The sequence below is a fragment of the Diadema antillarum genome, unplaced genomic scaffold (assembly GCF_040938485.1).
Source record: "Diadema antillarum isolate AM-2024a unplaced genomic scaffold, OU_Dant_1.0 scf00000044, whole genome shotgun sequence".
In the NCBI taxonomy this organism is placed as follows: domain Eukaryota; kingdom Metazoa; phylum Echinodermata; class Echinoidea; order Diadematoida; family Diadematidae; genus Diadema; species Diadema antillarum.
In genome coordinates, this window is record NW_027270933.1 from 810,989 (window position 1) to 878,969 (window position 67,981).

At 38.4% G+C, this 67,981-nt stretch overlaps 1 protein-coding gene across 1 annotated transcript; it reads left to right on the plus strand.

Annotated features, from left to right (window-relative positions):
• Positions 1-24,529: 24,529 nt before the first annotated feature.
• Positions 24,530-59,394, plus strand: LOC139713665 (uncharacterized). Its single transcript, XM_071625370.1, has 3 exons — positions 24,530-25,079; positions 56,489-56,649; positions 58,975-59,394. The coding sequence occupies exons 1-3, from the start codon at positions 24,530-24,532 to the stop codon at positions 59,392-59,394; spliced, it is 1,131 nt and encodes a 376-aa protein (XP_071481471.1).
• The last annotated feature ends 8,587 nt before the right edge of the window (positions 59,395-67,981 follow it).

The following is a 67,981-nucleotide window of genomic DNA, read 5'->3' on the forward strand; positions in this document are numbered from 1 at the left end:
TTCCTCCCCTAAGACGCTCGCATCAAGATCAAGATTTTCTTCTGGAAGCTCTTCAGGTTCTGCTGTGTTGCCTGTGAAATGCATCATTTGCAACAGAGTCAACCTGCTCATAACTTGCCAAGGGAAATAGGTTAATATGATTGATATTGAAGCATGAAAACATTGTCATGTTACTATAAGTTGTCCTTGATAAAATGGAGCAATATATAGGCCTATACACCACTGAAACATTCACACACATACACAAAGAACTTCAGTGCAAAGTTCAGAAACAACAGAATGTACTGTATATGCACCAATGCTTTGGTCAATGTGATTGATATTCAAGAATTGACATCTTACCAAAGTTGTGCATGATAAAATGTCTTTGTAATACAGATTGCTTCCTGTATTTTGAATGCCAATGTTTATGCAACATGTTTTGACTCCTTGCCTCAGTATGTGATTGTTCGCCCTTTAGCAAACATTTCTGCCCACTATTATGATTTGATTAGGGTTGAATTATTCTAAGAACAAAGATGTTTTCCTAAGTGTGTTTTTTTTTCATAAAACTGAATGACTACGATTAAAATTTGTTTCTCCCACTGTGGGGAAAAAAATATGTAACTATTATTAATACTGAAACAGAATGTTCATGTAGAAAGGTCAGTACAATGTAGGTGTGAGTACAAAATCAGTTTGCTAAAATTAATACACACCAGCCAAATGAAAATTGTGCATAAATTGAGTCAGGTTTGCACAGATCCTCTGATATTGGATGTTAATTGCAATGTTATCATAATTTTTAATGCCAAACCTGTTTTATTCTCTCCAAGATTTTCAGGTACACATTGCCTCCAATGCAGAATCCAACAGTTTTCACTCATGAATGGGTAAACTATAATTTTGCCTTTATTTTATATATTGGCATTTTTCAAAACTTTTACACCCTTTCAAGGATATTTGGACCATGGAATGTTCCAGGAAATTTATTAAAACTAGAAAATTTGACTGATTATCATTTTGAGCTATCTTACATGAAAGGAGGTAGTGTCCCACCATGTTGTAACCTAATAATAGCAATGAAAACTTCAGGAAATTTTATGAAGATTAAATTTTCTAGTGCTAAAGTAATGTATAATATTTCATGAACAACGTGATTGCTATGTGATCTAAGTATATTAAAGCTTCTTAAGAAGAAGAAGAAGAAAAGAAAAACATGTTTACTGATAAACAATATGATCTGTTTAATAGTAATGTCTCATGTGTGTAAATGAGTTTGTATGTGTGCGTGTGAGTGTATATAATATGTCAGCGTTTTTATGCACCTGTGTATGTGTAATGCACTGATCAGTACATGTATTATATCATTGTGTGTGTTCATGTTTATGATAATCTTTTTTATGATGCTGATGTGATAAATGGCCAAGGCATGAAGAATAATATTTTAATACACTTGGGTATATTGAATCTTCATAACTATGTGTGTGCGTATGTGTGTGTGCATGTGAGGGTGTGTGTGTGTGTGTGTGTACAATAAGATTCTCCCACATGCACGCGGACACACACACAAACAAACACACTGATTTTTTTTTTCTTTTTTTTGCCTTGAATAATTAGTCATTTGATTAATAACATGTCTTTGAACAGAATATAAGGCATTTGCCTTGACCTCTGACGGTCAGTCAGTGCTCTCTCTCATATGGTCTTGAACCACTTTGCTCTTGTCCTCCTTTGCATAGCCAGCGTCAGGAAAAGCTGAAACATGAGATATAATGCAACTATTAAACCAAAACTTCACTTTTTTTTTTCTAGGTATATGGCTAAAAGCAGTGCTTTACAAATGTGTATATGCATTTCAGCTTAGAAACACTATGGGAACTATACTGCGGCTAGCAGCCCCATACGCATAACTGCGGCTAGCAGCCCCATACGCATAACTGCGGCCAGCAGCCCCATACGCATAGCGTCGTGGGGCTGTGAACTGTAGCATACAAGATCATGACGGATATTTTATCGCGGACAAATATCAACTTAAAATCGGGAAAAAATCTTCAATTTGAAGACTTATTAATAAATTTGAAGTATTGATAACAGAGTTCGTGCAAGGTTTGCTTCTGCAAATAGTTCCTTTCTGTTCAAATTGATGACTAAATGTGACTCGGTCGAGAGGAAACTGGGAGAGCTACACTGAATTGACGGCCAGCGCATGCACACACAGACATCTAATATCCAGTCAATGGATACGAAATTTGTGCGCAGTGATGTGTGCGCCTGCGCTGACCGTCAATTCAGCGTAGCTCTCCCAGATTCCTCTCGACCTAGTCATATTAAGTCATCAAATCGAACAGAAAATGACTATATGTAGAACCAAACCTTGCACGAACCCTGTTGTTAATACTTCAACCTTACTTGTAAGTCTTCAAATTGAAGAATTTTTGTTCGATTTAAGGTTGACATTTGTCCGCGATACTTCCCTGTCATGATCCTAAATGCTACAATCCGCAGCCCCATTACGATATGTGTATTGGGCTGCTGGTCGCAGTTTATAAAATATGGATTTTCGAAAAAACTGCAGGATATTTCGAGGAGAACTTTTTACAGTATATTTAGGATGTACAAAACATCACATTTCCGCATTCAGAAAGTAGTGCCAGTGTTGCTGGAACGAAACCCATTTTCTAAGCCTCTTTTTCAGCTTCACCCCATGGCCTATGTAGGAGTGTAAGCGTCTGCAAGCAAAGCAGGGTGCGGTAAAATTGAATATGAGTAGTATTAAACGCGTGTGTGGCCACGCGACGATGTAATGATAAGGTCTCGCGTCATGTATAAGCAACGTAAACATGAATGTATAGTAGTGTAACAACAATAACATGTACGCCTCGAGATACGAGGGATCTAAATCTAGAGAAGCCCCATAGCGATAAATACGTTTGTATGCAAACTTATAGATATTTGTCCCGAGTGCGGCAGACGACCTGCAGTGGCGTAGCATTGTACCATATACCTTGTTTGCAAACGATGCCGCATTGCTGTAATGATCTTTGTTTATTTCTATTAAATGGAAACTGGCCAGCATTTTGTTTGTTCTGAATATGCCTTCCGATTCAATCCTCCATCTTCGCAACATGGTCAAATAGATGCGATATTTTTGAAGGTATCAAAATTTTCGTCATCGTACTTGCTTGTATGAGACGTCATTGTAAGGGCAGTACATGTATTAGGAAGCAACGTTTGATCTATAATGGCACCTCTTATCTCATTTTGTAAGGGAAAACAATATGCAAATGCGCCCATCAGACCCTATACTGCTGTACTGCTGTAATGTATTATGTTGTACACGTCAAAGGTTGTACGCAAAGAAATCACTTTGATGAATGTTAGACTCATCTTTTATTTTGAAGAATCTTTAATTCTCTGCACTCAGCTAAACGTGGTTCCTTATACGAAGGAAACAATAACAGTTGATTCAATTCTTAACATCGTGATGGACAGAACCTCTCGAATTGATATTGTCCATGATCCATGATCTCAGATGTAGTGAAATGACCAGCGCCATCTGTAGTTGAATCGCTAATTCAATGCACTCCGTGTCCGGGCGGCGTTTTTTTTTTTTTTTTTTTTTTTTTTTAAGACGGCACAGATTGGGGCATGGCGCGTGTTAAACTTATGGGAAAAACGTTGGGTTAGGGTTAGGGTTAGGGTTGGGGTTAGGGTTAGGGTTAGGGTTAGGGTTAGGGTTTGATGGTTAGGGTTAGGATTAGGATTAGGGTTAGGTTTAGGGGTAGGGTCCACGATAGATTTTTGGTTTCCCCAATCTGTGCCGTCTAAAAAAAAACACGCGTCCGGGCGCCTGCGGGTGCAAATCATAGTATGCTTCAGCATGGGCCACATAAAATCAGATGCTGTAGTGTCTACGTTCATGATTACGTGTGATTATTACTACAAATTTTGTATATCTAAATGTTATGCAAATCATTGCTACCCCGTCAGGTCAAAGGTCACATTCCACACATGAATACATTGAAAGTGGGATTCAGGATGCTTATGGCAATGAGGGCAGTACGAAATGAACAATCATGAACCTGGTACATTAGGAGTCATTTTTATCATTACTATTGGACTTGATCATATGTCAGAGCCAATTTGTTTAATGCACTCCCTCTATTGTTCAAACATGTATATCCCTTCATGGCTTTGAAAAACGATGCCAAGCCAAAATTTTATGGTGATTCAGTTAATTTGTATCTGTGCTATATACATGTACATCCGTGTATTTACGTTTACTCATCTACCTATCTATCCACTCTCATTGTAGTTTACAAGATTACCTATAACAGTATTGTGTATTTTCATGTAGAATGATGCCCGCTATTACTGCGGGATGCCTTTTGAAAACAGCTTTACAAAACTGAACAGGCCAATTAACCCTGCAGTATAAAAATTAATAAAACAAAATGAATAATGAATAAACGGGACAGCTTACCATCGATGACAGTGGTCAACTATCCCATGCAAGAATATGGCACGCAATGGAGATGAAATCCTCTGCTTGGGTATGACTGTATTTTTTGAATCCTTTGATTTTGATTTTGACCAGGTGTGGTTTACAAGTGCCGGTGAGCTTCTGGCGTGTACAACATAATGTGGTAATCAGTCAATGCAGCAAATATAAAAAAGAAAGAAAAACAAGAGACATGAAGCTCCACATGTTAATTTAAAAAACAAAATGAATAATGAATAAACGGGACAGCTTACCATCGATGACAGTGGTCAACTATCCCATGCAAGAATATGGCACGCAATGGAGATGAAATCCTCTGCTTGGGTATGACTGTATTTTTTGAATCCTTTGATTTTGATTTTGACCAGGTGTGGTTTACAAGTGCCGGTGAGCTTCTGGCGTGTACAACATAATGTGGTAATCAGTCCATGCAGCAAATATAAAAAAGAAAGAAAAACAAGAGACATGAAGCTCCACATGTTAATTAAAAAAAAAAAATGTGATGTCATATTGCGCAGGCGCAGTTCATCAATGATGTCACAAGTACCTGAGACTCGTCATGGACAGCTCCGATGTCTATGAACTGAATCAAAGCCGGTAGCAAATCGAGGACAGCGACACCTGTCGGCCGGTGACGATCTGCCTCCCCGCATCCGCTCCTCTCCGCTCTGCTTGATTGGTGCAGCTGGTAGGACGACAGACGCAACCGCACGCAAAGGAATAGGGAGAGCAACGGAGATCGTGCAAAAGTAATACACGTCCCCGAGGACGTTTGCAGAAATTAAAATTTTAGATAAAAGATCCCAAAGTCGTTAAACAGTCACCTAGTTCCATTTTGTATTTTCTTTTTGTACGTAAAATGCTGCTGTATAACTTCCCTTTCGCAACTGGCTATTATCTGATTTAACTTCTTTTCATTTTCATTTCGTTAATCTTTTCTATTCCAACAAACTTACAAAGATTATGCAATCATCAACACAGCGTGATTACGATATGAAAACAAAATACTTTAAACATTTACACCTGTAAGTGAATTTGGTATATGATAAATAGAGTAAAATTCAAACTAAGTCATAATTATCAAATAATTTAACGTTGTATTAAACAATAGGCAATTTGGAAGGCTGTTGGAGATGAAGGGAACTACTAAAAAGCTTTGCTAGTACATTGTAACACCCTAAAACACACACACACACACACACATACACCCACATACATACAAATCCAAGCACCCCTTTCTGTTTATATGAAAAAAAGAGTGGGGAAAAATGGATGTGCCATGGGGACGCAGAAATTAAGGGGGGGGGGGGGGTTGGTGGGGACGATGGGGAAAAAACACAACTCAAAAGACAGGATGAACAAAGGAAATACAAAATATTACATAAGTTGACAAGACAATGAAAAGTGATACATGATCTTTGCTGATTCAGAAAATCCTTGGGGCCCGTCAGGAAGAGACAATTTGTGTGATATGAATTGGAAAAGTGTTTATATGAACGGGTATCAACAATGATGAGCTTCAGATGAGATTTGGTAAATGACTTGAAGACATTTTTTTTTTCAGTTTGAATTTGATAAAACTAGGTGCATCTTTAGTGTAAATATCCAGGAGATTCCAAAATATAGGGCCGCTAGGGTCAGACTGATCTTTAAGAATTGTGCATGTCAAAGTGAAATTAAATGATAATCAATCGTTCTATTGACGGATTGGATTTATACATAAATTGACCCGGTTGAAATAAGTATAAAACATTCATCTGCAGAATTTTGTTTTCAGAAAATAAGACATAAGCTTGTAATCTGGAAGAAACATTACAGATAATCCGAAGTATTTTCTTTTGAAAGAAATTTAAAATTCAATGTAAGTACGTGCAACATGACTGTGTTTCCATACTCACACATACTTCATAATAATTAAAGTAAAGTATAATGATATTAATATGTGTAAGGAAATAGCTTTTAATTCTAAAAATATTCAAGTTCGTCCGTTCCTTCGTTTGCATTTATTCTGCTTCTCAAAAAAAAAAAATGATGATCGAAAAAATTTCCATTCATGTCATTTCTGCTGTTTAGTAAAGCACCAGCACAATGCAAAGCTCAGGGCATTTGAAAAAAAGAATGTAACGAAAATCCTAATTTGAAAGTGCATGAATACAATGTTGGACCATTTGAAAAGGCAAGAAAATATTTCCCCTTGATGGCATTATTTATTATCGGCGTGGTCTGGACTCTATCCGGTTGAGAAACGGGGGGCCCCATTGCATAAAAGTTGAGTTCAAACATAAGTCAGAAAGTCAAACACAAGTCTCTGAATACTCAATTCTAATTAATTGATGTCTGACTTAAGTTTTCTGACTTCATACTTTCGAGTTTTTGATTACATCTTTTTATGCAACAGGGGTCAGTTTAAAAGACCGATAATACTCTAATGTCTACAACTATGTACATATGCAAACAAGATTGGTAAAGTAGAAAAAAAATATCCTGAGTCAGTGGGTTATAGGCTAAGAAAATAAAATAAAAATCAAAGAGAGATCTGTTGCGTATCGATGAATGATTTATACCTTTAATTTCATATAAGCAATGATTTGATCACACATTACCTATCGAACAATGATAGTTGTGACAGTTTATCCAATGTAGTATCCCGATATCATAGCCTTATATTTGTGGAAGCGAACTGAAAACGAAAGTCGTAATCATTAACATTGTTGGCGTACGTATACTCCCGTTCAAGTTAAGAATACTGTACCCCGTATTGAACATACTTTCCGCTGTGCGGCTCACTCACGAATGCTTAGTAATCTGCATGACCTGTCCTGTACCTGAATTTCCAGCTGCTATAAGCTCTCTCATGCTTGCTCATGAAAAATTCTTAATTATCATCTTAGGATTTATTTATATCCTGACCATAGAGTCTTTTGTTTCGTTTCGGTAGCACATGACACTCTCTTTTCTTTTCTATTGTGTAAATATAAACTTCTAACTACCTAAGAATGCATACCATTTTATTGCCATAATGCTCGTGAATTTCACTTTTTTTTTTTGGTCACAAAGGCACATTTAACAGAATAGATGTAGATTCTGAATCGTTTGCAATAATTTGTCTCCAAGCAAGTTTTCAGGCAAAGTTAAGTCAGGTACATACAAGCATACTGTGATCAGTCAGATTACTAATACAGTTTAGGAAATCTTAATGTTGGAATAAAATGTTTTCAAGGTTTGAATAAGGATTGTTTCCAATAGAGAAGATGGAGAGATAATGGTAAAAGATGCATTAATGTTTACTCTCTCTCTCTCTTTCTCTCTCTTGAACCTGATCCCCCTATTTCCAGACGGAAATGTGATGCAAAAGGGGCCTTTTTTGCCTCATATCAGTAATGTCTGAACAAATTATGTTAATCTTTCTATAGTCGAGAAATTCTTCATAAATTGTATCCCTTTTCATAACTTCTCACCATGCTTATTCCTGCATAAAAAGACAGTTCTCCTTTAATAATAAATATGTGATTTACATTTCCATACCTTTACTTTTCCTCGTATCTATAAGGTCTCGAAAGGTGTCGGTTTACACTAGTTTGTTCAGTTTTCTCCTCACCTCCCTGGTTTTATTGTAACTTGACAAATAAATAAACGTATCACACACGTTCGATGGAGTGAATATCATTCTCGCCACAGATAACAGATCACATGTATGCATATAATGTATATATATATATATATATATATATATATATATATATGTATATAATATATGTACATGTATATGTATGTATATCCGATATACATAGGTAACATACTTGTGTACATGTATGTAATTATATGTATATATATATATATATATATATATATATAAATATACAATGTAGATAACTCATGTGTGTGATGCATTCAAACTTAAAAAAGTAAACAAACACTGCACAGATACCAAGATCTTAAGCAATCTTCAAGCCTGCTGTCCCTATGTCACATTTTTAAACTAAAACACAAACGAACCGGGAAGAAAATCTAATTGAAATAATGACGATAATCGATTTTTTCCAACCACTTGTTTTTTCCTTTCAATAACAGTTATGTGGGCCGTCATAGTGTTTTTGAAATGTGTGCTGACGAAAAATGACTTTGAAAATTCAAAGTTTTGTCACGGATGTGATTCAATTGTCAAAAGATAAATCACTCAAATGGAATGTTTATGACAAAAATGTATATTTACTGCGAAGGGTACTTTCATATGAAATTTCATATGAAAAAAAGTCAAGGTCTATGAGGAGTCATTTATCATCTATTTATTTTAATTCATTCAATATTCTTTAAGCAGCCTAACACTTTCAGTTTTATACTAACTCGTCTACCACAGGAGCCCTCTTGTAGATTGTTAGTTACCATAAAGTGTTCAAAGTTGAGGACATTATTGTAAAGAAGCGATGATAGCTCGAACATTACAAGGAAATCCGGTATCAATCTCGTTTCTCCGTTTCTGAGTTTATGAAGTATGAAATTACTTCTGTATAATGGTGATAGAAGCACAGGATGTATCAAGAGCACATTTCAGAGGTAAGTCAAACTGTTAATGAAATATGACATTACTTACTGCTTAAGGAGAGTTCTGTGAAGATGGTAAAATGCCCACCTGTAGTCACAATGTCTTTGCGAGTAAGAAATTCGTTTTTAATTCAACTATATTTTTCTTTCTTGATATCTCAACCTAGTAGAAGTTGAGAGAGAAAAGCAAACGTTATCATGATTTTATGTTTAACAGAAGGCTGCCTTATTCTTATTACTTGTGTAATGCATCAACTGTCTCTTTTCTTTCGTGCCCATTCTCTTTCAAGAGACTTCGTTCACGAAATATAAATTTCAACTTTCAATTTTCAATTTATTTTCATATTTTTCAGTGAAGAAATACATCAAATATAACAAAATTAAATATTACATGATATTCAGCTAGGACGTATGATAGAATATTATCAATCTATGAAACTTGGAATCTGAAAATAAATGTATAAAGATATCAAATTATTTATACTACAATCAGTGAAAGATGAACAAGAACACGTGGTACGATTTAGATATCAGTAACATACCAAGAAAACCCTGTCTAAAGTGCTTGACGGATTCTAGTCTCGTATCATAACAGACATTTTCAAGATTAGTTTTGTCGAATATTTTTCTCACGTATGTTCCATTTCTGAGACAGTGTGTTATTTCTGTGTAAAAACCTTCTCAAGATCTGTTTTTCAAAGATTAGGGAAACTTTGCAATTTATTAACTTCTGACCAGGAATTCCAGTTTAACATATCCCAACACACAGTGACGCTGTTGTAAGATCATCACAAGTCCAAAAGCCCAATCGCTGTATTACTAGCGTCAGCAGAAAGCCTTAAATGATTCATTGGCAGAAAGTTCAATTTTAATTTGCACGATTCATGAATTACAAGAAATATTTTGCCAATTTCCATGTTGCTGTGTAAATATTGCAGGTCAAATGTTCCTTTCCCCTAGATTATACAAATCAGATCTGCTAGGTAGATACAAGTTTTACATTAATCCTTATTCGATCTCGATAGAATTTCTGATTTGGTCGTAATGTACCATTCGTATAAAACAAACCGAACAGAGTTTACCACAAAGGAACAATATCAAATTCTTGCATTTACTTTATGATAATCTGTAGTTATTCAATAACTCTCAATTTCTTTTACAGTTTTTGCTTCCCAGTTTTCTGTAGGCAGCTGTACACTCGTAAGTCCGTACCAAAATGGTAATATTTTGTTTTTAAACGATACTTCAAATAGAATCTGATTAGATTATATAGTTGTCTACGTCAAACTACATAACGCGCTGTCGCAATGACGGCTCAGTGTGAAATACCATAGATAGATATGATAAAACAGTTAGTCGTTAAAATGCGAGAGGTAAAAGTGTATTTTTTTTTCAGTGTCAGAACTATGCATATGAGATATAAAACATGCAAGTGTTAGAATACAATATCTTTCCCGACATTTATTGCCTTTGACTTTTTACCCCTAACATATCTACATCAGGCATTCGTGTACTTTTCGTTCATTCCAACCAGTGGCAGTTTCAACTCATTTGCCTCAGATTATTCCCTCTATATATACATATATATATATATATATATATATATATATATATATATATATATTCAATTCTACGTCTGATATTTTAACCAGCTGTGCCATTTATCCTCCGACGATTGTGCCTCTTGCATATCACCTACTGCAACATGGCTGGGGGTGGGGTGCAAAATTTAGGTATTGTACTTTCGTTGTCCCTCACACTGCATGGCAGATAGGAATCTCCTAGTTTTATTTCAACTCATGGTGTCTAGAGTAGTGAAAGAGCTTCGCATTTTCTCTTGATTTGGTTTGATTTATTTCTGCATTTTCACAAAGTATATACAAGGTAAGAAACAATTTTCCAAAAACTTATCACATTATATCGAACACAAAATTAATATAGATATAATCATACATAATGTACCAATAATAAAATATTGTATAGGTGAATTATAAGCACACAAAAAGAATAGGAAAATCATTGATTATTCAGTCGAATCAATACATACAAAATGCAGGAGACCGTCATCTTAAGCTGGACCTTGAGTTTGATGACAGCCTCTGGAAAAGCATATGGCTTAACCAAGTAGGGTAGGTACAAAATGCATCAGTGCAAAGGTAAGTGAGGGTGCAAGTGTACATGTCTGATATTTTTACCTCTGCGAATCTGCAAATCCGATTGTAAATTTTGTTTTGGACATGTTGGAGCATAGGAAATGCTCCTACAATTTCCATGTACACACACACACGTACAGACACACATACACACACACATATATATATATATATATATATATATATATATATCTCCTCTCTCTGCCTCTCTCTCCTCATATATATATATATACAGTATATGTAATATATACATACATACATACAAATACATGATCTGTATAATCTATGTTTACTTACATGTGTTTCGTGTGAAATATATTATTATTTTGATATTTTTGGTTTACAAAATCACTGCTGACAGATGACATCCGACACATTGCCAGAAGTCATGTCAGCAGGATTTATGTTTCCTTCATGAGGAGCGGACTCAAGAATCATTACCTGTCAAGCAAATTGATTAAGAGTTGATAAATGGCACACTTTGAATTTAATCAAAACCTCAAGTTTCTGTAATAATACATTTGTTGATGTAAAATTAAGCGAACGAGATTGATCTTGAGGGGGCTTGAAAAAAAGCCCCCTGAGATAGACGAGTATGTCATCATAAAAATTGTTGTGCCCATTGTCTGTCTCTCAAGTAATGCTTAGCTACGGCTGGGTGGATGGACCGGAGGAATCGTTTACTGAGAGAGAAGACAAGGAATTAGAGCTGGGCTACTTGATCAAGAACTGATGAGCCCCAAGTTGGTCTAATTAGAGGAAGTCCGCACGGTGGCAACGGAAGTATTTACATGGCAAAGCGGAGCTCGCCATTTGCCCTTCAGAAGCGGGCTGATTTCCAATACTATAAATCACTTGTTTCTCCAACATACATGGCTTTGATTTCGGTCAGAAAACCAAGTGATACTGTTAGAGAGGAAGCGAATAACTGGTTGCTATGTGACAAGCCAATGATCCAATGCGCTAGATAGCATTAGTCAAAACCAAAGTGAGAAGAATACGATTGAAACTTCATATTCTATCGTGTTTTATTCATGATAATATATCATACTCTTTTTTACGTGTTTCCTTTTTCTTCCCCTCGTAGACTTGCAGACAATTGTATTTTGAACTTTCTTGACCGTCCTTTTAGATGGAAATGAAAAAAAAAAATCGTAACATAACCAGAGGTCTTGGTTTTTGCTTTTTTTTTCTTTTTTTGGGGGGGGGGGGGCATTTTATACTTAAATGAGGGTTATGTAAACATTCATTCGATTTTACGTCGACCTTCTTTTCCTTCGGTCCTGTTCTGGAATGGTTCACATTACATAAAGTTACCATTTTCCTTTGCCACTTCGAGGATGCTGTTTGCAGAAAGTGTGTTTCTAGTGCCTTGTTGTATAAGAATTATAAGTATACAAGTGCGGCTAAAGGCCACCGCACACTACACGATCCGACTGGTCTTAAAGTCTTAAGCCAAACTGGGTCTCAAGACCAGTCGTACGACCGGACACCGCACACTATACGACCGAGTAGGCTTACGACTGTAAAGCGCGCGCAGTGCGCACTGCGTGCGCTTGCATTTTGCTGCATTGTAAATGGCTGAAAGCTCACGACTGGTCGTAGAAATTCAACATGTCAAATCTCTACGACTGGCGCTAAGACCCAGTCGTACGACTAGAAAATGGCAAGGCTGTGACGTCACACTTCTAGTCTTAAGGTCTTAAGACCGGTGAATCGGGGCAAAATCGTGTAGTGTGCGGCGGGCTTAAGTCTCATTTATACAGGCCCGTGATTCTATGTCCTAAAGATATAGGATAGGATATAGGCCTCCGTCAATCCTTGACGAACATGCATGTGACGACCACGAGTATTGTGCCCTAGTGTCAGATATGTCCTGGAGAACGATTGCCTTAACTACTGAGATCATGGAAATACTTAGTTTTGATTAATTTGTTGCTGGTGAATAACCTGCAAATTGTTTTTTGTTCTAGATTGTTCGACAATATATACTACTCAAAAAAAGTTAAGGACCACTTTTTAAAACGTACACATTTGTACACATTTGTACCACTTCACAATGGGCCCACTTTTCAGGATATGCAATAATGCGAGAGACATCATGCAACAACTGAAACCACCCATGTGTGAAATTGTTACAGGGTGTTTGAGGAGATTCAAGACAGCCATATTCGGGTATTTCTAGAAATACAACACCCGGTTTGAAAATTGTATACACACATTAAAAAGTGGTCCTTAACTTTTTTTGAGTAGTGTATAATATCGTGGAGAACCTCTTTGTAGTAATAACATTGCGTCATTTAAGATTCATTCTTGTGTGTTGTTTTGGGGGAGAGGAAAGAGAGAGGGATGAGTGAAAATAAAGATAGTACTTAAAAAAGAACTAAACTGAAATTTTATCATTTATAAATTCAGAAATCACTGTTCTAGAAGTGCATATAAAAATGTGTCAAATAAGGAAGTTACTTAAATCTAAAGTCTTGTTTCAGCAGAATGGGACTATCAGTAGCAACCACAAATTAAAGTTAGGCAAGATGATGCCACTGCACTACAGATCGTCACTAAATTTCTTCTTTGTTCATAGGCGATCAGAAGGAATACAGTTATCTCATCATTCAATAGAATATGTGTGCGGTTGCACGAACCTATTAATGAGAAAGTCATGCACCATTTTATGATTATCAAGAATTTGAACATAATGCCAGGCTCCACACTACCTTTTTTCTTATGGTTCGGGCCATAAAAATTACCAAATTTATTATTATCACTTTCTTTTTATAACCGCAGACAATGAAACGTGGCAGCACCCTCCCCCTACAAAAAAAAAAATCAAAGAAGAATATAAAAATATAACAATTTACTTTAACATCGAAATAACACAATAAACCATTATAATCATGTGAAGATTGGAAGGTATAATAACCACGTACTGTGATTAAGTTCACGAAACCTAACGTAATATTATTCAGTATTGCATACTACGACCTAAAGATTCTTTTTCCACGACACCATCACATTTTAATGAAATTATCATAGTTAACATATAAGGATATATATATATATATATATATATATATATATATATATATATATATATATATATATACATATACCTAATTCCGTTTGCACCTTCATGAAATCTGGCCATTAAGTTTTAGTTTAGCCGTAAAGTAGTCTAAGTTTGGTGGTAAGTTAAAGACTAGCGGTGATCTGGCAACCCTAATCGCGGTAGCTATAGCAGTGATCAACCACCGAACCGCGGGCTATTTTTCTATTTTCCAGTCGAGAAAAAGTGTACACACACACACACACACACACACACACACACATGAATTTTTGGTGGTTGTGCCAGAATTGTTTACCAAAATTTGATTTCCTAAAAAAAAAAAACAAGTGGTTATCCCACATCTATTTCTGGTGGCCCCACCTCTAATGTTGAGCCTTTTATAAAGTTCTTCTATCAGCAATAATGTCACACAGTGAAAATCAATAAATCTTAAGATTCATTGGAAGTGTCTCAATTGCATTCTACTGCAACAAAAAAGAAGAAAAATATAATAAATATAATTCATACAATTCAACAAATTGTATGAATCATATCTGGAAAATTGTATCAAGTAATGGTTAGGAGGACCGATCTTGATAATGGCTTATACGAGAGCAAAATACATGATCATTTATAAGCATGCGCTATATTTTTACAAAAATTCCTTGAGAATGAAAGGGAACGAAATAGAATTGAATTGAACAAGCTGTAAAATATTAAGACAGTGTCAACCCACTCAGTGCGAGCTGAGTATACAGTGTGTGTATTTATTTGTGGCACTCTGCGCGCGTTTTTTTTTTTGTTGTTGTTTGTCAATAAGATCGCCTACCGTCAATCAAATACATATATATATATATACATATATATATATAATAATATACTTCACAAAACAATTATAACGCAAAGACTATCACTTTCGTTATCGTCCAGTATCCATCACTTTCAAGTAAAAGTCAAAGATTATAAGACTTTTAAAAGGCGTGTATGTGATCCGTGATTATGACCCGCCACCTTCATCTTTTTTTTTTCAAATTATCATCATTATTTTCTAGAATATTCGACTGCTTCGACTTCGATATCTGCGTAAGTGGCGTTCAGTTTCTTTTCCTGATATCCATATGAGGGATGGCATTTTCAAAGAATACGAATGAAATGTGCTTGTATGTGAGCGTGAGTTTGTCAGGGGTGATAGAATATGTGCTCTCACGGGGTGCCGAGATACTCCTCGAGAAGGAGATGGAAATCAAAGCTTGGAGGCTAGCAACCGAGCGATGTTGCGAAATTAATTAAAAACCGGCTTTAGCCTTCCGTGTACTGAACATCAAGTGAGCATTAAAGAGATATTACAAAGACCGCGCCATGTGTCGCCGAATTAGGTGAATTATCGATATCGAGTGTTATAAGCAGGCACAATCTGACTTCCACGATCGGCGTTGTGATCGCTCAGAGCGGAGGCGGCGCGGGTTAAATTCATTGACGGGTTGACATAAGGAAAAACACACAATCCTAGCAACGAAATATTCCCGGGCAGTAGTAGTTACAGTTATAATGTATAATCGCACTCCTAAATTTATACATTCATTGATATTTTTATGGGCCAGGTAAAGTCACGCATTTACGACGTTTTGATCATCCACCTGTCTAACCCTTATAAGATCAGCTCTCTCTCTCTCTCTCTCTCTCTCTCTCTCTCAAAATTATTGCCTTGATGAATTACGAGGAGAAAAAAGAATCACTTGATTTGAATTGAACTGCTTGAATTTTTATATGGTTTTTCTCAAAGCCTTCTTAAAAATGTTACAAGAATTACGCAATGTGATATCTAAGGAAAGAAATAAAAGCAGAATGAAAAAGATATTTTCATTGATTCCAAACATAATTATGTAGGGATAAAGAAAAAGAAACTAAAAGGAAGTATTTTTTTGTTGAGATATTATGTACGTGAGTGCGTGTTTATGAAAAAAAGAAGAAAATGTTTATGTCGAGCAGGCATCAAAGAGAACACGTTTTACTTTTTTTTTTCTTTACAACAAACAGTGATCAAAGATCTGCTGTAATTTGATAATATCCTGAACGTGATAGTCACGTACCTTGGAAAGATAAAGATAGTGAAAAGGGGGAGGACGGAATTTATCCGCTTTTATTAGCACCGTTTTGTTAACAACGTTCGAATCTTGACTCTTACATAGTGTTGTCAGATATCAAGCCGCATCTGCACCCAATAAAATAAAAGGAGCAAATCAACTTTACTCGATGAAATTTGAGGTTTATGTGATTCAATTTGTAAAGACTCATGTAATCCCCATATTTCTATGTCGCATCTGACAGCCATGTTATGAGTAAGGAAAAAATGCACATATTCTAGGGTACTTCGTGATTGTCATACTTATATGCTCTGAAAATTTTCTTGTATACTATAATACTGTAATAATCTTATTATGTACGTACTATGGATAATTTCTCTGTGATTAGGCCTACTTGAACAAGTCAAACTTCTAAACTTAATAAGACTTCTTCTTCCCCTGACTCCGTCCGTACTTTTTTTTCTGTGTTTTTTTTTTCTTTAAACAGAGGGATGCCCCTGGTGGTAATGTCACCCTAGATCTGTTATTCGCGAAAACTCAGTGGACTTAGTGTACCGTTTACTACAATCACTGAAGGTTGCAGCGCTTGAAGTGTCTTGATGCTGTGCATAAGGCGGTAAAGTGGCTTTGTGCGTCACCGAGAGAACATTTTAACGCGACTTTAATGTCGATGTTATCCCGGTTGTATATCAATTACGCACCTATCTGCTGAATGCCAAAAGCTCGCTACATGTAGCTTGTCTGGCTTATCTTCCTTCATTTAAATAAAAGAAAAAGAAATAAAAAGGCATGTAGGGTTTGGCAGGGACCTGACGTATCTTAGTAGCTGTGTATTCACGAGGAACGAACCCACCCTCTGATGAAAGAAACCTACACCTCCTACTTCTGTAAGGATAATTCAAGGAGGTTTTTTTTTTTCTGACTTATATACAATTTTGCTGCACTTACACAACTGATAATTACACACGGTAAGTAAGTTGTAAGTTAAAAGAAGAACGATGCACTATATACTATAAACAAACAGCTAACAACAACGTTTTAAAGGGGTAGTGGCTGGTAACACATCTGATGCTTCCATTGATGATTATGATATATATATATATCTATATATATATATATATATATATATATATATATATATATATATATATATATATATACATGTGTGTATTTGTGTGTGATGTGCGTGTGCATGAAAGGGACATTTCTCAGACTGGAGAATAATAGAAATATTCAGTAGTAAAGCACAATTTGGCTTTGACGGAGAAGACCAAATTGACTAAAACAGATAGGAGATCTCTGTTTCACCTAGCAGCTGCCCAGGACAGAACAAAATCTAATGTAGGTCTTCCACAACATCAGTCTTGACCTTCCTTCTGGCAGTAATATGATTTTCATCTCCTACTTAAATTAAGAGCTAGATTCATGGTAGCAAAGTCCTCATTTACATTTAACGTGAATTAGAATTGGGTATCATGATGAGATGCATATAATTTTTCTGATTTAATCTGCACGTAGACCACGCACACAAGAAGGCAGGTATGTTTATGTTACTTCCATTTTGACTTCGATGATATCATAAAGATATTTATGGACACCTTCATCAAGAAGTAAATATTTTATCGTTTTATTATCACTCGCGCTGTAATCGTATAATAATGTTACCATAAATGTTAGATGTTTATGACCCCGTCCTCACGTGATAGTTGTGAAATTGGCAATATCTTTTCCCGACTGACTTTATGGCAATCGCGATAAATTTTACGGGAAACTTGGATATCATTAAAAAGCTATCCAAGACAACTTGCACGGTGGCAATAGTCACGCCAGAGAGGCGTGTTAAGAGTCAAACATAATGTTGGCTGATAAAAAACTTGGTCGAACTTAATGTGCCAAGCACGCCATAAAGCACTTAACTAATATCAATTCAACGATTGCTATACCGGTATACATGTGATTCGATCCTGAATTTTATAGACGCCTGTGTTATTGCATTACTTCAATCAACGAGTGTTTGTAAAAGCTATTCTTGGCATTACGTCAGGTTTTCGCTGACTACAAAATCATAAATCTTGACATGATCCATGATACCATGTTAAAAGAAATGACATGGCGTTATAATAGGATGTCCTTTTTGACAGTGACAATGTCATCTTCACATTTTCACGGCATCCCGCTTCCAGCCAGGCGTGATGCCGTTTTATATCATAATCAAGATTAGATATGGAGCAAGTACAAGATGTCAAGGAAACGCCTCTCTAGATAAGATATTATTGGTAATAGGTACGGCTATACTAAGAAGTCTGTTTGGATAACTCTATGCACGAGAAATCATCATTCCAGAGATTGTGTATGCTTGTTGTGACTGTATAAGCGAGATCAGAAATAGGGCATGTCATCAAAATGTATGTTGCTGCCAAATTGTAGCCAAAAATTGATCATCTGATATAAAAACAATATTTGGAACTTTTGGCAAAACTGGCAAAATTGGGTATTGTTGAACGGAATATGTATATTCAATTACCATATCATGATAATTCGTCAGCACCACCCCCTCAAAAAACGTGGGTTATATTTCCAGGCATTTGTTAAATTTTGACAAAATGTATTTCGTCTTTAGACAGTTCAGTATCAATTTTTTTTTTCTTCAGCCAAGTCACTTTATTTTCAAAGATTTAGTGTTTTGGTCAATGTCACATCAACGTGATGTCAGACCACAAAATATAAAGGATATCTATATGCTATACTTCCCCAGTCACATTTAAGAAGAGATCAGTAAAAAAAAATTGAAGTGAACAACATAACAATTATTCAGAAAGTGATTATCATTTTGAGTTTACATGCACCCAGCAATACCGGCATCTCAAAATAAGACAAAGAAATGTAAAATTTGTTTTCACTTTCTCCCTGGTTTTGCATTGTTTTTCATACAATGGTGAAAGAACGTGCGAATTTTCACTGCATGGAGATATGCTTTTTCCTCTTAAATCATGGCTTTTGAACATATCAAAACAAACAAAAACTCACATACATTTCATGCTGTTTCACACATATCTCTGTGACAAATAAAAACAAAACAAGAAAAAGAAATAATACATTTGGTACTTTGTGCGTTTGTCAATTCAAATATTCAAATACAACAATAACATTCACATGCGATGAACGTTCATATTAAGTCCACTTTAACACTTGTTGTGTGTTTTCTGTGTAAATTTGGCTCGCTGATATCCAAAGGGGCAGACCATTAGTCGCTTGTAAAGTTAAGAGGAAATTCAGTCCTATCAAAAATGTGGATTCTGCGAATAAAGAATGATTAGGATAAACACTCCCTCGATGTTTCATGAAGATCGGACAATCCATTGAAAAGTCATTAATTACTAAACTCTGGTTAATTCCACGTGTTGGTGCATATATACTTCATGGAAACCCTATTTAGCAATTCGTGATATCATAACAACAACAGCAACAACAAAAATCTATGTTTTATATCCTTGTACTGCCATGGCATCCTGAACTGTCTTGAAAATGATATCAAAAGAGGTCCTCACATGGCATCAACGAAATAAGAAAATTCCAAACGTTTGAACGGATTACATTTTTTTTTCTTGAAATTTTCGCAACATGTTTCACCCTTACCATCTCGTTGCTTGCATTAGCTGGATCCACATATGTGTTTGGGGAAACCGCTCCCTTTAAAGGCATGATTTACCATTTGCAGATTAAACAAAATTCCAGCTTTAGTGCTTCAAAATAGTTCTAAAATGTGAGATAGGAATAGAAACAACCAATGTAAAAATGTTAATCAGTATAATCAACGTTGAGTATTGTTAAATATACAAAATATGAGCAATAGTTATAACGAAATTGTTTCTACATTTATGGTTTATTGAGAAAAATAGTAATATCTCCTTATCTTTTAGGCTTTATTGCAAAATTTTTATATGGTAGGATGTTTTGTGATACAACTGACCTACACATATGCATCAAATATGATAACTCGAACATTTTTTCTTGAAAGTACTGTTCCCGATGGTAAACAATACCTTTGATTCTCAATCGTCTGCCCCTATAGAATTCTTGCTGCTTCTCTCTGAAGACGCTTGTCCTCTAAAACAATGTTTTGCTTTATGTGTTATTTTCCTTTTGATTATTCACCGTTATATATGTTTTCATCTAAACTGATTAAGATCCGTGCCTTTTAGAGGACCTTGATTAATTCGACGAGATATTACCATCAAGAGAGTAACGCGGGAATTGTGCAGATACAATCGCTCTAAATATGAAAAGGGAAAATTTAATCTCATTCATTTTGAAATCATCAAAAACGACCCAACATGAGTGAGATCACAATAATGAGAACGGTGGAAGCGGTTAGCGACATTCTCTTTCTTTGGGGTCAATCTTAGGGAGCAAGATCAAAGAAAAGACCGATAGCAGCAAGTCAAACACACTAATTGGGCTACCTATGGGTCAACTATAATGGCTGGGATGCGCAGCACTGGTGAAGCTCGCTCGACCAATGCGAAGCTGCCATGCTCATCCTCAAACTCCGGCGGTGAAGTCTGTCTGCGACAGCCTATGACTAGCTTGCTCATCACAAGTCATATTGCCGTTGTTTCGCCAGTGCAAACTGTTCGTTTGACCCTAATGTTTATTTGGAATATGCGTATGCATGATTGTGGGATTGGAAACATGTACAGAATTAAAGCGAGAAAAAGATCGAAATCGAGCAAATTGCAGGGCTGAAAGGATGTTTGATTTCATGGTCCAATTAGGTGAATAATGGCTTTGTCACAGGTGGGAAGAAGTGGTTATTATGTGTAATCGGTAGTAAAGCTTCAATGGCTAAATTGGAGGCGGTGGACCATCAATAAGTCGTTAAAACCTGCTTCCAAGCGATAAACGCATTTGAATTATATTTGCCAAGGTGCAGTGGGTTTATAAACCCAGAGTCGTATATTGGCAGACTCCGAGATAGCGCTCGTGATTGTGCTATTAAGACTTTTTCCTTGTATTCCACAGACATCAAAGAGTCACTTAGTTCCTAAGTTCATCATGCAGACGTTAAATCCATAACACTACTTTTTTGATTGAGACAAATACCCAAAAGTTTTTTATTAAGATCTGTGTACCTTTGTACAGTGGACTCAAACGTCTCCGATAACTGGGTTTACGTCGCAACTAAACTTGAATGTGCCTACTCGTGAAATTTTCCACTCCTCTCTGTGCTGGTATTACGTGATTTTTGTCACGCACAAACACTAAAAATATTGTGCAATTGAACATTTTATCATTTTTATAGATAAAACAAGATAAAAATGGTAAAAGTAGTATGTACAGCACTTCCTTAATTTCACAAGGAGAGAGGGGAGGGAGAGAGAGAGAAAAAAAAATCCCATATTTACAGACATTACCTAAAAGAGGAACAAACACATTCGTGCAAAAGAAAAGTTTAAGGTTTGAATATTCCTCTCGTCATACGAAGATTATTCATCACACAGAGCATAAAAGGCACAAAAATAAAAGCAGGCAAGATTAGCTTCTGCGGGATAAAGGGGGGAGTGAGGCGATATGGTTGTTAGATTAATTGTTAAGAAGGTCCTATATCATTATGCTGCCCATGGGAGGTGAGACTAATATTGTTCAATTTCATTACATCAATCTTGCTTAGAGAGGAGAGACGGAGAAACAGAGAGGGAATTGGAGAGAGTTTGAGAGAGACATGAAAACAGAGAGGGAGAGAGAGAGAGAGAGAGAGAGAGAGAGAAGGGGGGTGGGAAAGGAGTAACCCTGCTCCCCATCAGTAATGTTGGGGTCGGAGGAAACAAGCGAGATACTACGGCCGTCTTAGAGGGGAAACCTCTGCAGGGATTTCGGAGCACGTTTTATCCTGATTTCTCCCGGCTCTCATAATCCAAAGCTAGGGGTGATACCTATCGCTTCCTAATGTATCAATAACTTCATCTGGTCCATGCATGTTTAGGTTTTGTCATGCTCGATCTCTCCTGCTTTGTCCTTCTATTTCAGTTTCTCCGTTTTCGATCGTCCACCCTTTCTTTCCCTCTATCATGTCTTCCCCTCTCGCGTGTCTTCTTTCCAATCTTTTTTTCCTTCTTTGAACGATACAATGATAGATAAATAGTGTCGTCATGTACACAGCTAATGCGATACATATCAACTGTAATCCGGCAGATACACTAAACCTTTGTACCGGCTTTCTAGTCCAGTGCGTATCGCCTAAGCAAGTCCCACATGGGGAATTCGGAAATATCTTGTTTTTCCTTGCATACTGATATTTGGTATTTGTTGCATTTTCGTTGATCATGATGCTTTCACCATGTTTCCTCACTCTGTTATTGTTTTCTAGCACACATATCTGACAAGTTTTGTTGATTACTCAAGGGTCCACGTTGAAGGTTGAAACTTCCTTAAAAAAACAGAAACAAACGAGAGTTGATAAAGTAAAAAAGAGAAGGGAGAGAGAGAAAAGATTAAGAGAAACGAAGAAAAAAGACATCAAAGTGGAAGAAAGAGCAAATGAAAACTTTAAAATTTTTCCGCCCTTTTAAAGAGCAAACATTTCCATGATTTTTTTTCTTCTGCAGATGATTTTAGTTAATAAAGAATCAAGGCAATATCCAATTGTGAACAAACCTTGTACAGAAATGTAGAGGTCCGAATTACTGAAACACACATGATGGTGGATAACGGAACATAGATTGGCACACTGCAAGACTGGAACAGGGCTTAGAACAAGAGTATGTCATTTTTATACTCAATTATCTTATCGGAAAATACACAAAACAACAACGACAAGGGAACACAATATTGTCACACTGTCCATAGACATTTTGAAATTTGAATATCTTATCGGATGAGATACATTTCTCGCATTGAGAGTGGGGAGCAAAAACAAACAAACAAACAAACAAACAAACAACAAAAACCCAAAACAAGTGAGATAGAGAAACTTGCAAGAGCGCGCGCGGGTGGGGGAGTGGTGAAGATGTAAGCTCTTTATCTGGCAGTCCCTTCTCCTTCTGGCAGTCAAACTTATCGTGGAATCAGATAGAAAATTAGTTCCAAATGCCCGACTTTCCTTAAACTTGTTGTTGGACCGCCCCTTTAAGAACTATGTAAAAGGTGAAAGGTATATAATACATAAGAGAGGAAAGGGAGGAGAATTAGTTTCATGTAACACCACCAAACCTTAATGTTCAGTTTCCATGCACCCCGTGTGCACCGAAGCATCTTGTCTTTCACAGCAGAGCACAAATTTCATAGATAATAGGTTCATAATCATTCCAGCAATAAAAGGGTGCAAAACTGACAGCTTGCTCGATCAGGCTCACAGAAGCCTACAACATGTCTTTGTCGAACTAGTCGTCCACTGCCTTGTGGGTAAATCACAAAGGTAAACTTATCGGCGGCCAAACGGTTGCAGATTCCTTGTTTGCTCGACTGCTCGCCCTCCAATAAGATAAATACGATGATCAACTCCCGATCAATGGAACCTTGTGGTTTTATTAGTGCAGTGTCAACACGTAATTAAAACGCCTAATTACCTGCGACCTATCAAGCGTAGATTACGCGCTTGGCCAGGCTAACTCTTCTTCGCGGAGATGCTGCTCTTCATATTTGCGTGCGTTTGCGGGTGCTTGACGACCAATGGGAAAACTCGTTACTCAGTGTTACCGTCGGCGGTGGCGCACAATGCATCCTTGTGTCAAGAGCGTTGATTGGACAGCTGAGTGCGTATCGGTCGTATGTATTCATGGAGTACCTCGATGAGAGTGTTGTGTTTATGATAAGCATATCGTTCGCCGCCACCGCCTCTCTCCCTCCTCCTCTTTCTTCCCTCCATCTCGTCAGAGAGCCGGTATCACACGTGGTTCTTGCAAAGAGTGTGTTCCGATCTGAAGACGACGATTAGGACCACTCCAAGGTGGGTGGATGAGTTTAAGAGGACACGGCGTCACTGTCAATGAAGCATTCTTGGCGGTTTTACCCCGCTGGTCGTCCTATCACAATTCGACGCTCTCCACGACCCATTTCTTCTTCCGTCTTTCATTCATTACATCTTGGAAGCATCCCCCACCGTTTTGCGAAACGGATCCTCATTGTTACATCCTTACGACATCAATCGATACCGCCAGCTTCCCATACTTTGAGAATCTCACATCACAGAAAACTCCCTGAAAGGAAGAGCAATATTTCTTAAATGAAAGAGCGGGTTTCCACGATGGAGACGTCGAAGGCGTTTACAATCGACGCTCTGCTATCTAAGGACGCGTCACCTGGTAGACAGACTAAGTCTCCCTGCGGCTCACCATCTCCTCCCGATCGAAGCAGTCCTCTTAGTCCCATCCCAGTGCAGCCACACCCTACACGTGTACCTGTCATGGATCGGGGATTCGCTTCCGGACCCTCTAGTGTTGGTATACCAGCTCAGGCCGTACAGGGTAGGAGCATCACCACGGGAAGTCTAGTCCCCAAGCCAGGTCTCCTCGGATTTCATCCTCCAGTGTCCGGGCTGGCCCCGAACGCAGCCGTGGTACCAGCCATCTACACACATCCTCTCTACGCCGGGCTTCTGGGGGGACAGCACCACGCTCAGGCCGCTCATCACCTGAGTGCTTTCAGGGCAGCAGCAGCCGCAGCTGTGGGCGAGCATGGCGTGCGCACGGGTCACCCACTGTCGTCGTTCTCCGTAGACTGGTTTCGGAACGGTGTCATGCTCCCGCGATTCGGAGACTTTCCCGGAGGATTCGGTAAGTTTGCGAGGACTTCACGTAAGATGTAAATGCTAAAAAACGAGATATCATACCAGCAAATGAAGCAGACACTCTCTGCAGAGTTTGAGCTCGTCAGTCACAAAATTGTCAATTCAGATTTATTAGCCACGCGTTAAACAAGCATCAGTCAAATGCATCAACCAGCAATCATAACACAATGATTAACAAAAAAAAAAAAAAGGAAACTGGATGCTTCTACTGTCGTTAAAATCAAGCAGATCGAGCACAAATAGCACTCCGATACGGATACAACTAAAATGAAATATCTTGAAATTAAGTACAAGATTATGAAATGAGTAGATATATCTCAGGATGGATACTCTGCTATTTAAACAGGAATTTGGTTTGATCCTAAATGATGCTTGAGTGATCAAGCTGTAACACTTCAATGCAGTTTTCATGACAAAGTTACATACGGTACAGAATGTCAACCGTAGTTCAGTGCTTGTTCGGCAGTAAACTCAAGCGTTTGTGTCTTTCCTCCCAGTTATCACATCATTTCTCTCTAAAAATTCAAAAGTAAGAATTTGCCTAGCAGGTACATATTTTGGATTGACATGATGGATGTTTCTGCTTAAGTTTCCCCCAGAGAATAATCAGGAATACAGTTTGAAGACAAGCAAACTTTCAAATCTAAAATTTGAAATGCATGTCTGCATGCATCAAATTCTGGAAATTGAACGGTTCAGTGTCCTTCGGCTAAAATTACTTTTATATCATTATAACTGATATCCTCGAATGTTATTCTTTGTGCTCTTTCACTCATGTCGAAAGGTAAAATAATTCATCGTGTAAGCAGTTTTGAATGCAAGAATAAGATCCAACATGAAACTTTTATTGTGATAAGATAGACCTCAGGATTTCACATTCTATTCTCCTCGTTTGATTTAGTAGAAGGAATGGTTTGTATGCGTATGGCCAACCTTAAACTGTACATTGTCCGGTTAATGAAGATTGTCATTTTATTATATATCATTGTGTTGAAACACAACTCATGTCGTATGCATTAGTAGGCCCTATTGGATACTTCGAGTATTTTGTCAAATTCTATGAGGTGCAATTTTTCCATTTTTCATCAATGCTTAAAATGACACCTTGTATGTGTGTGCTTTTCGATATGAATTCTAGAACAAAAATTTTATATATGACTAGCACAGAGAGAAGATTCGACTGTAGCCTTGCATCTCCGTGTGAAATTAATACACGACGTTATTTTGATAACCATGATCTATGCGATACTAGTATTAAAGAGCAAGGTCCTACAGCATGTCGATTGATAATGATAAGAGCATTATTTTGTCATAAGGCATGATAATCAGTATTAAACAAACATAATTTATGTTAACATGGACATGATATAAATTGTAATAAAGGTTGACAAAAGCTCATTATCAACAGAATCGCAGGAAAGAACTGAAGAGCAAAAACCCAACTATTTAAAATTTTGTATGACATACTATATGTGTGTACATTATGTAGTCATATATAAATATATTTACATAGATAAAAGTGAAACGCTATTCGTTGAATACTAAAACGAAATATAAATCTTTAATTACCATATCACGTGGATAATTCATAAAACCTTTGAATAAATCAACCTCGGGTTCTTACTTGTTCGAGTTCTTAACAGCTGAACGTATGGGTGATTAATGAACCATAAATGAAACGTTATTATCATTTTCATAACTTATTAATGCAGATAAATATCTGACGGAGCGTGCAGTCTTGTGAAGCTTTCAGCTCAAAACAGAGGAACATATTTATTGGTCTATTTACTTGACCTGACTTCAAGATCCGTGAATAACACTTACACATGAAACGCGCAAACATCGACATTTGACGCAAGACTCGTAATCGCGAAACATGTTAAAGATAGTATAAATGCATGGTTATGATTATTATATACATGCATGTCACACCAAAAACTTACGTACATTTTGCACACACATTTGCTTTCATTGTTGCACATCTTTGATCGAATTTTAAGAGTTAATATAATTTCCCTAAAGAAGAAGTTATTCCCAAATTTAAACAATGTTTGAAGTTAACGCTCCATTTTCTTAGAGTTAGCTTAATGTCTGTACTTTAAGGTCATTCCTCACCGAGCATTTAGCTCTTGTTTTTGTCTTCTTTGTCTCCTCCTATTTCTCTCTCTTTTTTTAATCCTATAATCCCCTTTCCATGGTCCTTCTTGATAGGTTCATATGTTAGGGTTGGTGTTTGTTTGTTTGTTTGTTTGTTTTTTCGCCTCTGCCAGCTTATGAAATTAAATAGATCACTGGGCTTGCTATTGTGCAGTAATTGTCTATCTATTAGCACCTTTTTGATGTTCAAATGATTGTGCTTTATATATGACGCAATTAAGTAAAGTAGATAAGAATATAGTTGCCACGCCATCTCAACGGTGAGAGATGTGAGATTCATAGATTCCACCCAAGTCGTAAAGATATCGATAGATAGATTGATAGATAGATAGAGAGAGAAAGATATTGAAGAACGTAGGATCAGATAATGAAAATAGAACCTTGCAGTTGGTTTGAGACAGCTATTTGGTAGCAAAACAAAAACAAAAACAAACAAACAAACAAGGCTAAACCATGACAACGTTGATGGGAGAGAGACAGAGGTAAAAATATGAATTAGAAGAAAGAGCGCGGATAGATGAATGGATAGATAGAAAGAGTGAATAAATGAGAGTGCATAATGTGTGTGTTTGTGTAACTTTGTGTGTCTGTATGTATGCGTGTGTGTGTTTGCACGGAGAGAGGGGCAGGTCACAGAATATCTATTTCCTGATCGATACAGGCCGTGGTTGGGATCGATTGATTGAGCCCATTAGTGTCCCCTTTGGTGTCCATCCCTGGAATGGCTTCAGCTAGACCCTCCATCGACCATCTCGACCCGATCAATTAACATAACTACGTAATTAGCCAACATCCAGACGATTTGCACTTTAACAGAGTTCGCGGCACTTTCATGGCCATGTCACAAGAAATTGTACATATGAGTCGGAAATGAAATAAACGAACGAAACGGATAGGATATAAAATGGAGGTCCCGTGTATGAGATAGTCACAGCTCATGCACGTAAAAGATCCCACTTCATTCATTCATCGCAAAGAGCAGGGTGTCTAACCTGGTGAAGTGGTCCCACCCCACATCCAACTGGACCCCATGGAAGACCAGCTTAGTGTAGCTGAATATGGGCTATCCAGCCATCTTCACAGATGGAAAATGAACAACAACAACGAAACGAAAAAAAAGAAGAAGAAAGAAATGATTCAATAAAGAAACAGGCAATAGCAGCGATAAGGCGTAGCCTTAGTAGTTTGACATACGTGGAAAGAAAAAACAGCTATATTTTGTGTTTTTCTTTTCCTTTGACTTCATGCAGGCAAAGTTCATCCAGAGACACACTATGCAAACGGCATAGACCTATTAGTTCAGTATGCGACATGAGAGACGTGCCTATGAGTTATCAAATTGAATATGAAAACAATAATTAATGATATCAGAGACGTCTGGCGAATGTTCTTAGATAATTGAGATTAATTATGACAGTCACCATGAAGGAATTTGACAACTTTGTATGAAATGGATTGTCAAATATCTTATATCATTCAAATAGACATAGAAGAAATATCTGTCTAATAAAAAAAAAAAACCTGAACAAAAAGGTTTTTTGGGTGGTGCAATGCTTTCGTTGTTAGCTTTGAATAAGATGGCGAATTGAAAAAGACCTAATATCTATCAAATGCATTACCGTAAGCGTCAAATACATTAAAAGGAGCAAAATACAGTAAAATGCATTGAACCCCCCCCCCCCCTTACGTATAGGGCCTTTACCAAGACTCACCGCACATTTACGCATGCTCCATCATATCATCAAGGTTATCTCCGAAAATCCCCCCTAATGTGTATGCAGTTTGCGTATCATGCATTTTGTTGTGTTTAATGAGACACTGATGAGAACACCTCAAAGTCAACGCAAAGTCCGAGATAGACACCCACCTCAAATCAGTCACTTATCATCGGCACCACGGAGATCCGATCCTTTTCGCTGGCTCATGCAAGTAATCCTCCAACAATTAGTGTGATAACACGCCATCCTAAACAACAAAAAAACGTAAAAGACATCAGAGACATCCCTCATGGGAAACACCTATTATTTCTCTATGCAAACTCCCGATTCGTAACAAAAGGATTTGATTTACATCTCATTATGGTTTGCACTTTAGTATAGTTTTCTTTTTCTATCATTCCTTCATCATATAGGCATACCCCGCTTTCATTGGTACTATTGAATCACCTTGTCTAAAGTTCTATCCGTTCTCCATTTCTCTTTCACAAACACTGATAATCCGGGGCTTAGAGCCAAACAAGCTTGCTTTCATGTAGGTCCCGTCATACTTTTTCTTTGTACAACCCATTTCGATTTCGACCAGTTGTCATTATCATTACTGCGTCATTATCACGTACGTATTTTTTTTTTTTTAATTGTTGACAAGGTAAAAGGAGTGGTGCTGTTGATTTTTTTTATGGAATATTGCTATTCGTACGAAGTACGAAATGAATTGAAATTGAAACTGAAATTGAAAATGAAAATTGAAATTGAACTCTCTTCTTGATTATCCTCCTTTTTTTCTGATTCTGTGCATCACGACAGGACGCCAAATAATCAAGACTAGGACAAAGTATGGCCACTATCACTGTTGCGATGATATGATAACAATACTGATGATTATTTGGATAATAACAATGAAAGTAGTATGCATAGCAACGTCTATAATAGAACAACCCAGCGCTCGTAATAATGATTATCACTATAGTACAACGATAATACAATGATAACGAATATTAAAGAATAAAAAGGAAGATTACAATGGAATTGCTGTAGAAAATGGTAAAAATAAGAGGTCTATGAGTGAAAATGATTTATATTAATTTTGTCTTCTTGCTTATTTTTCCGCCTCCTCCAGCTCCTCCTCCATCTTCTTCTTTGTAACACATTCTCTCTATCATATTTTGACCTGTTTTGCACAGACATCACCTTTAGTTGACATACTAGAACGTACTTTTGATCCTGAGAAAAAGAATCTATTCCTATCTCACTGCCACCAGTTCTTGAAACTAAAAAACTAAAATAAAATAAAATAAGAACTAAAAAAAGTAGAACCATGACAAAACAAAATGCGAAATCAAACCGCGAATAAACTCTGCTGTTATACGTCCAGTCTCCAACTCTGTGTTCGTTAAGTTTGTCATTCACACACACCTCGGTTCCCTACAGGTAACTGGGACAGCCAATCTTCCCCCAAAGAATCTTAGACAACACACCAGCGATAATTGTGCATTTATCAGCACTGTGTGGACTAACACCACGAAGGCAGGTACTGGGCTGGCTGAGGGAACAAAGGGATCACTCGCTATCAGTTACCCTGACTAAACCGGTATTTAAGGGTGATTAGTAGCACTGATCCCATGAAATTTGCACAGGCAATGACGGAATAATGACATAATTTGATCACTTGGACCTGACATCTTGTTACATACTTTTCTTGTTTTTGTTTTGTTTTGTTTTTAGTGTGTTTTTGTCACTGTAGGACTCCCGATAAGGGGGCGCCTTGCGGAGTCCGTGTTTAAACAGAGGCCAATGATACGGCGGACAGGGTGCTTTACAAAAGACACATTATATCTATGATGATCAGTAAATTGCAACAATCACGCTGTGTACTATACATGATAATTCATATTATACATGCGCTTAAAAGTGTAAAATCCCCTTTGCCTGTTGAGACCTCGTCTCGACTTGATATGTGTGCGTGTGTGTGTGTGTGTGTGTGTGTGTGTGTGTGTGTGTGTATTCTTGTGTGTGCATCGAATGTTTTCGTTATTGTTTAATCTTTATACATTTTTATGTAACTTATATCGTAATAACAATAACAACAAAAACAAAAGCAGATAGAGCTAACACTATTTCAAGTTTGAAGAATCTCAGTTTTATGGTCCTGCGGTGCTACCAGTTTCTCTAATATCGTGTAATAATGAAACATAAAAAAGTGAAAATCTGAGCTTCTGCCATTGGATAGAATTTCTATTCAAGGGTGAGTACTTGATTCACATAACGCTTTTCATGTTTTCCACCCTACAGCCACGATGACATCATGCGTCTATTCAATCTTCGAGAAAAAAAAAATTCAATGTCAAGATGAATGTGTAAAGAAGAAGAAGAAGAAGAAGAAGAAGAAAAAAAGACCCTACCTTCTGTCTCCTCTTTAGCTCATACAGTAATACCTGCCTTCAAACCATGTGCGAGAGCAAACCTTTACCTGCAAGGCACATGAATCATTCAGATAACTGACTTTATATCATGTCTGTATCTCAAACCTTGCTTGTACTTGGGGCTGACTCTCGTGTGGACCTACTATATTGAAAAGGGTTACTCTTGCACCCGATATGATGTGTTTGTGGCTATAAGAGTGCCAAAGTCTCGTTCAGTCTTCTTTTTTATTTCCCTTTCGCTCAATCATCCACTTCGAAATGATTATTGACACAGCTTCCATCTTTTTGTTGTTGTTTTCCTTCAATTCTTAAGGAATTCAACAACTTCAGCGAATTAATGTTGAATTCATTTCACCTGACGATACACAATACTGGGACACAATACAATAAAATCACCCCTGTTTTAACGAGGTTCGCCCATTTTTGTAGCAATGTATCTTGCACATCAGGTCTTTCTTTCTTTCGTGAATAATGCAGAAGGGATTTCCCCGAAAATGGGTTACGTCTTAGCCGATATAGCACATTTTGACGTCATGTCACTTTGAAGATGCTGTTCGCATCAGCATAATAATGTTCTAGTGTTTCGGAATAGCACTTGTTTTTACTTTGTAGTAAATAATGATTAATCATCACTGTCAGTCATCAAACAACCTTCTATGTGTCTTATTGTACTTCTAGATAAAAAGGAAATTGCAATCAATTAAAAATATAACTTCTGAAGAGAACAGATTACTTTCAATCTTCTGGCATGTTGGGCCACCTTCCATGAAGCTCTACAAGCAGGGACAGAATGCATGACGTACACAAGTGGCCTGAATTGAAATTAGGGAATGATGAATTTAATTTTACGAAGTGAGAAAAAAAATAGCCCAGAATAACGTGCAGAAATGAAGGTAGTGTATCGTGTGTCACGTGGTGACATGACGAAGAGAGGAGAGAGGGAGAGAGACCATTGTGACATCACCGAGGCGAGACATTCCCTTCGCGAGTCTCAATCTCACAGCAACAAATGTGTGAAGGGCTTGTCTGAGGTTAAGAAGCGCACACAGCGCGGCAAAGGAAGGCGTGTTTGCTCTGTCTTTACGGGCACTTCACCCGTGTACACATTCATCGCAAAATGCCTCTTCTCTCGCTCCCCCGCCCCCCGTCTATCTCGGGCTGTCTTGCGCTGCATGGCGCTCACTATGACTCTTTACCATTTTCTGCAGCCTCCAAAACATACAATTACCAGCGCGAGGGTAATTCTTGGCGTGGTATGTGCTACTATTTGCCATTTTGATGGCAGCATTCGGAACATGGGACAGCGTTGTAAAGTGGTCCCTTTGAAGTGCCCGGTTTGTTTTCACTCTAGAGTTGGTCAATGCACGTAGGTGTGAGAAAGGTGGATTCTTCAAACAAAAAGAAGGGGCGGGAAGGAGGGGAGACCTAAGCAAGGAACGACTGTAGTCAAAAAATGGCATCATTATCTCACAATCACTGACGAGCAGCAAGATTACTAATATCAGCAGAGGGAGAGAGATTGAGAAGACAGAACGATGAAACGGTAAACATATAGATAAAAGGACAGACAAATGTATAAACAGACAAGCAGAAAGGTAGATAGGCAGGAACATAAGTTGATCAAAAGATAGATTAGTAGGTAGATAGAAAGATAGACATACGGATGGACAGATAGATAGCCGGACAGGTAGACCGACAGACCGACCGAGAATAGGAAACGGGGAAATATTGCGGCCTCCAATCTTTTATTTACTCCTATTACCATGCAAAATGTAGAACATTCATTATCTTCAATAGCCAAGAGTGTTTATATTTTCATGAACAGAAAGTCCTTACGAAATAACAATCGCCGTTTATCAAAAGCTTTTTACACAACCATATCTATAGATGAAAACTATGTTCTCAAGTTTGTGTGTATTTGTTAATAAGAAAGCACAGTGTGCCAACACACCTATATCAATCAGTCAAATGACACAGTCATGTGTAGGCCTAAACTTGCACATACAGACACATAGCCACATATGCACAAATATATTAGATCCAATGGCATGTGTACTGATTGGACACCAATAAGCGGTCAGTGACCGATTACACGCATGGGTCCTATGTGTACCCTCGGCGCCATTATCACTGTGATATAGAACACAGGGAAGGTCGTACAATGAGAAAGCAGTAGACCCTTGTGATTCTCTATGGCAGGACAACCTTGCATTTTACCATCCACTGATGTTTCATTCATTCACTATATTCATTTCATTTATTTATTTCTTACAAAAGGCAGTTTAGATTGATATTTAAATACATATAACTGCACGAAATCAATACAACATTGTAATCGATGGAAATACTGTGAACTGAAATACAATAAATGTTGTAACTTCTTTTTTTTTAGTAAAAACTTCATCAAAATTGATTGAAAAAGGAAGGAATTGCTTAAAAGCAGAGCGTGTAATTTGTAGCCTCCTCATAAAGAATAACTAATATCTAATTGCTGAACTAGCAATACTAAGCAAATTGCCTTAAACAAGAAAAGAAAGACAACCCTAAACGTGGGAGTAGAGATATTTTGACATATTTTTTTTCAGAAGTTCTGAAAATATTTTGGTATGTACATTATGTGAGTTTTCATAATCTTTTTTCCTTCGTTTAATGTTCCTCAAATATTGCCCCTGCAGTAAATTGTATCATATAACCCATCTTCCCTTTATCAATTGCCAAGCTGTGTAAATCTTCCTTCTCGTATGTAAGACCTTGTTATCGTCTTCTCTACTCGTATCTTGGAATTGTTGTCAAATGCAGGTTACAATATATTTCACCTCTTGCAATGTCTTGCATAGATTCTTGAATCGCCTGCTCCTAAACTGCATGAGATACCTTACAGGGAGCGTACGGACAAGGTGATACCTCCTTGGTGTGGATGAGTGATGCAAATTGCTCTGCGTTATCCTCCTATAAGCATGATGAGTGGGAACTGCGTTCCTCTACAGCAGCTTCTATAGTGGAGAAGAGAAAGAGAGAGAGAGAAGGGGGTGGGGAGAGAGAAGGCGCAGAAAAAGAGACAGAAAGAGATACAGAGAGATGGAGAGAAAGTGAGAGAATATAAGAATTTAGAGACAGAGACATGTTTGGTATGTCCCATACCTATGTAGAATCAAGAGTGACTTAGTTTGTACAAGGTACAATCTATTCCGGGTCAGGAGTAAATCGGCAATTGTAATATTGAAGGGCAATGTTTATGCCATGCAAAATGTTTATAAAAAAAAGGGGAACGGTAACTGAGCAAACAATCGTTAGCCCTATCATACATCCATCATCGGTTTGATATAAACAGGAATATATTATGCTTGCCTACTTTTACGATGCCAGATTTAATATCAGGTAGCTGAGGAATTACGTCTGGCAAACACAGTTTTACAGTCGTGTTTACGACCCGCCAAAACTGTTATATATCGATTAGTGGTAGGTAGCACGTACTAAAAGTGTATATTCAGTTAAAGAAAGACGGCATATAAAATTCATATCTGAACCACAGGAAAGTTCCACATCGTAGATTTTATTGCATCAAACGTGCTTGTCATTCTTTTAACGAATAGTTTAGGCATTTTTCCCTCCTTGTAGATATGGGGACTCCAGTCGGGGTCGACCAGAGGTACAGGAAGCAGACTGGCATTGATGATTGTAAATGGGTCTCATTTATTGAAATGCAGTCGGCAGCTTTCTCGAAACAATTCCAGAGATGCTTCACACTGAGCTGGTGTACCAGCGTCTTTGCTTCCTGGCATTACAAAGACTATTATAGGTGTCCTATGATATGATGTTTGCACAGAAAACTGTCCTCAAACAAAGAAACTCAGTGGAATACGTTAATCAGCGCTATATTACACATAAAACATACAAAACATACTCCCTCCCCCCCCCAAAAAAAAGGAAGGCTATATAACAAGCAATAAATTTACAAGATTGTGTATGAGGGAGTGTATTTTGTGTCTTCACATGGGCGACAAGCTTTCAAATCTTTCAGAGCAAACAAATTAATGTTGTATAATGTCTACAGACGCTAAAAGCAAGAGGATGTTTCAGTAATCTAAAGGATAACGATTTCACCTTCATAGATCTAAGTATGATTTCCGCTGTACTTTATGTTGTCTATCAACGATTGAATCTGCCATTGATGGTCATTTCAATTCAATAACAACGCGCACTCTTCAGACATGCATGATGCAATCACATTCTTTATTATGTTTGTACATACGTTTGATTTGAGCTCTTACGTATAGATTGCGGTTTAGAATATGCACAGATCTTTCTGGGCTTTCTAGATCATGTCGATTATGATCATAATTCTGCTTAAACGAGATTTTCCTTCATACATGGCGATTAGAATTGCAAAATGTAATTCAGCAAAATCATATTCAGAAGCTATTTGCTCCCATAGCGTTCTTTCTATAAAAAAAGGGAAGTGATTCCACGATGAATATTGTCGTGTGACGTGAACCTCAACTTAAAAGAGGAACGGATTGGCTGTGACGAGCGCTAAAACACTCCTCCCGACATGGCCACGTTAGAACAGTGAGGAAAGGTGACTACAAAAGTGAACGGTATAGATACAGGAAAATTGACTCGAGGATAGAAAGGAAAGATGGCACTGGCGGTCGGGGAGGGCCTCGAACGTCGACAGGAGTCAAAGAGCGCGAAAATATGATGATGTGCACGATTAAATTGAGGGAGGAGATGACGGTTAATGGCAGACAGAAAGCGAGCAGGAGAAGGGGAGAGGTGAGGGAAAGACGTTTAAACTATTCACCACCTCTCGCCTGTCGTGTTTTCCTAAGTACTTCACCAATTATTGGATTGCTTGCCAACTCACTAACGCCCAAATCGGATCGGGAGAGGGACGAGTGTGGTGCTCTAGCTTGCATCACGTCAATTACTGATATTTGGGGAAGGGGGTGGTGATTGAATAGACAAGGCAAAGGGGCTTGGACTCTGCATCGCGAGCTTCATCGCGAGAGAAAAAAAAAAGAAGAATTGTAGAAGACTTCTAAGTCATCGCCATCACCTTTCTTGCTTTCACTTGCGATGTCCTGAGGTTTTTATTTTGTTGTTGAGATTTTATAAAGTCTGAATGCCTTGACGGCGTTGATGTAGAAAAATGAGAGAAAACACTTTTTTAAAACCAAATTGTGCTAAATTAATCCGCAGTAGTTCAGTTTTTTTTAATGTTTATTTGATCTATTTTTTTTCACCAAGGATCCTGCTATATGGGGGCCTGACATTTCCAACAGCTTTTCTTTCATACAGTTCACTCATATTATATGGTCATATTTCTTTACATTGTATTTTCCCTTATCAAAATGACCCTCATTAGTTATTTAAATAATTGATTTAATAAGTTAATGTAACTGTATGTATTTGAGAATGTTATGCTGTAATTATACTTTGTTGGAAATGAAATTAAATGAAATGAACAATCCACTCCAAGCCTTATTAAACCAGTGCAGTTCATAATGATTGGCATGTCGTTGGATATCTTGCCTGATGCTATTTTATCTCCTACACTTTCGGGTATGGATTTCAAACGAAATATTAGAGGAAATGGTACCAATTCTTGACACGGTTTTGCTATTCTTCATCACATTAATTGACATTGCTGTGTTTAGACACATTTCGGTCGTTTAAAGCAGCATCTAGGCTACATATCGGAAGACATTAACATTCAAAGCGTTTATCTCCTGTGCGATGGATTAGATTGGGTGCGGTTAGGGTAATACACCTCCCTGATGAGAAATCCACCAGAAACGGTAGCTGTTTTGAACGAATTCTCGTCACGCGCTCTTCAATCTGTTGATTGCTATGACGACGTGACTGCTCCTGCCATCACCGTAATTCAATATGTACATCGGAGCTTCTCATATCAAAGATCACTGTATCACCAGTATTGACCAGAATGCAAGTTCAGATCAGAAAACATTTCTACTGAGTTTCCTATGTCGACGACAGATTCCAGATGCTATGGAAATGGATACTAAAAAACGCCGTGAATTTTAGTCACAACAATATTTCACTGTTTACCTCTCCTTCTAAGTAGTTTTGATCCAGTAGTTCAAGTAGATTCATACATAATTCATAAAAACGTACATACGTATGTAGCACACACACAGACACAGCCAGATAGACATATAGACACAGACACACAGACACACACAGACACACACACAGACACACACAGACACACACAGACACAGACACAGACACACACACACACACACACACACACACACACACACACACACACACACACACACACACACACACACACACACACAAACACAAACAAACAAACAACCTGAACCATGAAAAATTAGTGAAAGAATTATAACACAAACGACAAAACAGACCGACTTCTCTATGGAATAAAAAACATCTGTTCTTGAGCATGTGATCGATGTTGTTATCTCCATGACAACTGAAACCATCATGACCATCGGTATCCTTGTACCTGCCTTTCTTTACTATATAAATAGTACACTATATAAATGTCAATCCTCAGAAATTGACCATTTTGTAAATGGCTCATACGCTTGATGGTAGCTAAGGACCCTTAGCGGTCAACAACAACAACCTGCTAAAACAACAAGAATTGTCTGGCGCTTTCACCGCGAAAGAGTCCTCAGGAATAATGGACAAACAAAATCTGTAACGTATATTGTCTTGTGGTCTCCTCCATTCATCCATGTTTTTGTACTATGTCTGTATTAATGAGTCTTTTTTTTTAAACCGGAAGCGGTAAATCCAATTCAATTAACCCAGATGCGTTAAACTTCAAACCATTTTAAGACTGTGTTTGATGACCTGCTGTATCTCTAATGAGTACACTAAGTGCCAGTAGAATTCAATCCTCACCGGAGCTCAATTAATGAGATCTTTCACGATATTCTGACACTGATATTTTCAACATTTCATATTATTAGAATTGTGCCGAATTGTCTCTTTATCTACAGTTTATATTCTTTTATCATCTGACTGGTTACTTCTAATTCTCTTAAGGTTCGCTGGAATAGTCCATCTTCATTCCTTGAAAAACAGATCAATAAGTATATTCCGTCGGTATCATATTCATTTCATTATTTCATTATCTAAGTTAGGATTATATATATATATATCCCTGTTGTATATGTTTACTTTCTCATACAGCGTGTAGTTATTCCATCACTTGCGTAACAATCGTCACTCTGCAATAATCATATTGCACTGCGAAATAATCGGCTTGACATAAACCGGCTGTTCATCTCCATTAGGTTCTGATCTGATGTGGAATTCTAATTAGAGAGATCATCTATTCATAACTAGCATAGAATATAGGCTATTATTGTTCTCATCGAAATGTCGAAAAGCTTTATAATGGCAGGATGTAGGCAATAAAAAGTAATGATATGATTTTTGTTATTATTATCGTATTTTTAGTGTTTGCTGTGGATAACGTGAAATTGGCTTATTGAATTATCCCATCCCTTAATGTGTTTATCTTTCATTTCCAATGCAGCGAAGATAGAGATAGAGAGAGAGAGAGAGGAAAAAAAACAACATGCACGACATACTGACCGGATTAGAGACGAAATCATGGCCATTGTTATCATACAACCAGTTAAACAAAATGATCGGACATCAACCAGTCGCTCGAGTTGCACCCAGACAATGGTCCCGCCATCAACCTTTCGTAATTCTATTACCCCTTCGCCACTCCTTCTCCCTCCTCCCCATCGCTCACATCCTCACGTCCCCTCCTTCTCTCTTCAACGTTCCCTTTCCGTCTTCTCCAGTGGCTACTCGAGATGGGCAGTGGCGTTTAATTACGTTAATTGACTCGGATATGAGTGTGGCGTGAAAAGGCAATATTTTGTCGCGGTCTGCTTAGTTTAATCAGGCGCATCGACAAGCTGTGCACGGCTTTCCCTTCTTAACCCCAAGCACATCAACGCAGCAACGTCATGAATATTGAGAATCAACAGAGAAGTAACTTATGGGAATTTCAGGGAAGTATGTCCCTTGCTTTTGGTTTAGCATGTTCGAGTAAAATATTTTACTGCCAGCTAGAAGATGAAGTGCGTACAGTCGGGCGAGTCGGTGAGGCAAGGGGCGCGTGCTGGCTGCTCGCAGTCAATGTTTAACTTCGGTGGCTGAGTTATTGGAGAACGGATCTGGATGCGTAACTAGGTTACTCTCTACTTTTCCGTGCCCTCTACACGCGCCCGCCAGTTGGTACCCGCTGCCTCGGCCGGAGCGCAGGGCGTTGCATTGTGTCGTCGTGCCCGGCCTTTGTTCGCGAGGGCGTAACGCATAATAGTTCTACGTGCAAACTTTGATATTCATACGAGTCAGAAAGGGTACCCCATGGGTGTGTGTGAGGGGGTGGTATCATGGTATAATAGGGGCAAGCACGCACCTCAGGGTCACTAGAGGCCCATGTCGCATGGAACCAATACTCTATCGGCTTGTCCAGCCTAACGAAGTGCTGGCGCAGTGCGGGTGGGAATGAAGAACATTGCCGCGATACTTTCGGGGGAGTGAGCGCGACGCGTTGCGTGCCACGTGCACCCAGCAATAACTAGTCGTTCCAACATCTTTGCTTGATTAATAAATTTCAAATCACTTTAAAATGATTATTGCCAAACAATAATAGGAACAGTATCTGGTGTTATGGGAGCACGGGGTTGAAAGGGTGGGAGTGGTCCCATGCAGTTGTCAAGGTTATGGCGGTGAAATGCAATTAAACATTCATATTGGGCTGCACGTCTTTGCTGGATCAACACGGAGACTCCGCGGATCCAAGAAGAATCACGAAACGCAAATCGAATTATGCCCAATTAATTTCCCCTCATTAATTATCTAATTGCCCATCGAGTCAATAGAATTGGGAGATTATTTTGGTTTGGTCGTCACCCAGACCACCGCCTGGCAACCTTTCTCCTACTGCTCGATATGAAACGCACGCCATCAGCCGCCTTCTGTATCCTTGCCCGGATACCAATGGGAGCTGTATGATGCCAGCCGAGCCAGCTCCAACAACACGCGGCTCCTTCACTATCAACGCCGATAAACCACAGACATTACTTCTCTATGTCTTTTGTTCTCCTGTGTCCAACTTGGACACTTAAGTTTCAGATTCACAAATAATCCTCTTTCTCTTTTAAGATATCATATTGGATTTTAATTCACTGATTTTGGTTTATTTGTTTGTTTGTTTTTTAAATTGGATAGTAACTTTATATCTTTATTCAACCCTTCTAAAGAGACCAAAGAATCACACAAGCAATGTATAATGTGCTGGTAACTGAAACTCCACGTTTTTTTCTTTTAAACGAATGCTCTTTTGCGTCAATATGATCCCTTGTCACTAGTGGAATGGAAGGAACACAATAGAGGGTGACTTTTCATTTCAAATCGTGTACCAACGTTTCACGCGTCGTTGCTAAACTTGGAAGCTGCAAACTAAAAGACAAACAAGCAAAAAAACAAACAAACAACTTTTAAAACTTTTATCCTGACTGAAATAATTCAAGTGAAGATCTGACATTTACTTAATTTTATAAATCAGCAATGAAAAACATACAATTGGCTTCATTTTTTTTTGGATGAACAGCAATTCTTATTGCTCTCTGCAAAGGATTTTTTTTAAATCTTTCCCTGACGAGCAAAGTCTTCTCTCGATATCGTCGACTTCCCCTACGATGACGATTATGCACATATCTAGCGTGGTTCATCTAATCCAGACTGGAGCGAGGCGTTTCGCCTGGCTCTGCATCGCGCGCTCCGCGTCGTAGCGATCCATCATTTTTTGGCCTCTTCCAAGTTGAGGCTTCCGCGCGACACGAGAAGTGTGACTCTACTCATCGGCAGTAATTACTCCCAATCTCTCGGGCCTGGAGATATATTGTTTCTGTGATAACTACCAATTAGCCGATTCAATCAGCGAACGATGCAGCGAGAGAGAGAGAGAGAGAGAGAGAGAGAGAGAGAGACAGAAAGAGAGAGAAAAGGAGGAGAGGAGAGAAAAAAGGAGGGAGGGTGGTGGTGATGGGGTGCAAAGAGGATGTTAAGAGTTAGGACAGAGAAGAGTAGAGATGTGAAACGCACCAGGAATGGACGAACTGAATGATATATTCGGAGGGATTGGTCTAGGAGGCTTCCGTGTTTATCGGGGCAAGCCCATTCCGATCCATCTGGTGGAGTCGATGACGACCCCATGTCGCTCCTCCGAGAGCCCGATGGAGTCGCCATGAGAAGGCGAATAAATAAAAGAAGGGGGATTCATCTAATTTGCAGAGTTTGGGGCGTCATGGAGGGCAAATGCTTCTCTCCCGCACAATTAATCGTTTTTGTTTATTTGACGGTGGATGACAACGGTCTTGGCGTCAGACGGAGCTAACGAGATGTTTATGTTCCTTCGTCTTAAATTGTTCAATCATGTTAGGCCAAGATCACCCGAAAGCTCGGCTTCACAGTTGTCTCGGCATCTGAGCGTAATTCCATAATTAAAGGACAGTATACAATTACACTCTACAAATCTGCGAGCTGGATCAGTTAGCCAGCCGCATCATCACAGCAGAAGAAAAAAATCGTAATATATCATTTAGCATCAAACTAGTTCAGGGATAATAGCAGAAGCAAAACCCCGAAAACAGAGTAATTTGGGAAGAGAAATCGAGGACTTTGCTAATGATGGCAAAACTTACTTCATGCCATTTGTTTTGGTGCCTACATATGCCGGTCATGTCCTAGTTACAGAGATTTCACGAATTAGCGGACACCATCAATTTGGCTAAAACGGACGCAAATGGATAAATAGTGAAGAAGATATGGGAAAAGGAAGAGCTATGGGCAATATTGAAAAGAATTTCATGAGCTCAACACTTTTATGTAAACTTTTCCTTGTTGGAATACGGTTTCCCGGCCCAGAGGCGATCGCTTCCATAATTGGTCGATGAAGGAAACAAATTGTATTTCCACAAGATTGATTAATTCATTTAGACAGATGTAAGGTTTTAGTCAAGCAGTCTAGCGGAGCCATCTTTTACTGCCTCCTCCGTCGTAACCTAGCCAGCCTCCGTGCTGGATTACGGGAAATATCTCAAATAATGGCGGAGTTAAATGCGGTTAAGTTTACAACCTATTAGATTACCAGTTTTAAGCTGGTGCGTATCGCTCCAAGAAATTGAAGTAAAAAAAGAAAAAAAAAAACACTTTAAAGGGTTTCGAGTGGGCCCGTAATTCATAAGCATTGATACGCTTAATGCGCTAGCTACCCACCAAATTCAATAACATTACGGAGATCATATTTTGGCTGCAATGGCGGTTGGCAGCTATCTTCCACAAACTGTTCAAAAACGGAGCAGTCCGTCCGTCTTTGCGCCATCATTTTTCCTGCCCTTCTTTGAAGCCCCTCTTCAAAAAGAGCACCGGAGCCATCTCTCACTCTCGATTAAGATAGATTAACATGAAACGTGACACACAAGAAAACCCCATTTGCTTAATTTGATTCTGTTCGACTTTGGTGGTAAGCGAGACTCAATGTGGCGTCGGGGCGTTGGGGCGCCCCGCGCTCCGAATTTTAGGGGCATCGACTTAAGGGTGATTGTAAGCGATACTTGTAAACTTAGTAGAGATTATTAGAGCCTTAATCAAGTCATACACTCTCTCTAAATGGTTTGATCACTGCATACTTTGGCGAGGAGGGGTCTAAACACATGCGAGCTGAAATGCTTGTTATCGCCAGCGGCGCTGGTGTAAAGAGCCCAAGAGAGAGTGGGGTGCTGAGCGTTAGAATAAAGACTAATAACATTATCAACCATTCCGATACTAGACGAAGAATGGTGATGACACGGGGAGACAGTTTTAATTTTACAAATTGAGAGCGATCGGATTTCAGGACGGAGACCGCGCGAGAGATGCGCCTTCGGAGACCGGAGAACGGACAGACCCAATTCCCGGCTCCCCACACTCCTTCGCCACCTCCCGTCAACCATGGCAAACATTAGATGGAGAAAGAGAACGAGAGGAAGAGAGAGAGAGAGAGAAAGGGAGAGGGAGATAGTGAGTAAGAGAGAGGAAGGAAGAAGAAGGAGCGATAGATGAGAGAGAGGGAGGGAAGGTATGAGTGGAGTTATGACAGCGGGCGGAAGATAACTTCAAAATTAACTAGTTCCCTATGAGAGTCTAAATCCCTGGGACCTAACGGGTTCCCGTAGGCGATGTGTTAATGCAGTCAAAGCACTGATATGAAAAATAGGAGTAAATGACTGAGGAATTGATAGAGTGACAAGATTTTTTTAGAAAAGAGGGGGAAGGTGTTCATGTGTGAGTGTTTTGCGCCTAGACAACATGTCGACGGATTTTAAGAGCGATATATTACTTCAGTTGAATCGACAAAGCATAGAAACAATCAAAGATGGAAAATTATTCAGGAGTAAAGTAAAGGGTAGTAGATGAAGTTTGATTATCAGAGAATGGGCTAGAAACAAACACCGAGAATGAGAAAATATTTTTGAAAAAACACGGGTGGAACGTCTTCAACTGTTTTCTTTTGTATGACGATTAACTCTCTGACAAGATTAATGATCAGCCGTGCTTGGATTGTCTACAGGGAAAAGATGTATAGGTGAACAATAAATCTTCGTAATTACTAATTGTCATATAAGGTAACAATCTCCACGGGAAAAGCTTAAAAACAAGACTGGAAAACAATACAACAGTATTGGAATATCATTCAAAAGGTTATTATAAGGACGTTTTTTTTTTCTTTAGCACTGTGTTGACGTATGTCGCGTGTGACTTCATGCGCAGAAACAATTTTTACCTTCCAGAAACCTGCAGTTCCACCATCGAATATTCCCGCGAGCAAATCGTGACTGCAAGCTAGGATTTTTTTTTTCGTTCTAGTTTGGATATTCAATCAGTTTGCAGAGATGGCGTTTTCTTCTCATGTGTGGCCGCAGTAACAACAACAAATGTTTTGCATCGCGGGATAAAGCGGCAAGGTTGCTCACAAAGTGACCGCTCGCTGGAGCTATACAGCATCAATCGATTAGTACGGGTATACGAGAGCTTCATCGGAGATTTCCACTATGACTCGGAGCGCTCCCGCTATACCCTCCATCTTGACGTTGAATTACTTGAATGGATGCCCGACATAGGAGGCGTGAAGCGAAGCCTAGAAAATCACCGAATATGAGCGAATATTATATACCAAGGATCAGGCCTATCAAGAAAACGAAAAGGGAGAGTGAAAGAGAGGGTGAGCTGGCATAAATATAGAAATATAATTGAAGATGGAGAGAAGGGGATGATGGAAAAATTGAGAGAGAGAGAGAAGAATATCTGATGCAGCAGTCGGGGAAATGGTAGTGAAAAGCTGACGAAACAAAAGGCTCGGGAATCGCCAATCACAATAGCATGATGTCCTCGCATTATCGATTTGTTTGCCACATTAGGTTCCAATTCGTCGACAAACGAACGACGAATGTAAATTTAATCGTCGACTTCTCTCCCAGTCTCCCTCCCTTCTCTCCTTCCTCCATCGCTGAAAGAGATGGAAAGGGAAAGAAGAAAAAAATGCGCTATTCGCGCCCTTTCTTGTTCGCACCACGAGCAGCAACCATGAATGAACGGAGCCCATGAAAGAGGAAATCTAAGCGAAAGTCTTCGCAGTCGATGCGCTAGCTCACTCGAAAAAAGGGGGAAAGTATTTAAAAAATCTCGCTCGCTGTTTGCCGTATTCTTTGGCTCTTCGAAACCGGCTCCATTGTGGTATTATCGCCTTATGGAGCTGGTTAAATCGCGGAGGACATCAATTTGCGTTTGTAACTTCTAACAAATTGCACGTCTTTTTAGTCGGTCTGTGGATCGCGATTTAACGCGCCTCGCTGGCTGCCAAGGGTGAGGAAAAATCAATTGGATCGAGCTTCCCCCCTCTCAGAATGACAATGATGATAATAGAATGGGAAAACGAAATACGACGATAGGAATATATAATGCACCCTGCACTTGGAATGTCTCTTATATCGACTGTATCAGGTACAGGCTAAATCCTCCACAAGATCAGAGGGGAAAAGAATCTTAGCTATTTTCATCAGCTAGGCGTATCGATTGGGGAAAAGTAGTTATTATTATCTTATTTTTATATATGGGAAAGGGGGTGGTGGTTGCAGGAAATTCCCTCGATTCTTTTTTTTTTCAGGGAGTGACGACGGCTCCAGTATAATTCATGGTTTTCAGGGAGAGATGCACAAAAGCCCATTAAGAATGAGTTCCAAGACAAAAACTAATCTTAATATGACGTCAAGAAAATGTTCGGTGGAGGTAGAAAGCCAAGAGATGTCTTGAACTATCTGAAGAATACCTTGCCATAAGAATAGAAATAAATGATGTTGTTGCCATTGTTGTCCCATTCAAGTGCTCATGATGGGAACACAGCGCTGTCATATATTGATGCTTTGAAAATGGAAAGAGATAAAATAGCATATGTCATGTGTATCTGCAATCATGATCAATATCTCTTCATCTGATCAGCTAAATTACATGCAGACGCAATTTAAGTGTGTGTGAGAATGTGTATAAATGTGTACGTTTGTTTTATGTGTGATTCAGAAAAGGAATACGCGTAATATGGCGACTAACACAGCAAGATTCATGTAAGGGGCACTTTATACACTGTCAGTGATAATCGGGTAGACTTCTGGAACAAGATGAGCGAGTGATTGGACGAGAGTGACGATAACTTTCTAGCTCTAGAGCACACTCTGGTTGCCATGGTAGAAAAGTCCCAGCTCGCCATTCCGGCGTCAGGATGTTTTAAAATTATGCCCATGTGCAATGCGCTAAGCAATACGGCTCCTGGTAATGAGGTTGGCCTTACAGTTGACTGCAACCTAAGGTCCGGATGACGTCTGTAGGTTTTGTACTATTAGACCACTTTATATCATCACCCAGTCTCACAATCTGTTGTCTGTATTTATTTCAAATTCTGTAATGACATAGCCAGTGGAATCGGAGGGCGCAAATCTTTCTCAATTAAATCTAACCCTTTGACTCCCGAAAGCCCCTGGTTGCCGTGCGAAGCCTATGAGGATATCAAGGAATCTCGTGGGGGAACGATTAAGTGAATGGGGGAGGGAACTCTGCCTCATTACTCATGCATGCATGGATCTCGTTAATTATTCATGAAGCAACTAACTAAGAGAGAGAGAGACAAACAGACAGACACAGACAGACAGACAGACAGAAGCAGAGAGAAAGAGAGGGAGAGAGACTCGGAGGGAGGGAGATAGAAAACATGATAAATTCTCATAGTTTTGTAAGCAATTCAGGAATCTTGGAGGAATATGTATAATTATTATGTCATGAAGAAGCTAGAACATACAGAATACTTATCTATAAAGGCCGAATAGAATTTTGGTTTTTAGACTCAACATTATCACGTCAAGTGGTCAAGTGACCTCTAGCCAGCTGAAGTGCAATACATATTTTTATTCTAATCTAGAGGTCGAGTTAATGGAGATTGTGATCTCTTGTATTGTCAAACTTCATGGCAAGCCTTTTCATTCTTTTCTTTTAAGATTGCGACACGATTATGATGCACGTGTTCCACACAATATATTGCTTTATGGTGTTATAATGTTGTTATGTGATATTACCTCTCTGTATTATCTTTTCATAATTTTAAAGATGTATTTGATTCTGTTGCATAAAATATGCAGAATCACGTCAAATAAAATCAGATGTGCTGACGACGACAAATGAATCACAGTCTTTGAAACGCTCAAATGAGAAGTCAAGTCTGAAATCAGTTATGCATTCTAATTGCTATTTGGGCAAGCAGGACCATTTACAGTGTGATACTGGGAAATCGATGCTGGGATAGAGGCTGTAAGATGCACATTGGGCGGTAGAAATGGGAAGCCCGTTAAGTTGTGTAGAAACAGGTTTCCAAAAGCAATCAATGGCCCGTGCGCGTGGTTGCAGAAAAACAAGCAAACTCGCGCTTTCCGCACACTCGCGCGTCGAGCGGAGGCGGGTGGGCAGGGAGGCCGGCCACTTCCCGCCAATATTCTCTCGAGCAAGCACAAAATTCACTGGCGGAATGATCATCGTCCCATCGGCACACAACTACCGCGTGATTCGAGCTCAACCGTTTCCTCCCTTTTCTCCACAAATCGTTTATTAAATTTGGTCCCAACAAAAGAAATTTACCTCATGATCGCCGCGATTTCGTCTTCATTTCGTTTTTAATTCGACATAACGTCAAGTCGATCTCCCTTGTTCTCTCCCTCTCTGTCTGTCTCGCTATCCATCTATCTCCACTCTCTTTCTCATTCTCTCATCAGTCGACAGTTAAAATCCATGACGTCACAATCACGGGTAATAAGGTGGTCCCTTAGAGGGATTTATCATTTCTTCTCCTCTTTTTCTTAAAAGAAAGTTGTGTGAGATGAGGCCAACAATGCAGAGGATGATCAAACAGAGGTGAAACTTTAGACCATGCTGTACGTGCTTGCCCTGTTTAACTGCCCGTTGCGTCCGTTCTCGTGTGCCGGTTGTATGTGGTTATGACTTCTTGAGTCTTTTCTCAATCACACACTCCTTCATTTTCCCCCCACTATTTCCTTTGTTCGGAGATGGATTTTCTTTCTGACAACCAATCTCTGGTTAACGCAAAATGGTTTCTTGTCGGGTCATATTCGTCTGTGAGGAAGGGGGATAGGATCAAGGAGACACACGAATGATGTAAACCAGTTATCAATGCTGCCTAGCACTCTTCTGTCGACAGCGGCGCAGTCAACAATGAGAATGATGATGATGATGATGATGATGATGATGATGATGATGATGATGATGGTGGTGGTGGTGGTGGTGACTGCTCGTTTATTCTTTATCTTGTGTTCAGTATCATCACTCAAGCTATCATCATTGTTATGCTCATGAATGGTTGTCCTGGAGCGCAGACTAGAAATCTTAGATCTAGCTTGTCATCTCTTAGTTATTCCTTTTCATGAAATGCTTAACTATATCATCAACTTATGGACAACTCCATCCTCGCTTTAGACTATTTCCTTCTGTATCCCGCTATCGTTACTATAATAATGACAACACTAGGCGTCATTGCTCTATTCCTTCTTCTTCTTCTTCTTCTTCTTCTTCTTCTTCTTCTTCTTCGTCTTCTTCTCCTTGATATGTATACTGATTGCCTTCTGATTATTCAATCTTTGCATGCTCTAATTCTTTAGGTCTGTTTTCGTCTATCAGAAATTTCGCGTTGCGTTATGTTTTAAAACTTGGGGGAGGGGGCTTGCAATCATTCTACCAACATGAACAAGGTTTATCTATTCATACATCGTAATGAGTTTTTGGACATCATTTCCTTTAACATAATCATGTTAATATAATCAATCATGTCATGTTCACGTAGGTAGCACATGTATAACATCAAAAACAGTCCAAAGTCTAGGCGTCATAATGAAATTTTGATCGGGAAATGTCATTTCGAAGTCATACAACTCAAGTTCAGCGGAATAGTAAATATCAGTCGACTAATTTAAGTTTTATAAGAATTTTTTGTCTAAATCCGCAGCTGTGATGCATATTAATGCTTTGATTTCTTCTCTGTTGGACTTTTTGAATTCGTTGTTTTGTAATCATCCAAAGAAAGTACAAGATGTCACAAAACTTCAACAGTTGAAAATTTCGACCGTGCGGTTGTTAACTTTTACTAAAAGTTTGATTCCATATCACCAATTCTTCGTTCTTTACATTGGCTGCCTGTATAACAAAAAAGGAATATCTTTAAGATTGTGTTATTAGTACATCATTCAGTTCATTCTTTTTTCTTTGTATGATACGTGACTCTATATATTCCCAAATACAATCCGACACGAAATTCATACGTTCATCATCAGATGCACTGTTACTACAAACACCCAGAGTAAAACATGAATGAGATGATCATGCTTTCTCCGTTATGGGACCAAAATTGTGGAACCAATTACGCATTCATTCAACTGTCATCTACAGAAATATTCGAATCAAAAATTAAAACGTATCTGTTCCTCTCACACTGAGGATTATATAACTGAAATCTACAATGTTCGGAACAATTGTGTTCTTTATCTGGCATGTGTTTGTTTGTTTGTTGTCTGCTATTCTCTTCTCTGTTGTCATGTTTGGACATGTATATAATATTTATGTTTTCATTCTTTTGGAGCGACACGAGCACCGAAAGGTGGACCTGTGCGCTATCAAGTAGCCACTACTATTACATTTTTCCCCCAAGCATGCTGTATTATAATACTTGGTGCTCTTGCTATCAAAATCATCGTTATCGAGGAATATCCGTTTACTTGAATAAAATGAATCTTCGTCTGCTTCTAAACAGGTATAGATACGGCCTGTATTAGTACACCTTTTTTGTCCGACTCCCTCCATCCCCCATTTTCATTTGTTATCATTATGAGCTAGTTTAGATGATCTATCTTCAATGTATCAAGAATGTATAGCACATCAAAATGCTAAGTAAAGGAAGTAATCTTACAGATTCAAGCAATGCAACACTAAAGCTTGTGACGATGGTGATGTAGAAGGGGCAAAAGATGTGATCACGTGCTGTGATCACGTGGTGTGGCTTGTGATTCATGAGAGGTGTTAACACGTTATGTGAAGGATAACGTAAAATATCGTAGAAATCATGAGGGGGAAAATCGAGTGAGTTACTCCAGACTTTTTCTGCAGTGATTACACGTCCAAAAACTAACCGAGATAATGCGATTAGGCAAGGATTTGGAAAGCAGCTCATCTTGCAAGATTCACGAATATGTGGTCCTGTCCGGTTGGATCGCATCTAAACAACAAGCCGTCAAATAGAATTATCTTAATGAAAATGGCTTGGACTTCCTAATTACATACACCTCTCGATCTAATGCGCGCAAAGTGAAAAGTCCAACACGGTGTACGTGTTCGCCGGTCCGCGTTGTTAATTAATGGCCGTTACTATGTGCGCCGTACGCGCGTCGCTAGGTTATGTCTTCTTCTGGGGGAAGTGTAAATAAAGACAGCTACGCGAAAGCCCTGCTCCAGCTCCCGAAGTTAGACTTCTGACGTTAGGAGATTCCAAACTCCAGACTCATGGGTAGATTAAAAGCTGAGAACTAAATCCATTAAAGTTTTCAATGGATGTGCTTGTGGCAATAATATCCATAATTTGAAATGTTCGCGACGATTTGCAGGAAGGTATTGGAGGACTAATTGGGTTGGGAAGGGGCGACAAAAAGAGCAAAAGGAGATTTAGAAGCTGATATCTGGAGGGATAGATTACATTGCTCATCCGTCACAACAGAGGCCCCTAACGGCCCGTTGACACGCCCGCACGGGCCCGCTGAAAAGTGAGCGAGCAAGAGGGGTAAACGGTTTACATGTCTCGGCCAAGCAACCGACCAGCACATCCAGGCGCATTAGTTGATTGGATTGGATTCTAAGTGGTGCTGAAAAATGTCCGCCGTGGTAGAAAATTGTATCATCGCGGCCGTAAAATAGAAGAAATGTAATAATCGGGCCGGGCAAGTGGGGTGGTAATCACCGGGTGAGAGAGAGAACCCAGATATAAGGTGACTAGTCGTCACTCCTAACCTTTCTAATTAGGTGCCGTGCGCGGTGAACGTGTGAAGGCAGCTTTTTAAGGTAAATCAACGCAGACTCCCCTATCTAAAGACGAGGAGAAATCTAAGTAAATCGTGCTTACTTCTGAATGCGGATATTAAATTTAGGGAGCGGAATTCCCGGTGGAGTGTGGGATTGGATTGCGAATTAAATCCTCTGGTAAATTAAATTCATTGCGAGTTTGGAACGACGGCTGGATGGAAGCGCTGGCAAACAAGGGCGCCTCTTACGACGGGCTCGATTTCAACTACTCGACGGATTAGAAATCTGTCTGAAGATTTATGTTTTTCATCATTATCATTGCTGTCATTTCAGTACCTCTGCATGAAATTGAGCAGAAAGTAAGACAAAGAAAATAAATAGATCTGCTAAGATGAGAGCGTCCATCTTTTCTAACTTACAATGTGGTGCGGTTAATATCGATGTTTGGTTTGACATGAAAGCTGTTCACAGGTGGTTGCACCTTGCTATCTCTTTACGCCCTCTAGAGACGAGAAGGTGCGAGGCCTGTGTTTGACAATAATACCCCAACACAGCAAGAATAAAAATCACTCGCAAGACAGTTTATTCCATGACCGTCAAAAGTATTATTGGAAATTCATTCGTGATGAGAAGACAAAACCAGCGGATACTATTACTAAACCAATAACACAGCGAAAACACAGGCGCGTCGCTGCCGTACAGTTGTGAGGTTAAAGACACGCAGAAGTGAGTGTTATCTTATTTGCGATAGGTGACGAACACGACTTGTATCACGTGACATTGCCCCTTCCCTAAAGTTGACAGAGCTGCTGCGATATTCCCGAAGCTCTCTTGAAACGTGCACCACACCGCCTTGTTCTTTTCACCTCTTTCTATATGTTTGTTTTTGTTTTTCCTTTTTCTCCACTTCTGCAACATTTCCTCCCCCCCCCCCCTCGCCTCTTTGTTCCTTTAGCACCATTTCAGCTTGACAGAATGAGGAGAAATTTACTTTCCTTTCTTCAATCTCCATGATTGGATACCTCGGAGTCGTGACTTTGCTAAGATTGTCCTCATTTTGGGCTTGATGAGACGAGAAAGTTACGAGGGCTAATGTATTCTTGATTTGATCCGCACCTCCCGAAGAGCCGAAGAGTTGAAATTAAGACTTCCCCCCAGTCCCGGGGATGAGGTATAAAATCACAGCTCTTCTTTCAATTTCTCATTGTGTGCGACCGCTTATATGCTGTCCATTACGAGGCTAGCTGACCCATTTATTTTATTCTTATGTTTATTCAATCATGTAAATGAATTCAGTGAGAGAGTAAATGTGTCATCATTGACCGTACCAGACGTAAAAGAGTGACACCTGCATTAAATAATTAGGAAAATCTATGAAGGGAACGGACATAACCCGATTCGTTATATCTTCTTTTCAAGCCGTATCATAGTAAAGCTCCTTAAATATAACATCATTCGTTATGTGCTCGATGTTAAGCCCTCACAAGGTTATGGGTTGGAGATGGTTGATGTGCGTAGTCGTCGATCAAGGCTGTATGATTTTACTTTGAGCTTTAATACCAAAATGTTACTCAAAGTGTCATTCTATTGATGGAAGATCAGGTTATAAAGTTAACTAACCCCTTGGAATGGAGTGTAAATATAGACTGCTGCGAATGGACGGACTGTCACCATAATTACCATAAAATATATCGACGTGGCAATTTCTTTTTCGCAACTCTTTGTGCAAAGAACACTTTTTTTTTGCTTCGCTTTTTGTGTTATTTTGTTGTTTTAATAAAAAAATTGCTATATAGGCGCCGTAAGATTGTAATATTTGCACTGGCTCCTGTCAGTTAGCAAGCAGGTAAGCAGATTTACATTATATTGAATAAATTATGAGCATTTTTTTTTTTTGGGGGGGGGTGGGTGGGGGTTAAGGACACAAAGCTTTCGATGGATTATTTGAATCACCATTTTTAATACCCCTCATACACTATACGAACGGCAGACTAACTTTCTTACTTGCACACTCACAAAAAAACCCCAAATCTTTCTCTGTGTGTAAATGCGGAATACGGTCATATAGTGAATTCAATTGGTTTGAATTCACTGGATCACACGAATCCCATGAGATTACCACTGTCCTAGCTTAATTAACTCATTATTAGTCTTTTTGAAGTCGTTTGTTTACCCGGTTCAATAGAGGAGGTAAGGTGAGCGCTCATTTTCCTGGCGATTCTGAACCACTGCGGTCCCACCAGCGTCGAACCCATTTCCTCCCCGGCGAGTGGGGCCTGGTTTGTCCCGCGAAGCTGGTGGTAATGGGTTCCGTTTGTAGCCGCCATCATGCGCAGGGAACAGAAAATAATTTCCGTTGCAGCAAGCGTTTTTTTTTCTTTCTCTCTCTTCTCCAACTCAAACTTGAGAACAACTTGAGAGCGCGTTGCTCTACTTCTTTCCAGAGAAGGTTTTGATTTTACATTCTCATGTTTTATTTGTCCTGGGTGATTAGTCATCTCCAATCACCTAGCAAATAGTGTCCCGTATTTCTATCAACAGCTTCGGGCGATTATTACCAAGAGCATGTGTGTCTTGATATCATGAAAGACATATTCAGCACCAGACTGTTATATGCAATGTCTCCTGAATGGGCCTTAAAATTAATGTTCATAATTAAAATTCTATACATACTCACATATACATTACACACATACTTACACACAAACACCCTTACACACTCACATACATACATACATACATACATACATGCATTTACATACTGTACATACTGTGCATACATTCATACTAACATACATAACGTTTATTGGTTTTGGTCTTTTTTTTTTTTTGCTCGTATTTTTTTAACCGAACTTCCAATGTCCAATTGAAAGATTGTGATTTCTACATGACACAATGCTACTTTTCGGAAAACGACGGAATGGTAAAAGGTTTTTCTTTTCTCAACACGAATCAAGGTGAATTATTATATGTATATATGTTAGTTTAATACCTAAATAGAGTGGAGGGGTCGGTTAGACAGTGATAAGGCTGACAAGGCTGGTTAGTGATGAAAAAGAAAGAACTTTTTTCGTTAAATCATGTGAAATAGAAATGTGGACTCTAGACTTATTGTAGTCAATGAATTTAATTGCTGTTTCAAATCTTTGTTAAACGCTATGCAAACATTACATTATGATGGGCCTGATCGTGTATCTTTATCACGAGATATAAGGACGTGTTGCGAAAGTAAAACCCCACCCACAATTTTGATAATGATTCGAGAACAAAAGCTGGGATATGTTTTCAGAAACAAACGAAAAAAAAAGCAACGCTCAGAAAGCACAGCCAAAAAGAGGGAGAAGGAGAAGTAGACGTGGTAGACAAGAAGGAGGGAAAAGAAATGAAGGAAGTGAAAAAACAGCAAACTGAAGATAATATATATAATCAATAAAAAAAATTGAGCTGCATGATCTTCTTATGTATATGCAAATGTTCGGTTGTACTTTATACTTTTGTTGGAAATAACTAAAATGAAATGAAGAGGCTATCAAGGAAGAAGGGAAGGAAGGAGAATGGAAAGAAGAACCAAGCAAGAAAAATGCTACAAAATGAATAATAATGATGGTTGGGTGGAAGAAGGGTTTGGAAGTAGTGATGATGTAAGCTGTAGCTGAATGGCAGGAGATCATCGTCGTCAAGTATTTGATAGGAGCTAACGACTCTTTGCTGTACTCCATACTGCGGAAGGGAGTATGAAACGCCTACCGTCTGTGTGAACAGCGGGTGTCGGCTTGCGCAACCACCGCCGCGGCGCAGGGCAAGTGCCTTTTGTTTTCCTCGCCCGCCGGGTAGCGCCGGGTTAAGCACTGATTACTCATTGGGTGGTGGTGCGAGGGTGCGAGCAAATACATACTTGATATTTTTCAAAGACGATAATGACAGCCGAAATCCGGAGCGACTTACGTGCACCTCGCCGATGAGAGACTGGAAAAAACACGCAGCCACAACTTAATCCATTCCACGTGCTCAAAGAATAAAACTCTCAAATGACGTGTAATTGTTAAATTTCGTGCGAGGAATACTGCACCATGAATATTTTATTTCTTTTCTTTTTTTAAGAAAAACACTCTCGCTCCTTTGAATCTCCGGGGAAAGAAATACTGAGTAGACTGATATCATATTTCATGTTTCGTTCGTCTTAGTATCATATTCGATAGTGTATGGCAATAGGTTACAATGTTTAACCCTATTTCCCCACGAAGTGATGCTCTTGTTCGTCTTTTGTTGTTATTGTTGTTGAAAATATGAGAACGACGAAATGCACACAAAAAAGGTGATATTTGTGAGTATATCGTTAGCGATATTATCCCAATCATTCAACAAGCAATATCATGTGATAATTTGGCTGTCTGGTTGAGTGTGTGCCGATAATACCTGCATGGCTCTATAGCTTGTTCTGGAAAGTGAGTGGGCAGTAATGAATGTAGGTGATATTCCGCCTGTATTTTTCAAAAAATGTGTACGTATGGTTATGATTACAAACAATAGGGCTTTGATACCTTGGTAACCACGGGGAAATTGTAATATATGAATACTTTCTTCATGGTTTACTACACTGTATGTGAGCTTAGGTTTTTCAGCTATCGGCTGGCTCATTTCGTTATGATTATACTCTTTATATCTCTAAGGCAACCCTTAGAAAAACTCTGAAAAGAGCACACAATCATACATGATAGAATGTATTCAAGCCCAACTTTACTTTCAGGATTTCATGGGAAAAACAGCAGCAACAACCATGACGACGACGATGACAATAATAATAATAACAACAACAACAACAACAACAACAACAACAACAACAACAACAACAACCTAGGAATTTTCACACACGTAACTTGTTTATTATTGACGAATGAATGAAGATATCTTCTCACACTTGTTGTAGATTTTAAAAAAAAAGAATATCAGATCTAGTCTTCAAAATTTGGTAGGATGATAGAGGTTTAGGAATCGAAATTTTCTGAAGACTAAAGATTTGATAATTATTTGAGCTTTGTTGCATCCATACAGGATAAGCAGACATTTTGTGTTATTCTATTGTATTGCAAATTTTGAACACATATCTTTTCCCTCTGAGCGTGTTGTACCTTCAAGCCGTCATGAGCTATCATCTTGCATTATTTAATGGTGACATAAAAAGTTTGTGTATTTGCTCGTTTTGTGGAAATGGCTTGGAAAGGTTGTTTAGCTCCTCGGTTAACATAGCCAATTGCAAATGTTTTGAATAACAAATAAAAGATCGATAAAAGATCAACCCTCCCCCTCCGCAAATAAAAACAAAAACGAAAAATAGAAACAACCTCTAATGAGCATTAAGCACTGTGATAAATTACTTTATATCATCTTCTCTCCGCTTTCCCCTCCTTCAAACACAGGTCCCAACCCGCCAACGATCCTGGGAAAGACACGGCGCCCTCGCACGGCGTTCACCAGCCAGCAGCTCCTCGAGCTCGAGCAGCAGTTTAGGAAGAACAAGTACCTGTCGCGTCCCAAGCGATTCGAGGTGGCTACGTCACTCATGCTGACAGAAACTCAGGTGAGGAATGGAAGAGTGTCAGACCACGCCCACCTCGCTCTCATGGCCCCGCCTTCTTTTTATGTTTGGATGTGTAATGGGAAACAAAATGAGCAAGCAAATTACAGACACACAGAAAAAACACATCTGTTTTCAGCAAAAACACTGAACATCGGAACAGACCTTGCAAAGATGGAGTTCAGTATTTCCCTTTAAGAAATGTGTTTCAGTCATCAAACTTGAATATGGGCCTTTACAGAAAAAAAAATGAGCAGTGATGGTTGCACTCTCTAAGTGGTCTAAGTAAAGTTGCATTTAATGTCAACTATAATTCATTATGCGAAAGAGCCTAATGACATTCTTTTTGTTCATATTTACTCGTCAATGGAAAGCACTAAATCCTGTTCTTTCATTTTACAAAAAACATTCGTTAAAGCTACATCCAAGATGAAGAGTACAATTTGCGTCAAACAATTGCATTGAACAAGTTTCGCACAGAGCACCTCTAGGTTAACACATCAAGGCCAAATATCTTAGACTGAAGTGTTTCTAAACATTCTATATTTCGTCTTCGAGGCGATTCCTTTCTGGCAGATCTAAAGTCATTGAAAGCATGATTTCCCTGGACATATCAATTCGGCAAAAGATGCCTCCCGTGACCTTTTTCCCCTATAAATTGATTCGCCTAATCTTGGCAATAAACTAATGATTCTGGATGTAATCACCTTTTATTGCGCCAATTTCTCCTCGTCTGCTCTTCTCTCTTAATCTCTCTTTTGCCCCCTACATCCTCCTCTACCACATCATCCAGTGATGAATATTCTTTAATCCGATCGCGTGTGGGAATAAAGCCAGAACAGAAGATATTGCTCCGGAATTATATTTATTACGGGACGGAGAGTCCAAACAACCCCGGGGGAAGATTTGTCAGCTATTTTCCCCCATTTCGATTCCCCAAGCCCCCCTTTCCGCTCTCCCAGCTCCTAACCTGCATAGTGAAAGAAATGAAGTTGAAAGCTCATTTTGGATGGTGATTTTGTGTTTTGGGGGAAAATCTACTTCCGATTTCTTAGCTCATATAGGGGGGAGTGGGAGAATAGGAACATAGAGGCAGGAAAAGAGAAGAAGAGAAAGAAATGAGAGTAAAGGACTCTTCGGAAAGTCTCTGAAAGTAAATTGAAATGGTGGGTGAAGCGCTAGCCTCCAGCGAACAGCTGTTAATTTGATTATTATTGTTTCCTCTCACTTTGGCAGTGGAGAAATTAAATCATTGCTCGATGCGCGTCCCCGCAGAAAATATTATTAGCTGCGAAAAGATGAGATCTAATATGGGGTGCTGATTGGATGTTAGATACTGGAGACATTCTGAGTGAGGTCTAGTTCTTGTTTGAAGGGCAATTTAGAAGGGGGCTTCGCAGGTAGAAGTCTTAACAGCTTCGAGAGATGATGAAATTTGCCTTGGGTTACTCTTTTTATTTGGTTACGCGGGCAAAACTGTTATCGATACCCTAACCGATTGTTTGTCGCGACTGCTACCGTGTGACTGTGATTACTGGACATATGCGTGCAAAAACACATTATCAGGTCTTTTCGATTGAAACTTCGTTGACTATCAAAACAGTGTGTTTTGTCGGACAATTCGAATGGGTGACGTTTTCACACGGGTAAAGGAGAAACAACACGTTTTGCAAGTCGAAATAACTCTGTCTATTCAATTGTACCCATCTTAAAAAGGAGAAAAATTGATTTTTCTTGTCAAATGTTTCAAAGGTTTTCTCCCTCTCTCACTTATAATTTGCCTGCATATTTTCATTCCTTACATCATATCAATTTCAGAATAGTTCCTTTTACTAGAGCAATTTGACACCGTTATCAAAACGCCTTTTCTGCTCATGTGTGTTTCACTCGTTAAGTGTCTCTAGTTTATGAATTTGCAGCCCTTGATGTTCTGTAATGAATTTAGACGACGTAAGGAATTGCACGACCTGCAGTTTGCGTTACAAGCTATATACAAAAAAAAATATACAAAATATGAAGATCTTTCAGAACGAGAGAGCAATGTCTTCTCCTGTGCTCATACAGGGAAGTTGGAGTAGAGAATGTCTTATCAGTATAAGCAACTGATCGCTTCCTGTTTGAATGCAGGCGCTTCACTATTAGTTTGCTTTCTTATCAGGATTTTACTTATTCGATTTTTGCGATTACACAAGTGATAGCTTACTTGCCCATATCTTGGCTGGATGCTATGTTGCCGCTTTTCTATATCACAGAGTTATCACGGAAAATAGAATGCTCTTGATTTTCTCAATCTATTCTCTTTTTTGGTCTGTTTTCTTTTTGTGTTAGGTGAAAATCTGGTTCCAGAATCGACGAATGAAGTGGAAGCGAAGCAAGAAGGCGAAGGACCAACACACTCAGGATCGACAGCAGAATAAAGACAACACCGAAACCAGCACGAAAATGTCCGAGCCGTCCACGATCACAAGCGAAGCGCCAGCCGAAGATACGAACACTGTGCTGAAAAGCGATCACCTCCACTCGCTCTCCTCGAGCGACCACGAAATGAACTTCGTGGATGACCTTCCGCTGGACGAGGCGGCCGACGAAGTAGACGATGAAGAGGATATCGAGGAGACCAGCCAAGATTTTAAGTCATCTTCGTTGTGCGCACCACGTGACCTCTCTCACGGTTTGTATCCGTCTGAAAGAATGACGTCATCACCGCCGAGGCTCATGAATGGACACATTTTGGAGACAGTTCACTAGTGCTAGACTGTACAGAAGACTGTTTAATGCTTATCCAAAGGAAGTGATTGGATGACATCATAAAAGAGTGAGTTGTTGTTTATTGTGACGACAATAAAGGGGGTGATATCTTGTTCCCTGAGACTGAAGATTAAACACTTTCTATATGTCATTTGGAAACTGACCCCGGTAATTACAGTAACCTGCATGATAGCAGGGACATGCGGGTCGTCGGTCTAAATGCGAAAGCAATGAACATTCAGTAGGGGTGGACTAGGCGAATGCGTATTGGACTGCTCGTCAAATTCATCATCAACACGCCATTGAATATTTGAGCTTTCACCTCACTCGTCATATTTGTTTAATTTGATTTACTGCTTCTCTTTTCACCTTCCTCTCCTTCGTGTACTTCTCACCACAATATACAGCTGTAGGCTACTACTGTTGGTGATACGACCTCAACTCTACCATTATTGTAAGACAATAGCCACCAAACTTATTCAAATTCATCTCTTTGCAGCATCCCCGTTTGAAAATGTTGGTCAAAATTCCTTAAGTTTGTACGAAATAAAAAAAATACGGGTTTATGAGACAGACATAATCTGTGAATGAGATAAGGATACAAGTAAAATTACGTCACCAGGACGCAGGAAAAAAAATTGACAAGAAACCCTGATATAATTGACAATATAGTTTTCTCCAGCTCGGAATTACTTCATTTTTGACGAAGATGCTTGTCAAGAATAATCTTAAATGGCGGTGATGCTGACTCAGAAAGATTCATCTAGGTGTATTTATATTCATACACTCTGAAAACAAAGAGTAATTTTCCTCATTTTTCTTAAGAGTGTATAAAATAAGAAGGAATTACCAGTTAGAACTTATTTCTTATAAATGCACTTCGAACAAATAGAGGCATAGACATAGAGTGTAAATTGAAGATGTGGTTAGTATCGTTGATGATGTAAATAGTTGCAAACTGCACATCCTACCATCTTATCGTCTTTTTCAGTACTGAAAAAGTAAACGTGATATTGTCTGTGTTATAAACACCATGGTACTGGTAATGATGATTACAGTGGTATTCAGTACAATGCATGTTTCTTTGTCCGCTTTTGTAAATGGTGGTTTGTGAAGAAGTAATTTATGACAATGTTATAGAAATATTGTACAAAAATATCAGAAAATAAATTGGAGCAAAGAAAAGCTGACATACGTGAAGCAAATGGCATATCCGTCATCTCTGTCTGACGTCACCATCAGATGTGACCCTGCATCACAAAACCAACAGAGAGTCGCTAGACATGGATTTTTATATAAGGGCAGATTCTTAAAAAAGCAGACTCTGAGCTTTAAAATGATGTATAACTCAATTCAAATGGACTCCCCTAACCTATCTAATTACTAGAAAGAAAGCACACGCTCTGGAATAGTGTGAACTGAGAAAAGAGGCTCTGAAGACAAGTAGAGGGCCTATTCAAGCGTTTAATCTTTACCAAGTAGTGCTAGCTATGCAATGAAAGGGACAAAACACAGGATGTAAACCACCAGAGCAACAACAATGAAGGGATTATCAGATTAAGCTGAAATTAAAGATGTTCTCTCAACACATTCTGTTCATGTTTAATGCTGCCTTTCAAAGTAGTAGAGTTATCCTTTCAAAAGTTATTAGACTTGAAAGTGAAGAGTGTGTAAATGATTTCAAGAAATGAAAAGGGAACTCTAAGACATACCTGATCATTCTATTCTCCCCCCAAAAATGGGTTGTAGAAAAACTGCTGAAAACACACTTTCCCATTCATGTCATGATCCCAAATTATTATAGAACAAAGACAGCTCTTTCAGAAAATATGAAAAACTCAAGATTGACTCAGTTGACCCATTTCACCTTTTTTGAGTCTTCACGTAAAAACAAGGAGTGCGACTTTTTGTTCGTTTTGTGATGCACGGTCACGAAAGGCAACTAAAGATAGTTAGTAGTTATATAGACGTGAATGGCAGTATGAGTGATGAGTACGATAGTAACCATGATCCTGGTGCTACTACAATGTAATTCCATGTATGTATGTATGTATGTAATATATATATATATATATATATATATATATATATATATATCATATTATGTACTTGTAGCATGATATTAGCTAATATGGATGAATATGGAATAGCTTTAGTGTATGCCCTTACATGCATAAGTACAATTGTGTATATATATACTCACACGAACACACATATATATATATATGTATATACATATTAGCGAGAGAGATTGAGATACGTGTATATGATATCTCAATATGATTATATATATATACATATATATATATATATATATATATATATACTAGCGAAAGAGAGTTAGAGAGAGAGAGAGAGAGAGAGAGGGAGAGAGAGAGAGAGAGATTGAGTTTGTAAACCAGTGTGCACAGTTTGTTTCCAGTTGGCGACACAATGAATAAACATCAGCTTGAAACAGATACTCTCCTAAATGAAATAAGCTAAATTGATTTAATCTAATCATTTTGTAGCGATATCATTGCTTTACGAAGGTTTTTTTTTTTCTAATCGATGCTGCTCTGAAGAAGACTCAAATTTTGAGGGGATCCATAGTCAAGGAAAATCAACGATTGTATAACAGCATCAGCGACGGACAAACACACACACACACATACACTTTTTTTTTGTTTCCATGACTACGAAATTCTGAACGCTGAAATATTTTGTTGAAGGCACATTCTCCTCTTATTTTATGGTACAAAGGAATGCAGTACATGAATATTCATGAGAGATCCCAATTCACAAATCCTAGTGCAATTGCAAAGTTGACAATTGCAGTGACAATTATACATACAGTTCGATCACAACTGATCACCTACCACATGCACTCGTGCCAAGTTATTAAAGCTAAAAACTACCAAGCTATAAAAGCTAGAATCTGACATAAGTAATTCATTTTTATTTTGTTTAGTGAACGATGGAGGCAAGATCTATTGGTTACGATTTATTGTGTTTTGTAGCAGTGAGGGAACCGTTTGACTACATAGGAACAAGGGTGATTGCACACGAATTCAATGTGTCATAAAACATTCAATTACATGTACGGCAACGATTGTAACCTTTTGGGAACAAATGACGTATGGTCATATTCAAAGGGCAAAATCCCTTGTTTCAATTTGACAGTGATGCCAAATAAACAAAACATACAAACTTTTGCAAAAAGCTTGCAAAACAAGAAAGACATGAAATTTCACGCGTGACATATTTTCTCGAAACATTAACAGACTAACGTGATTAATGTCGATCACAATCACTAAACAAATTAAACATTCCCTAACCCGTCCATTGGGACGTAACATAACGATGATTCGTATTAGTTTGCAAAGTTCAGCAACCATTATCACCTTTCCAAGGGTATTAATACCCAAATTGCCATACAACTCTAATTTTGATATGAGTGTGCGCAAATGGCGACCTGACAGATCACTATCATCACCTCACGTATAAAGCTTCTATGATTGTGTTATGTGACTGACAAATATCATTATGCTTAGGTTACATAGTAAGCTTAAAGATTCGATTTTTTTTAGTATATACATGATTTTAACTCTACGATGCTACCCCGTCAAAACTTCATTTACAATAATACGGAAAGGTATTTGGTGTTTGTCTTATGATACGTTGACATCTACGTCAGATAACAAGAAAAAATCTCGTTATACTGTCTGTTTTCGTGGATTCGTTTGTTTTATTCTACTGAGAACTGCCAAAGTGCTACTATTAGTAACTTTACATCCTCAACACTTCATCACAAGCGTTGGCGTGTCACTTCGGTCTGCTTATAGGACAAATAAGAAAAAAACCCACTTAATAACGACCATACATCTATTCTCCTTCTTGTGTTTCTTATCACTTTGATCTCTCCAAACATCGTCAGATCGTGAATAGAAACAAAACATTATGACGCAGAAACATGATGAAAGGTGAACGTGGGCTATCAACCCAGAAATACGCTCTTTAATCCGTTCCCTTGCATGTATTTTAAATCATTCAATCCATTATTCAAATCACAACCAAATTTTCTACAGAAATATTACAGAAAAAAAATGACGCAGTAACGAGAATAAATGGGAAGCATGTGGGCTATAGGATATTGTTCATGTTATCATTTTCCTCTTGAATATGGGTAATGAAATATTGATTGAAGAAGTCAATCTAATCAATAGCCATGCGCTCTTTTAAAGTGATAGTCATTGTGTATGTCTGAGTTCTATTTGTGTATGAATAGGTGTGTGTGTGTATGTGTGTGTGTGTGTGTGTGTGTGTGCGTGTATGAGCGCATGTGTGATTCATAATTATGCTGCTGTGTGCTGATACACCCACGGGTTTGTGAATGGTGTGCGTTTGTGATGTGGGAAGTATTCTACACGGACATGTAGGCCTACATTGTATATAGTGTGAAGGTCATGCCAATCCATTTCAATCACTGGCTCTGCAGTGAGCCAATGTCACTTGGCGATGGATTCAAAGTTCGACCAAACATCCGGTATTTCTCAACGATTTTGATGTAGGGATGAGAAGGATTCAAATTGATCAATAGTGTGTTGCCCCCGGATAAATGCCTAGATGACTTCTCTGAATATTGATTCGCAGGTCCTGTGTATCACTTTAAATGGCGCTAATAGTGCATCAGAAATTACTTAGATTTTCAGCGCATGAGTGAAAAAAAAGAAACAAGTTAATTAAACTGCAGAGTACAGGCCGACCCGAAAAAGTATTATGCCCCCAGGATGTGGGTGCGTTGCTAGCGCTGGATCGGTAACAATCGCGCTCAATTAAAATCTTAATTGATGAATCCCGCCTTACCGCAGGCACACATCGCATGTGCGACCGAAAAGAATTTTACCTAATGCTGGAACTGCGTGGCAATGCTTCTTTCTTTATCATCAGACCAAATTTGATTCCACATCTAGGAGGTAATCATTACGTTTTGATAACTGCGAACTATCACACTAGTATCACAATTGCCCCAGCATCTTCCACTGCCACGGTTTAAATATCAGTGCGAACTGGATTTCACGCCCTCTTCTGATAAAAAGGGCAAACCGCGATTCAGGGGAGAGAAAAAGTCAAGTGTTGGTTCATTGTGGCAGTTAAACCTGTTAATTAGTGTAATTATTATCTGGTGGGAGTCTAGACACGGAGCTGTTGAAATGTGATTTTGGCGACGTCGACTCGGCAAAGTATAACGATTAGTTCGGGAATTTCCTCGGTGCTCTTTGTCTGTTAATGCAAGGACTTAGGGTTAGATCGATTCAACGAGCTCGTTCACTATCGATCGACTTAATTAGCTCCTGATGAATCCGCTCTCCTGTTTAATTGGCTTAGATAAATACTTCACTGACTGAGGGAGTGATTTGCTGCATGAGGGTTTTTTACGGATTAAAATGGGTAAAACCTTTATTCGTGATCATGGTGTTTGAATGAAGGTAAAGTGATTGACGGAAAAAAGTGCTTGTGGACTGGCAGTGTGGTTGATCAGTGTTGTGCAATGTGTATGTAACTAGGTTAATACATGAATGAATAAATGAAAAAAAAGTATACATATTACTACACACCCACACACACTGATAAGTATGATACCTCAAGTAGGAAGCTGTTTACAATTTTGATTCAAACCTAATTTTATATCCAAAGTCACATAATATCACATTTTCCAGTTACAACAACAAATCAATGTACTACAAAATATCAAATAAAGGAATATATAATCATTATATGATAAATTATATGATAAAGAATATTAAAAAGACAAACATACCGTTATCTGAAATAGACTCAATAATTTATAGGAAAAAAAGGCCTCGTAAAAGACAAGATTGTAGAGATGTGGGCCACTCGATTAATTGAACTTACAATAGAAAGTAAAGAAACGGAAGCACAAAGAGGCGCATATACACACCGGCACACAGACACGGGGGTGGGGGGGGGGGGGGGGGAACAGAGACAGGAAAGACAGTTATACGGTAGAGACACTGGGAAGGGGCAGTTTAGTGCAGTATACGGCACTGGGTCAGTTTAATTAAGAAAGGACTAGTAGAGAGGGTATCCACTGGCATGGGCATGGTAATTGCATGATATCAAATGAATTATGCAAATAAATTGCTAAGAATAAAAACATAATTCAAATATTATGCTAGAAGAACCAAATAAAATGTCTTTAAATTCAGCAGTGTTCAGCAAGACTTGAGGCATTTTTTCTAGTTCATCCAATTATTAATTGCACAAAATTAGGTCCCGTATAAACGAAATGTATTCCGTGCGCGAATAATGCGGAGTAAAGGTTAAAGGATTACATAGTTTTTTTTTTGCATATTTTGTGTGTGTGTGTGTGTGTGACATGACAAAATAATGCATAATATATAATGTATGATGTATAAATGATTCCCTGTGAAAACCTATAAATATGTTCATAAAACATTGCTTCTGTAAAATATTGTAATTCGAATACGTTATATAATTTATATTGTTGAAACGACTGGCCTCGTCTAGACTGCACGCTACTGTAGTTTTTTTTTTTTTTACCAACATTTTATTTTGTTCTTTATCTATTGACTATTTTGATTATATATTGACAATGTTTATTATGTTACTGTTTGGTGAATAAATTTCGTTTCACTTCATTTTTAAATTCTTAGGAAAATGATATGAAAGAGCATCCAATTCTAAGAGGAATTCAAAGTTTATTTAATGAAAATTGGTTTTGAAATGGCTGAGATATCCAAAACAAAGCAATCCTGCCTAATAAAAGATGGGACCCACCTTTTATTTGAATCGCTTTGCTTTACTTTGTTTTTGGATGTTTCGGCCATTTCAAAACCAATTTTAATATATTCTAGACATAATTTTTGAATAAGCTGGTCTGTTTATGGAAACTGAATTCTACACGCATTACCTTCCGAACAAAAGGAACTATGTAAGACAGTCAATGATAGATGTCATGGATGGACCCACTCCTCTTCAGTCAGACTATATCAGACAGAACCTACGCTTATCACACGACACTGTGGAGTATGCTGCAGAGGACGCCACCATAAGACGAGATAGAGCAATAGAGATTGGCTCTATTATTTATGTGAAACTCATCTCCATTTAAATTCATTTCATTTCAATCTATTCCATTTTCAACAACAGTATATACAATGTGACATTTGCATCTACGAGCAAAATCAATGAAGATCATTTTTTTTTACAATAAAAACAAAACATATTTTAAAGAAATGCATTATAGGCAAACTGTATAATGTACATCGCATCAAGGAAAGTTGTCGCGTATGGAGGGAACGGCTAAAAAGCCTAGTTGTAAAATGCAGTCCCCTCTTCTCCACTGATTCCTTGCAATTCTCACTAGATTCATATCTTACTGAATCATATGAAATATTTTGACAAGATATGATATAGATATGCTATATAAGTTTACCAATCAAAGCAATATCTTTTCCCATATTTTGAATACTAAGTCATCAGCGCCTGTGATTATAGTATTATACAACATACCCTTCAATAATACATACAATATTATCATGATATGTGTGGAGATGAGACTTTGCTCAGCGGCAGCATGCCTTTCTATCTTGCATTTTCACAATAATGATTATGATAATTTTATAAACCTCATGGCCCTCACTCATGGTAGATTTTAGTGCAACTGATCACTGTACGTCGCTAGCAAAACTAAATAAACCAATAAACCCATAAATGCAGGGAAAATTCTTTCATGGGGACTGGATTAGATGATATCTATCTTGTCATCAGGTTGGCTATCAGTAATGTTATGTCGGAAGGAGATTTATGTTGGACACACGACAGTCGTTCTTTAAATTTCATAACTTTCGACCTCATAGAATGCTTGGTTTAATATACCGAATCTTAACCACATCACACAAAGTGCGGTTGAGGGTAACAGCTTTTTAGCTTACAATTTGCTTTTAGTAATCAACCATATTGTAAAAAATTACAATATGGTTGATGTACAAATTTGCCAGTTTCAGTAGCGATGAGAAGAATCATATTTTTTGTTTTCATGATAATAGTGTGTGAGTTTGTGTGTGTATTTGTGCTTAATGGTTTGCATGTGTGCATATGAATTGATATTAGTATGAAATGCGTTTTTTTTTTTCTAATTGAGATGTAGCAGTTCCATTCGTCATATCTATATGATTCCGTATAAACTTTGTTTTTGTTTCATTTCTTTGCTATCATGCAATATTATTTTCTCTCTTTCGGGCATTTCTTCTTTACGAGATACCGCAAACGCGTTATCAGATTCGCAGCCAAATTAAGAAGAAAAAGATGGCAAGCCTGTGGCAAAACAAAACAGAGCCTATGACACGACAAAATTATATGAAACAAGTGTTATAAATGAATCTCACAACGTGATCGAACTCACATATTTCTCGCTTTGATGTTCCCGTGCTTGGAGAAAGTGTATCGCTCACCAGGCAACAGTGAGCCAAATCTTTCGAAAATTATTTTTCAGTGACAAAGTAAAGCTGTAGAAACGTGCGCGAAGAAACGACGAAATGCAACCGAGATTATGATCTTGCCC

Coding starts and splice junctions, on each gene's coding strand:
- LOC139713665 (XM_071625370.1), top strand. CDS start 24,530: ATGAAAGAGCGGGTTTCCACGATGGAGACGTCGAAGGCGTTTACAATC. Junction 25,080..56,488: donor AGACTTTCCCGGAGGATTCG/GTAAGTTTGCGA, acceptor CTTCAAACACAG/GTCCCAACCCGCCAACGATC. Junction 56,650..58,974: donor TCATGCTGACAGAAACTCAG/GTGAGGAATGGA, acceptor TTTTTGTGTTAG/GTGAAAATCTGGTTCCAGAA.